The sequence below is a fragment of the Amborella trichopoda genome, chromosome 10 (genome assembly GCF_054954075.1).
Source record: "Amborella trichopoda isolate Santa Cruz 75 chromosome 10, AtrichopodaSantaCruz75HAP2 v2.0, whole genome shotgun sequence".
Lineage (NCBI taxonomy): Eukaryota > Viridiplantae > Streptophyta > Magnoliopsida > Amborellales > Amborellaceae > Amborella > Amborella trichopoda.
In genome coordinates this window covers 29,532,282-29,604,370 of record NC_142345.1, presented here as the reverse complement: position 1 = coordinate 29,604,370, position 72,089 = coordinate 29,532,282, and the positions used below count along the sequence as shown (strand labels likewise).

At 36.9% G+C, this 72,089-nt stretch overlaps 2 protein-coding genes across 10 annotated transcripts; both read right to left on the bottom strand.

Moving 5' to 3' along the window:
- Positions 1–23,249: 23,249 nt before the first annotated feature.
- LOC18429714 (RNA helicase family protein) lies at positions 23,250–56,498 on the bottom strand. 9 transcript variants are annotated; one of them, XM_088849981.1, is made up of 16 exons: positions 56,178–56,498; positions 52,416–52,825; positions 51,368–51,426; positions 48,753–48,799; positions 47,957–48,037; positions 36,486–36,977; positions 33,339–33,678; positions 32,235–32,589; positions 31,097–31,300; positions 30,134–30,294; positions 28,587–28,772; positions 27,316–27,547; positions 26,413–26,624; positions 26,137–26,271; positions 23,796–23,992; positions 23,250–23,668 (listed from the first exon to the last, which is right to left on the bottom strand). In XM_088849981.1, exons 8-15 carry the CDS (start codon positions 32,385–32,387, stop codon positions 23,809–23,811), a joined length of 1,467 nt encoding a protein of 488 aa, XP_088706107.1. In that variant the 5' UTR covers positions 32,388–32,589; positions 33,339–33,678; positions 36,486–36,977; positions 47,957–48,037; positions 48,753–48,799; positions 51,368–51,426; positions 52,416–52,825; positions 56,178–56,498; the 3' UTR covers positions 23,250–23,668; positions 23,796–23,808. The 9 variants fall into 9 exon arrangements, 8 of the variants coding, with proteins under 8 accessions (XP_088706107.1, XP_088706105.1, XP_088706106.1 ...); XM_088849979.1 differs by having other exon boundaries at positions 33,462–33,678; positions 56,178–56,351; XR_016042998.1 differs by lacking the exon at positions 36,486–36,977 and having other exon boundaries at positions 28,587–28,761; positions 33,462–33,678.
- A 9,003-nt stretch (positions 56,499–65,501) lies between these two features.
- Positions 65,502–67,143, bottom strand: LOC148780128 (uncharacterized). The gene is made up of 3 exons (XM_088850553.1): positions 66,951–67,143; positions 66,216–66,679; positions 65,502–65,849 (listed from the first exon to the last, which is right to left on the bottom strand). Exons 1-3 carry the CDS (start codon positions 67,141–67,143, stop codon positions 65,502–65,504), a joined length of 1,005 nt encoding a protein of 334 aa, XP_088706679.1.
- Between the last annotated feature and the right edge of the window lie 4,946 nt (positions 67,144–72,089).

Genomic DNA, 72,089 nt, shown 5'->3' with positions numbered 1-72,089 from the left:
TCCTTGCATTATAAAACCCAAATCATTGTTTTATAATTTTCATTGTTCACCACTGTATAAGAAACCTTTCCATTCTACTCTTATAGTGGAAAAAACCGGCCTTTGGATCGTACCCTAAATGGAGAATCGATTGCTTCCCACTCCTCTTTCCTCATGTCGTAGGATACAATAACATCATGTCTTGCGGAATCTTTTGAGAAGCTATACCGTACTGCTCCAATACAAAATGATGGATAATAGACACTTTCAACATCTATTGTACTTCATTGTCACAATGATGAATCAAAGATCCAACCCTGCTTCTTCTTTACAGAATCGGTCACCATGATCTTGAAGTGGAGGATCATGGGATCAAAATGAAAACGAATATCTAACCAATCACATTTTAATTCTGGCGAGGGGATATAGAAGAATTCTCTTTTTGTTAGAGGGTTTCCTATAGCAAATCTCGGTAGTTTTGATGATAACTCAAAACAAGAAATGTCATTATTTGATGCAAGGACTTCGTGCCCTTTCATGTTGTAGCACAATATCTCGGCAGAAAGAAGCCTTCTCAAAGCCAAAATCATTGGTATATGGCCACCCCCAAACTCCACCTTTGCCATCTTTGAGGCAGAGAGAAAGGAAGGCAGGACGAGAGATAGGCAGAGATGAAAGAATGAGCAGAAATAAGCCTTCGCAAAGCCAAAATCATTAGTAAATCATTGGTATATGCCCATCCCCAAACTCCACCTTTGCCATCTCTCAGGCGGAGAGAAAGAGAGGCAAAATCATTAGTAAATCATTGGTATATGCCCACCCCCAAACTCCACATTTTCCATCTCTCAGGCGGAGAGCAAAAGAGGCAGAATGAGAGACAGACAGAGATGAAAGAATGAATAATAAGAATACATTCTCATGATCTACTAACAGTTTTGAATCTACATAATGACTCTAAGGGGCCGCTTGGGTACTTGGAAATCTGTTACGTGATAATAGATTACAAAGAAATATGGCATTTTCACTGTTTGGGTACACTTAATATGTTACGTGACAATAGATTACAAGGAATTATGACATTTCCACTGTTTAGATACACTTAATCATAAGGAAATGGAAAGAGATTACGCAAGATTTTCTCCAAAAATCAAGAAAGAGATTACACAAGATTTCTCCAAAAATCAGGAAATCTATTACGGGCGGTGATAGGTGAAAAATCTATTATGAGAAATCCATTACGGGCGGTAATAGGTGAAAAATCTATTACGAGAGTTATGGCTAATTTTGGGAAATCTTTCGAGTGATTAAAAAAATATTCTAAGCCCCCTCTTCATAATAACTAGGTGATCCTTCCCTTTTTAAACTCGTCCCCTTATTTGAAGGCATCAGCTGTCATATAAAAACAAAAATAATAAAAATAAAAATCAGTAATCAGTAATCAGTAATCAATGATAAATTACACCACACAATCCTAATAAAAAATTTCACGCAACATAATATGATCCCTCCCTTTTTAAACCCGTCCCCTCATCTGAAGGCATCAGTGTCATATAAAAATAAAAATAATAGAATAAAAATAAGTAATCAATGATAACTTACACAACACAATCATAATAAAAAATTTCACACAATATAATCTTCATAACAGATTACTAAAATCTCAATTAAAATAATATCCCTCTTTAGTCTCCTCCAATACCTCAAAATTTTATACTACAATTACCAAACCTTCTAGTTTATTAATCAAACTTCTTCCCATTTTTTAACTTGTACCCTACCGATTTTGAATTTAGAATCATAAATTTATTATTTATTTGAAATTATATAGAGAGACATTTGAAAGGCTTCTATAATAAATAAATAAAAATAAGGCTTATCATAATAAAATCATGTTATTCCAATTATATTGTTCCAATGACTTATTATGTTGAAACCAATGTCATGTTAGAAAACATGTGATTGCATATAAGTGCCAAAGGCACTTAAAATAAGTAGGAAATAGCGTCATCACTGGAAAATGGTACAAGTTATTATTAGAAAATATTTTTGGAATGGTGATAATGTTATTATTAGAAATCTTTTTTGAATGGTGTGATGATGATTTTAATTCAGTATTTTAGTAGAATTTTGTGACAAAAACGAAGGAAATGATAATTCTGCATTTTAGTAGAATTTTGAGACAAAAAATAAAGAAATAATAGTTTATAGACACGTGCTGGTAAAATGTTGATAATGCATTTCCATATTTTTTCCAGACATAGCCAAATACTAACCAAACAGTAACAGTCCATTTATAGGTAATGTATTATGCAGTAGTGTATTACATCAGTAATATATTTCACAAACAATATATTTCCAAGTATCCAAATGGCACCTAATGGAAATGGCTATGTAAGAAGCATTGGACTTCATATCCTCCATCTCCCTCATCTAGTCTCTATAAACAAACAAAAGAAAGATACAATTCCCTCTTACTCGCTTTTAACTTCAAAAATGGCTAAGGAGCAAGGTCATCCACCTCGATTTTGTACATGGTAAAAGAAGAACCCGTCCTACAAAGGAATCCCAATAATGAAAGAGGAAACCCTAATTTCAAAAGGTTATCAAGATGATATTTCTGTTTAACTATTTGAAGGTTGTTTTCTATTGTTAATTTGATGAGGTTATGATTTAGGAAATGGAAATCCATTGAAATCTTGGTTGTATTGATTGCGAAGATTCGTTTTAATAGGCTTTCATAAAACTCAAAAATTAGAGTTAATGGAAATCAACTTTCTTAAAGTTTACGAAGTCTACTAAAAAAAATTATGTTCTAGGCCTCCCCTCTTACACCAGAATTACCTCCGAGGGAAGTGTATATATTTTTTAATAAATAATTACATCATGAAAATTTTTTAAGAGTAATGATCCTATATGACCCTCCCCCGCCCATGTGTGTAGGACCTCAAAGGATCACCATTAAACTTAGCACGGATCTCTAGAAAAGTTAATACATGGGTGCGGGATTTGACTTTTCTATATACCTGTGCCAAATCTAATGGTGATCTTTTGAGGTTCTACACACATGAGTGGGGGAGGGTCCTATAGGATCATTTCTCATTTCTTAATAATCTCTTTCTTTTCTCCTACATCCAATTACTACATCCCTTAAGTTATTCCCCAATTTCACATTTTTTTGCCCAAAACAACTCCAGGGGGCTTGTACCACATTCATTGTTGATGTCCAAGAATAAGAAAAGAAATAAAAAAAAAAGGCGGTGAGGCTCTAACTGTAGGAGGGATCGAAACAAATGAGGATCATAAAATGTGAGAGGTTTAGGCAGTGACCCCAGCTGTTAGAACGCAGTGTAGACAGGCCCTATTCTAAATCACATGTCCATGTTCTTCCCATTGAGTAACTGACTGGTAGAGCCACACCCTCCGACTAACTAATCAATGCATAGGTATTGGGAATTGCAGCAAAAAATGTGACTTCAAAATAATAGCCATTGTGAGAGGTATAACAACTGCGATAGAAGTGGCCTTGTCTTGATAGTTTACAGTTCGACTAATAACATTTTCTCACTTAAGCGTATTGCAGCATAGTCTTGAATTACAAACCTACCATCCATACTAACCAATCTAGGAAACGTTGAACGTTTTTCATTTTACTCATAAACAATATATCATCAATATATCAAAAAATGCACATAAATTGTTTCAATGTGTAATATTTAAATCAAACAAGGTAGTAACACACTCAAAAGCAAAGGGAAGAAATTGAAACTAAGTAAAATTTTGCACCATTACAATTTCAAATTCAGACAAAAAATAATAAAGGACCCTCAAAATTCACATCTCCTCACAAGATTATATGTATAGCCAATCACTACCTCCAACTTAATATCTTGCAGACTTATGAAGTGATGTCCTTACAATCCTTCACTAATGAGCAAACTTATCCAGCGTTTGAAAAGTTTTAAGGAAATAAAATACTTGAGGCCCACATAAGATTTTTCTTTGTAATCCAAAAACCATAAAACTAGATTAAAAAGTTCCAAAAAAAACACAGCTCACATTATTTAAAAGTAGTCTATCTAGTCTCCAAAGTACTCCAAGTTGATGTTTCTTCTCTAGTCCAAGCGAATAGAGTGGGTTTCTCTAAAATAAGGCCAATGATTTCATGCAACCGCTGTATAGTACTATGATGCAACAACTTTAAAAAACTATTTTATGGCCATTTATTTTATCCAAATTTTGAAATATACACTCTTTTCATTCTAATGAACAATAAAAAAAAATAAAAATTTGAAAACACAACCTAAAAAGTATTGTTTAGCTCAATTAACATAGGCTGTTCATTTTGATGAGATGCTTAGATCTAGGCCTTAGAAGGATTTTTTTCATTTCCATTGTTTTTTATGCATTTTTTATCATTAGATGAACAATGTTAAAAAAGAAAAAAATGATTTTGAGTTCATAAAGGCTAAGATCTTGAAATTCACAAAATAAATGGTTTAGATTCGTTTTTGGAGGGGACTCATTTTGATCATATCTAGAGTTCAAATTGAATTTTTTTTTTGGAGGGATTGATAATTGAGATGAAGAGAGTGAATGCAAAATTTGAAGTCCTATAAACACCACAAACATGGTTTTCTAAAAGTGTCGTTGCATTATACTATGATACAACTGTTACATTCGATCATTGCTCCTAAAATAAACCTCACGTTGCAATGATGATATTTCTTTACCTTGCGGTTTTTCATATTAATTATGGCAAGGTCAAGATAGTCACCTAAAATGAGAGTCTCACCCCAACAAAATAGGCGAGGACAAATAGCGATTCAATAATCCATGGTATAATAAGATCTACTCTCATCACCTCCACCCACTGCTGCTTCTCCTTGCATGATAAAACCCAAATCATAGCTTCATAATTTTCATTGTCCATCATTGTACAAGAAACCTTACCATTGGACAAATTGGCCTTTGAATCGTATCCTAAATGGAGTATCAATTGCCTTCCATTCCTCTTTCCTCACGTCATCGGAGACAATAACATCATGTCTTGCCAAATCTTTGGAGAAGCCATACCATACTGATCCAATACAAAATGATGGATAATAGACAATTTCAACATCTATTTTACTCCATCTGCACAATGATGAATCGAATATCTAACCCTGGTTTTTCTTTTCAAAATCAATCACCATGATCTTGAAATGGTGGGTCATGGGATCAAAATGAAAATCAATATCTAACCAATCACATTCCAATTCTGGTACAGGGATAGAGAAGAAGTCTCTGTCTTAGAGGGCTGAATACAACGTAAAATCGAGAAGATCTCAAGTATATAATTCCCTTGATCTATTACTATAATACTAGTTAATTAAATTTAGATGGAAATTTCATGGGAACGGCTAAATTACAATTTAAAGACTAATTAATTTTGAAAGGTTAATTTATTTTCAAGTCAATAGTAATGCTAACATGACTTTTTCACCAAAATAAAGAAATCTACTGCAAAATTAAATCTACGTAAAATAATCAAAATAAACAAAATTAAAAAAGAGAAGGTAAAAAAATAATTATTTGCTCAGGCCGGTTGTCCCAGGACACTTGAAATTGGTGGCGCCCCTTGTATCAAGATTGCTGGTTATTTACTCCTCTTTGCCTTCACTTTTTCTCTTTGAAAATGATTGATTTTCCCTTCTAAGATCTACTTAAAATATTGGCTATGGATATTTGGAAGAGGTTAAAATTAAATCCAGGGTTTTGTAGCTTAGATCTAAGGTCATGGCTTCTAGGATCTAAGGTTTGAAGGCTAAAGCTCTAGGCTAAAGTTAAGATGACTAGGCTAGGGCTTTTTATTATCTGGAATTTGGTTCAGAAAACTAAGGTTTTAGGTATCTTGAGGGTTAGGCTTCTTAATTCTAGGTTTTCTCTAGGAATTAGGTCTCTAGATCTAAGGTATATGTTGGTTTCCTTTAATACCCCGAAATAGAACCCTTATATACGCTTCCAACGTCGATTCTAAGTCCAATGAGAATGATCCCAAATAGATATCTATGGAAATTTGAGTTCATTGAAGTCAAAAAATTTAGACATCACGATATTTGGTGTTTTCAGAATAATTGCCAAACACCAAGAAAATTGGTGTCTAGGGTTTTTCCTTGTAAAAGTGCTATGAGATCAGATTTTGTGGGACCTATGATTTAGATGCCACAAAAAGTGGCATTTTCAGACTTTTGGTCCAAACACCACTAAAACTGGTGTCTAAAACATTATCTCGCTTGATTTTCTAGGATTTCGCTGATCTTCTTGATTATGTAGGACTTCGCTGATCTTCTTGATTATGATTTTCAATTTTCCTTTTTTCTAGTGTTTAGGATGACATTTTAGTTTTTAGGATTATTTCCTATGGTTTTAAGATTAACTTAGATATTCTCTAAGATATTCTAAAAGGTTGAGACCATGGTTTAAGGGACTTTGGACCACAAAAAGGTAGACTATAGTATATTTAGGTAGGATGATCCATAAGGTATTTCTAAGGCATTTTTAGAGATTTAAAAATTAAAAAAAATGGGGGAAATAGTCAAATTCAAAATGGAGTATCTACAGTTGCCTCTCTTTGGTATCCCCTGCTCTTCGAATAACACAGGGGTGGTAAAGAAGTAGACACCTACCGACAATCGCGATTTAACATTTCGCCGAATCTCAAATGGTCAGAGGCATACCAATCCCTTTTTTGGATCTGTAACATGAGACATTATGTTCATCCTACTCATCCACCTAGTGCAAGTTTGTCCCTAGGCTTTTTAACCTGAGTTTTTCTCGAGTTGTTTTTCTCATGCTAGTCCGAACTCCGAACTGGATTTTCAGCTATGCCACTTAACGTTAGACTTTTCATTTTTTAACTCAAATTTTTAACCTGGCTATATCTCCTTAGTCCCCTTAGGGTTTCCTAAGGCTTAGGAAGGCTTTGCTACTGAGAAGGCGGCAGCGTGGTAGCATCATTTATGGGCTATCAAACTTCTTTGTTTCAACAAACATGTTTTTTAGAAATTTTGAAAACCAATAGCATCTTCAAAATAGATGCAGGAGTTCAGGCATACAAATTTAACAAAGAAATTAAGGTTTTTGAAAGAGAGGTAAATAGAGAGAGTGAACTCGAGAGTGACTATCCTGAAGGTGAATTTAGAGAGAGAAAGCTATGGATATGTCGTTTAAATCCAACCCAAGAAGAAAGGTGAACTTGTCCCTAAAGGAGTCGTCAAAGATTTGGATGCTCTGAAAAATGTGATACCGGATTTAATTAATGAAGATGTTTAAATAAACATAAGACTCCAAATGAACAACCAGAGAACCACACACTCAGGGAAAAATTCTCCCATACGTTTTGTATCATAGAAACATAGGTTTATATATATTACTGGGAACAAACAAGTTCTAGAGGTTTAATCCTCTGTTACAATTTACGTCAGCCTAAACTAGGCCAAATACCCTTGATTCGGACCTAGAAACCTATACATACGATTTTAAGAAAGAAAACATATAGTCATAATGAAATGAAAGCAATACCAAGGGCAATATGAACTCGCATACATGAACTTAAATGTTGGGGTATTGTTGTATGATTTGCTTCTTCTTCGAGATTGGGCTTCAAGTGGTCTCGTAAGTAATAGATTCTCTTTCTATCAAATACGATTAAGAAAACAATCATATAAGGGACTGCTTCTTAACGTATTGCAAATACAGTCTCTCTGTGTCTCTCTATCTCTATTACACTAAATACACTGCGTGATGATTCAACTCTATGAATGCAGAAAAATCGAACGCCTCTCTTATCGATAATGAGGCTCCTCAATGGTAATCAGCAACTGCAGTCTTCATTTATCTACTGCTCATGCGTCTTCATCTTCATGATCCCATCTTTAACAGGATAAACATATAAATTGAATACACCCATAGGTGTTCTTTTACGATAATCACACATTTAATCAATGTTTATGTTTCTGATATTCAACTTTGAATTCACAGCTTCCAGATTCAACGTGAGTATCACGTGAGAAAAATAACGAATCTGTTAATTCTTATCGATCGTCAGTTAAGCTTGTGCACCACAATCTTGTTAGGTCTTCGTATTTCTTCAACCGCTTCTTGATGATAAATCCTTTGATCATGAAACTTGGAGAGATGAAAGAGGACTCAAAGATGTACACAATAGCCTAAGCCTCAATTTAAATGGATTATAGTTGAGAGAGATATTGTTCGTCCAAGTTAACCCTTCTCTGTTGGAAATTGCATCAGCATGATTAACACATTACGGATGCAATCGCTTCCACTGCAAATATTAACACAATGTTGCACCTTTTAAGGGATTCAAGTCAGGAATCCAACAGTCTTAGTCCTATGAGAAAATTCCTCATATCTAAATAAAAATCTCAATGTTGGTGACCAGCGATCTTCCTAGTTTTAACAGATAGCGCATAAGCTTTTAAGGTTTTTAACTACCGTTGGATACAGATGATCGGTTAAGCCACCTCCAAATAATATGAAACTTCAAGGGGAGGGATTTAATGTCCATAAAAGTTTTGATTCAATCCCAAACTCAAAGTTTTGGGGTATCAGTCAAAGCATATCTTAACCAGCCATGTACATGGATGTTGGTTTAAGCTAACTCCGAATATTACCCAATTTATATAATTCTTGGACCCAGAGGTATATGAGGCATCATAATATATATATCCTCAAGGATATACCTCATCATAATATCATATAACAAGGTTTCTTTATGCCTCATCTATCAATGACTATATCCTTGGCCGACAACGGATTAAAAGAGACATATTGTATCTCATCAAAGCTCCTCCAGCTATCATTTGGAGAGGCATATATGGGCCATGAGAATATATATAACCCAGAGTTTTGCCTCAAATTGAAATGACTTCATAGTCTCTTATCATTGATCGTTCGTCACGATACATGTGTAACCAATGATGCATTGAGAAGCATATCATTTAATATCAAATTCATTCACCTATCACACGGAGAGGCATTTAGGGGTCTTAGGAGTATATCTATCCTAAACTTTATCTCACATTGAGATTAGTTTGATATCTTCTGTGATCAACCATTAGTCAAGATAAATATGCTTAACATTTGATTGGTATCACATCAAATATCTTTAATATCTTGTGAAGAGGCATATCTAAGTCTTAGGAATACATATATCCTAGAATTTGTTCCATATTGAGATGGCATGATTCCCTCTGCTACTATCAGTCGTAAGTTAGGGACACATAAGAGCTTATTAATGAATAAGGCTCTAAGTCATATTGGGGCCTTCATATGACGAGTCCTAGATATATCGTATCTTTCATATCTTCATATCATATCGGAGGCATATCTTAGTAAGGATTATCAAGGACTTTGCTTATGAACTTGCATATTTTATTTATCATCTGTTGAGACAGCTATCTGGCATTTACCAAACACTCACATTATAATCGCGTCTTCAATCTAACATGCGTTTGTTAAAATGTACTAGTTTTATATGTGCCTAAAAGTACACTCAACAAGAGGGATAGTATGGATAAAAGAGAGAATAAGATATTTTAGGACTAAAATTTAGTAGGGGAAAAGAGATAAAGTATGCACAAGAGATAGAGAAAATAAGAGATTTTAGAAATAGACAAAGATAGTATACACAAGAGGGAGAATGAGAGATTTTATGACTAAAAGTGGTTTAGGGAAGAGAGAGAAAGTATGCATAAGAGAGATAGAGAATGAGAGACTTTAAAAAGAGAGAGTATGCATAAGAGAGAATGAGAGATTTGGTGATTTTTGCTAAGAGAATGGAAGCTGAACTTGGAAATGAGAGAGAGAGAGAGACAGAGAGAGAGAGAGAGAGAAAGCGATCACGTGGAGATTCTAAGGTGTTGAATATATCTATGAGATGTCATTTTCTAAAAATATAGTGAGAGATAGCAAAATATATGTACATATATAGAAAGGGAAAGCTTTCTATGCTTCTACGATAGTATAGAAGTTCTATTCTCCCCCATGTTTTTAACCATTGATTTAAAATGCATGGCTGAGATTAATTCACTTAAGTTGTCACAAAAGGGGGGCACGAGCTCAACCGTAACCCTATCTAAATAGCTCTTACAAGAGAGAGAAAGGAGTAGCCATTTCCCATTTGAGAGAGAGAGAAAGCGTTGGAGAAAAGGGGAAGTAGTGAGAGAGAGCGCGCGCTAGAGAAAAGGGGAAGTAAATAGAGAGAGTGCGCAAGAGAAAAGGGGGACTAGAGAGAGAGCTCGCTGGAGAAAAGGGGAAGTCGAGAGAGAGAGAGAAAGCTCGAGAACAAAAGGGGAAGCCATTTATTAAGAAAAAAAGTGCAGTGAAAATGAGATAACTAGCAAACTAGAAAAGAAGGTGGAGTCTATAAGAGATAGATTTTAAGCTCTCCTCAAATTGTATACCCATTCAAGGCCTCTGACAAAAGGGGATTTTGCTGACAAAAATATGGTAGGTTTTGGGATTGTATTTCTTTTCGTAGAAAGTTGTATTGAGTTTCTTTTTCTTTTTTTTTTTCAATGCATGAAAAATATATGTTTGAGAATGTTTTTGAATTGAGCCTAAAGACCTCAAGATCATCGCCCAAGTTTCTCTCTTAGGTCAGCTCCTTTCTGGTTTTTGTGAGGGATTGAACCCTAAAATTTTTGTGTTTGTATTGTAGATTGCTTGTTGTTCAGTACTGGTTATCTTTGTTGTTCTATGTTATTCCTTTATTCTGCTTAAAATTTGGTAATGGTCTTTTAGGATTCTGACTTTTTTTTTGTTTTTGAATAGAAGTTCAATATGGTTGAGCTAAGAGAGAGAGAGAGGATAATTTTTTATTTTTTATGATGTCATTATAATCTTTCCTTGTTTTACTAGGGACAGAAGAAATTATTAAGAGTTGGCTCAGTTTTTAGAGAAAATCTTTTGTTGCTTTAAATTTGTTGTTTTGAAGAGAGGTTTAAGGTTTAGCAGCTTGCCAACAATGGTAATAGTTGCAGCTTTATAAACGACCTAAATTTAGCATGGATAAATGAAGTGCTAAATGGTCAGAGTTCATAAGATCGTTTTTTTGATTGAGCAAGTTTAGAATATCATTTTTTAAAAAATTGAGTGACCTGTTATTGCTTACTATAAATCAAAACGATTACTTTATTATTAATTGACTACTTCGTGAGAAGGATCTTTTGGCCGATTTGTACTTTCCATCTATTTTGTTGCATCTCAATTTATTGATTATCGGCTCCATTAAGGACACAGATGCCACAATGCATCGTGTCCTATATTTTAGTGAGCAGAGTCTTATATTTTAATGCCACTACATCATGCTCTTTTTTGCCTGTGCTATAGACTCCCTTTTCTAACATATTTTTGTTTTGTTGCCTCAATCGAACTGGTTCATATTAATGTTCCCTTTTCAGTAGTTATACCAATTTTTGGCCGGGCTTCTATGATATAGTTGATAAATATATTGCCCCATATATAGCACATTTTGCAGTCAAATTTAATGGAAGTTTCAACCAAAGTATTATCAACAAGCAGGATATGTTGTTGTGGCATTATTAATCCTTGATGCATGTTTTTGCTTATGGATTCTAGAGAGAGAGAACTAGTTCTTCCTCGAAGAATGATGTGACATTCTTTTTTTTGGTATCAGAGGAAGAGTAATCCAATAACAAATCTTTTATGGTGATTCTCAAAAAACAAAAAAAATTAGTGATTTTTGTTCTATTTTGTATGGATTGTATCTTAAGAAACTTAATTTCGAGCGCTCCCTCTCTATCTCTACCTCCCTTATTGTGATTTGTAGTAGTGAATTTTAAATTTTTTAGTTGTTTTGCTATCAATTTATAACTCAATTTCTATTTAGTATTTTTTATTTATTGTTCTACTAGGTATAGATTTATTTTGAAATTCTTACTTATACTTAAGTTTTGTGCCTATGTGATATAGAAATGAATTTGTGCTAATTACTTCTGTTTAGGTATTACTGATTAAAAGCTATGGACATCATGGAGAAAGGTGCTCAAGTGGTGACATTGTTGTTAATATGGAGTCTATTGAGGCTTACATACCCATTGATGCACTCGTACACCTGATTCATCCTATAAGATGGACTAGGATGAGTTCTATAAAAACAAATTTATGAATGTGAATTATGATAATGTCATAGCAACTGAGGATGGTGAGGACAATGAGGTCTCAATGTTCTATTATCAACAAGACAATAGTGGGGATTAAAAGGAATTATTTGTTTTGTGATCAACAATACAATAATGGGCATCAAAATGACTTATTTGTAGGAATGAACTTTGAATCTGATGATGTTGTGTATCAATTTTACAATGCATATGCCAAACGAAAAGGCCTTAGCATTCGTCTTGAGAGGCCAAGGAAGGATAAGGACAACAATTTGAGGATACGAGATTATGTTTGCTCAAAAAAAGGCAAACATGATCCAAAGTATGCAGGAAAAATTCATTCTCGACCAATACCAAAGATATGATACAAAGCAATATTAAGGGTACACAAGATAAAAGAGGGAAAGTGGGTTATAACTAAATTTGTTGTGGAGCACTCCCATAAGTTTATATCGCCATCAAAGGTACATCATTTGAGATCACATCAGCGCATTTCAACAGCTACCATGAACTTGATTAAAGCGATATCTTCAGCAAGGTCATAAAATTATGTAAATTTTAACAGAATATGAGAATGGGTCAAATGCTCTGGGCTTCACTTACGTAGATGTCGAAAACTTTATCCATAGCACACGTAGAAAGGCGAGTGTTAAAGGGAAGGATGTGGAGGCTCTTTTCGCCTACTTTCGTGAGTGTGTTGAGGTGAACCCATGGTTTTTTTATAAATACAACTTGATGAAGTAGATCAAGTTTGCAATCAAGGATATCATATGAGTACTTTGGGGATGTAGTTATTTTTTATATTACATATAAGACAAATGCAGATCACATGTCTTTTGCCCCCATTATTGGAGCAAACCAACACAGAAACAATATAGTCTTTGGTTGTGCATTAATTAAGCATGAGACAGCAGAGTCTTTTAATTAGTTGTTTGGTCATTGGCTAGAAGCTATACAAGGTCGAGAACCGGGTTTCATCATTACTGATCAAGACGTAGCCATGGCTGCTGCAATTAAAGAACTGTACAACATCGATTATGTAGATGGCACAATTCACGAAAGTTTCAAGAAAATTTGGGCCATGTTGAGCGAAAGCTCCCAGGGTTCTTACAAGAGTTGCGTAAAATCACTACTGATTATAATGAGACAATTAATGATCTTGAGGATCGTTGGTCCATAATGCTTCAAAAATATGACCTCGGGGGGAATGAATGGTTGGACACAGTATATGAATGTCATTCTCAATGGGTTGATATGTATATGAAGGATACATTTCTTGTTGGTGCACAGTATAGTCAACGGAGTGAATTTATGAATAGTTTTATTAAACATTATGTAAATTCACACACCAATTTTTCAGGATTTGCAAAGCAGTGTCAAAAAGCAATTGATCATCTATATGAGAAAGAAAATACGATCACTGAAGGTATTCCAATGATGAGAACAACATTCCCTTATGAAAAACAAGCTGCTAACTTGTACACCCATGATGTATTTAGGAAGTTTGTTGAGGAAATTCAAAAGATACCTCCTATGGTTGCAGAGTCTATAGAAGTTGAGGGACCAAATACCACATATAAGGTATATAAATATGATGCCAATCAACCACAATATAAAGTGATATTCAATGAATCATAAATCACTGCAATTTGTAGATGTTGCTTGTATGAACATGATGATATTCTTTGTACACATGTCTTAAAGGTTTTCTATTATAATAATGTTTTGCTCATCCCCGAGCATTACATCATGAGAAGATGGATTAAGGAAGGAAACAAAGGGATAGTATCAGATGGCGTTGGTGTTCAAATTAAGGCAGGCTATAAAGAGTCTCAAACTACTCGTTATGATGATTTAAGTAGAGTCGCCTTTAAAGTTATATCAAACGAATCAGATAGTGAAAGACTTTGGGAATTTACAAAAAATATTCTGATATAGTGTAATGAAAAAGTGGAGAGGAAGAGATTGGAGGATGAAGAAGAGGTAACTTGTTTGAATCAATGTAGCAATATAAAGGATGTCATGCCTAGTCATAGTTACACACCATGGACTAACCCAAACATCTTTATACTTGAACCACAATGTGCTTGAACAAAAGGGCGACCTGGCACTGCAAGAAAGAAAACACCATGGCAGGAGAAGACAAGCACGAGCAAGTGTTATGTTTGCCAAAATGTAGAGCATGATAGGCATACTTGTCCAACTTTTTGAACTCAAGGGTAAAATTATATATATGCTTACAATTATAATTTAAAATTCTTATACTTAAATATTGTCTTGTGAATTTGAACTAATGCATCGACAAATCACTATTTTGCAACTTATGCAGGTCCGACATGGAAATTCCCATTATGGAGCCTGAACTTGAGCGAAACAATGTGTAGACTTCGCTATGTACACCATTTGCTTTTTTTATAGTATATCAATAATACATTGGCACTGATTGATTGTTATATATTAAATGTATTAGGATATAATGGTATGTGTTTTATGTTAAATGCTTAGTTCTTTCCATTTTCAATTGGTTACCGAGCTAATGTATATCCTAAATTTTCAATGACTATATCAGTTTGGATAACAATGAAAGAAGTCAACGCAGAGGCCATATCTTTAATAACAAGACTGAAGTTTTTTGTACAAGCCCAATGGTCAACCCTCAAGGTCATCTTCTCAGAATTTTTTTGCTAGCCCAATGCTCAACAATCAAGCTCATCATCGTAGAAATTTTTTGCAACCCCAATGCTCAACAATCAAGCTCATCATCTTAAAAATATTTGCAACCCCAATGCTAGTAGAGGATAATTTATCTTGGAATGGAGCTTCGAAATAGAATTTTTGTATAGCTTTCATATGTTGCAAATTCATGTTGCAAGTAGAATTTTTGTATAGCTTTCCATTTTGCAAATTGATGTTGCAAATAAAATTTTTGTATAGCTTCAAAATGAAATTTGTGTATAGCTTTCATATGTTGCAAACAATATGTAGATCTCTCGCGATATCCCATGACCTAGCTATCTTACTCTCTTTTTCACTCTTTGGCTGTGTGTACGTGTTTCTCTCTCTCTCTCTCTCCCCCCTACGAACTCTATGGATGGTTTGCACTTTCAATAGTACTCTTTAGTTTTTAATACTAAAATAATAGTCTACCAAATTCATATACCAGATAGTATGGGCGTGGAGATACCCTTTCTTTCTAATTTATGTCAATTAGAAATGTCATTCCTAATTCCCCCAAATTCATACACCAGATAATATCAGGTAAGTAGTAGATATCAAGATAGAAGCATACATGCTCTCAGAAAGTTACCCAAATTTGCTTCTAGTACCATGAGAAGTAATCAAAACGACTACTGATTGCCCATTTTAACATTTTCACTACCTATACCAAATTCCCTGAATCAAAAGGAAACACGACACCTGAATCGAAAGAAAATTCCCTGGGAACACAGTTTGAAGAACTTGAATTGCAATCCATGATTCCCACAAAGAATTAGTGTGTATTTAGGGTCCTGTCTTAAATAGAACTCACCAGGAAAAGACATTGTCTTAACTCCCAATTAATCAGGAAAAAGACAAAATGTAAGAAATAGAATTCATTTAAGGGTTACCATCTTAAATAAATGTTACACATACATAGAGTTTGACGGCAAGGCACTACATCAAAATATGCTTGCAAAACTGAGTTTGTATATATCCAACTACAAAACTTTAAATTACATCTATGTAAGGGGCCCCTCTTTAAGTACACCATTCCCCTTCACCCTTAGTCGAAGTTCCCATTTTGGTTTTTCGTGCATAGCAGGACCGTGATACTGGTCTTTTATAAGGTTGCATCCTTATATAAACTTTTTCCTTTATATAACTAGAACTATTCTTGAAACCATGAAATCAAATTACTAATGAAAATGCAGCAAATCACATTTTCACAGCATGATAGGTACATTTTAAACTTAGAGTGCACCAATCAAAATAACTAATAACTAATTACCTAAAAAGATGTACCAAAATCAATAATTGTGGTTATTGTCTATGTTTAAAGAAAATTGGTTTAATGGCATCAAGGTTTTTAAGATCTTAAATTTAGTAGTTTTATTTTCTTTGAAGCAAGAGTTATTATAATAAGACTACTTGTAAGTGATTTTTGCCAAAAGAAAAAAAAAAATAAAGAGGTGGAAAAGAAGAAAAATAAAAAATATATATTCCCCAGCAAGATCACATTAGTCTTTCTTTCACATACGCGCCTAACAAAAAAGCTAATGTCAATCTGGGATATTTCTTGACTCACTCTAGTCAAATTGGTGCAATTGCGATCTCTAGACATAAATTATATGCCAAAACATAGACTTCACAAGTATGATCAATAAAAGAACAGATAAATAATCCCTTACAGTAACATCAAAAGAAATTGTTCTAAGACCAATGTGATGATTCAAGAAAGCGCGAGCCCACAAGAACTCACTTCTCCCATACAACAGCTCATATGGAATGTCATAGCTCTCTATACAATTTGGGATCTACATACCAAAATAAAGGAAAAGCTACACATTGTTAATGACAAAGAAGACACAGAGCCAACCCAAAAAAATGACAAAGACAATACACAGTAAAGAACTTCTTGCATAAGAATGTAGAATGCTACTACATTCAAAATATCAATGTTCTATTGATTTGAATGTATTGAGAAAAGATAAACAACAATGTCGATCAGATTACCCCCTTCAAATCCACCAGGAACAGAAAGGGCAATCACTAAACCCTTACCTTGGAACAGTGTTTAAAACCCTTCAAAATTTACTCCTTCCTAGGGGAAGAATATTGCATTCTACTCTTCTTCTTTCTTTTTCTTTTTTTTTTTAATGGGGTGAGCTATGAGCATGCTATTATATCATCCTCTCCTTAATGGGGTAAATGGTAGAGTTTAGAATATTAGTTTTTGTTTTTAATGGGGTGAGCTATGAGCATAGCGTTGTGTGATCTTCTCGTTAATGGGGTAATTGGTAGAGTTCAGAAGATCATTTTTTTTTAATGAGGTGAGCTATGAGCATGGCATTGTGCCATCTGTCTCCTTAATGGAACCAATAATCAACAAATTGAGATGCAACAAAATAGATGGAAAGTACAAATCGGCCAAAAGATCCTTCTCACTAAGTACTCAATTAATAATAAATTAATCGTCTTAATATATAGTAAGCAACAACAGGTCACTCAATTAAAAAAAAAAAAGATCTTCGGAACTCACTCAATCAAAAAAATGATCTTCTGAACTCTTACCATTTAGCGCTTCATTTATCCATGCTAAAATTAGGTCGTTTATAAAGCTGCAACTAGTACCATTGTTGGCAAGGTGTTAAACCTTAAACCACTCTTCAAAAGAACAAATTTAAAGCAGCAAAAGATTTTCTCTAAACATTGAGCCAACTCTTAATAATTTCTTCCGTCCCCAGTAAAACAAGGAAGAATTACAATGACATCATAAAAAACCGAAAATTGTTCTCCCTCTCTCTTAGCTCAACCAGATTGAACTTCTATTCAAAAACAAAAAAAAATCAAAACCCCAAATGACCATTACCAAATTTTAACAGAGAACAAGAAAGAGAACCAGCAGTGAATAACGAGCAATCTATAATACAAATATAAAAAATTTAGAGTTCACTCCCTCACGAAAACCAGAAAGGAGCTGGCCTAAGAGAGAATATTAGGCGATGATCTTGAGGTCTTTAGGCCCAATCTAAAAACATTCTCAAAAATATGTTTTTCGTGCATTGAAAATAAACAAAAATAAGAAACTCAATACAACTTTCTATGAAAAGAAATACAATCTCAAAACCTACATGATTTTTGTCAGCAAGTAGACTCCACCTTCTTCTCTAGTTTGCTGGTTATCTCCTTTTCTCTTTACTTTGTTTTTTTATCAATGGTTTCCCCTTTTTCTCCTACATTTTCTCTCTCTCTCGGCTCCCCCTTTTCTCTAGTGAGCTCTCTCTCTATGCTTCCCCTTTTCTAAGCTTGCTCTCTCTCTCTGCTTCCTTTTTTCTCCCGCGCTCTGTCTCTCTGCTTCACTTTTTCTCCAGTGCTCTCTCTCTCTCTCTAAAATGGGAAATAGTTACTCATTCATCTCTCTTGTACGGGCTATTTAGATAAGGTTATTGGTTGAGCCTGTGCCTCCTTGTGACAACTTGAGTTAATTAATCTCAACCCTGTATTTTAAATCAATGGTTAAAAACCTGGGGACGCATGGAAAGCTTTCCCATATAGTAAAATCATTAAATAACTCACTTTCTTTCAATCTCTATCCCACTCTATCTCTTTCCTAAAATCTCTAACCTCTCTCTTTTTAGTTCTATCTTTTTCTAACCCTCCTTTTTTTAGTTTGCCAAGGTGTGTTATGATTTGGAAGAAATATCTTTTCCTTCCCTTTTACGTGCCCCCTTACCCAAACGAGGGACTCTCCTTATTTCGCCCTCTCTATCCTTCTCTGTAAGACATGCATATTAGGTACTTTTAGGAGGAACAACCACCTATTGTTTTCAAATTATCCACGTACGAACACAAAATTATAGATTTGTAAATAATATTAACTCACAACCGCCTAGTTTAAAAGAAAATAACAGTACAAACTTCCTATTTTTTAGAAAATATATTTTCTAAAGATTTGATAATATGTATGTATATTATAGACAATTATTTGGAATTGTTTAAAAATACGATATCAGGTGTCCAATTTTTATTGAATTTTATTTCATTTCCATTTTTTAAGGATTTAGAGAGATACTAAAAGAATAAAATATATAGAGTTTCTTTAATTTCAACTCTCCTAAAATTATGAGAGGAACAAGGTTTTTTTTTTTGCGCAAGAGCTTAGGGTTCTATATCTTATAAAGAGATTTAGATGGATTTGTTTATCTTGGTCCAAGGACTTTTTTTACAAACTACTACATTTTCTTAACTAAGTTTTTTTTAACTAATCTAATCAATTCAGTTAATTGACAAATCCAAAAGAAGTAGGGAGGGGGAAAAAGAGAGGGAGAGTGAGAGAGAGAATGAGAGAGAGAGAGTAGAGAGAGAGAGAGGGGGAGACAATGAGGGCATTTTTCTTTTGTTGCGGGGGAGGGTGGGTGTGGAAGCGATGGGAACAATAGGGGAGAGGGAGAGAGAACAGTGATACGAGGAGGGAGAGAGAGATAGAAAGGAGGGAGAGAACATGGCGGAGAGGTATATTGAGAGAGAGTGTGTGTGAGAAAGAGGGAGGGAAAGTGATGGAGGGTGAGGAAGATTGATTTGAGAAGAAAGAACTTCTTATCTTATCAATTTTTTTAGTATCTTTTTTTTTTATCATTTTTCATCATTCATAATAATTTGTAACTATTTTTATTATTTTATAAATAAATTTTTTAAAATTTATACTAATGCATTATGCATGTGTGCACGTATTGTCTCCATTTCATGAAATTTGACAAAGTTCAGGTTCATTTTAAAAGAAAGTTTCTTAATAACATTTTTTATTTTATGGTTTTTTATCTAATAAGTGATATTCAATTTAGTATAGATATTTGAACATATGGGAAATTGAGCAAGAAGACGAATAATAATGTATGCTTCAACTCTATCATGTGTTTTTTATGTTATTGGTCATCTATTTTCTTTGTTATTTTTCAATCGCAATGTTTTTAGTAGTATTAATAGCCTTTGATAATAACCTTCAAAATTAATAAAAAATCGATAATTATGTGTATGATTGTAGAATTATTATTATATTGATTTGTTATTTACTTCCTATATTATTATTTGACTATATATGTTTTAAGCTTTTCATTGTAGATTATAAAAAATTTAAATAAATAACATTGTTTTTTATATAAAACTCATCACTAAAAACTAAAATTCTTTAAAAAAAATTAAATTATGTATTTATGTGCGCTATAGGGTGGAATGTTGGGCAAACAAAACACAATATACCCACAGAATGAGTGTAGCAAAGATGAGAATGTTGAAATAGATGAGTGGCAATACAAGAAGGGATAGAATTCGAAATAAATATATTCAAGAGAATTTAGATGTGGCACCAATAGACGAAAAAATGAGAGAGGGTAGACTTCGGTATGGGCAGGTCATGTGTGGCACCGACCAAGTACAGCACCTGTTAGGAGGTGTGAATTAGTTCAAATGGTTCAAATGGAATGACTGAAAAGGACAAGGGATGACGTACTTGGAAATAGTTCGAAAAGATAAGGGGACTTATGGCCTCATTGAGGATACAACATTTTAATATGCAGAATGGAGAATCATGATTCATGAAGCCAACTCCAATTAATTATAAAAAAACTAAAATGATGATGATGATTTCTATGCTTATTAATTTCATTTATGATCAATCGAATTTTAAAAATTATAACAAAATAATTTTTCTTTTCACAAGAAAGCATTTTTTTGTGTGTTCTTCATGTCCCTCCTAATATTTATATTTAAAAAGTTTCAATGATTCTTCTTTCTTTTTGTGAATTTCTTTGTTATTTTATCTCCCATTAAAATTATACGTGCAACCCACGTAAATATACTATTTTAAAGAAAATAGATTTTAAGTTCTTCGGCACTTCAATTAGACTCTTATTTTTCCTTTTTTTTTTTTTTTTCTCTTTTTTTTTTGAATGAATGAGGGGTTTACCTACTGATTTGAGTACAATCAGATTGCATCACCAAATTGAAGTTCCAAAAATTGCTCCTAGAGAGAGTTTTACTGGTAGAGATCATTGGCCCAGCGCTAGGTTGGGTCCCTAGCTCAGCCAGCCAACAAGCCTGGACCCATGGTTGTTTTTGAAATTTCCAAAAGTATATTAAAAATTTGAAAAGTAGATGTAGAACTGGAGGTTGGAAATGGGTGATATGCTTCCACTGGACAGGACCATATAACCTTATGGAATTATAAATATGGAAACATGCCCTATGTAACATTAGGCATTTGCGGAATTTCAACTCGTATATTGACACGTGTAATTGAAATTTTCTTAATATTGAAAAAGAAAAATGAATCCCAGTGGAATCAAGGTAAGCAGGGTTTTTTTCAAATTAGTAAACATGAAAATAATCATTTTTTGAATAGTAACCATAAAACATGGAAAGAAGCCCATTATAAGAGAGTGTCTACAAAGATTTGCATATCATTTACTTTTTGTACAAGGAAGTCATAATTATTTTTATTTATTAGATTTCAAAATGGGTGGTCGTAAGAGTGTCATTGATAAAATACAAAATTTCCCAAAAAATATTCTCGAACTTTGTGACCCATCCAGCCTGATATTTAATGAGTGAGAATAATTCTGACTATCCTTGTATAAAAGATAAATGATCTCTTTGTAGACAATCTTTAAATGATCTCTTTTTAGACAATCCCTATTATTATTACGGGCCTCCTTTAAACTCATTTTCAATTTTTTTCAAATAGCATGCCCTACTTATCAACATAGGGTATACATATATCCTAGACAAATGTTACCGAAGAGAAAGTTTTGAAATCTGCTGTAATTCTCTACTTTTAATTCAATTACAATATATCCTTCAGTCCTAGTATCGATAAGGGTATTTTCATTTCTTTACGCTGCTTCTAATTTGATTTCTAATCGGCCCATCCGATCTAATTCACGATTCAACGAGTAAAGGTCAAGGAGAGTACTTCCAACTAGGATCCTAGTTGAAAGGAGTTAGAGGCCCTTAACAAAGTTTTTATGTATTCCCACGATTCTCGTTTCCTTCACTAAAATTTACGGGTATTATTCTCTTTTGCGTTTACAAATCTAATACTTGAATTTTACTATTGATTTGATCCGGTTATAATCAAATCGATCGAAATGATATGAATATCGATCGAAATGATATGAACATGAACAAGTTAATAAATGAACCCTCATTTATTATACATTCGTGAGGGCCATACCTAGATTATTTTATTTTTATTTTTTATTTTAAAAAAAATCAATAAATTTTTGGAAAAATTTTGTTGAGAACCCTAATTCCCCATCTTATTTCATGATAGACCCTCTTTCCATTTTTCTTTCAAGCGGCATAAAAAACCCCCTAAAGATTTCACCATAACACCTAGGTAGAAAGATAGAGATTAAAATAAATATTTCTCGTGGTCTAGAATCCACAAAATAAGATATATCTTATCTTCCTCATTTATTCACTTTTAACCATAAAAATTAACCCTAACAAACTTTTTTATAACATTTCAACCAAAAAAACATTTCAAGGACGTTTCAAAGAACCTTTTTATACCATTAGAAAAAGAGGTTTAGAGAGAGAAAAGAAGCATCTGTAAAATTTAGAGAGAGATTGACATGTAAGAGGAGAGGAGAGACGAATATGAGAGAGAAAGATGGGGAGCCCTCTACATGGCATTGAGGGGCTGAAAAGGTAAAAAATATAATAAAAAAATATTTTTGAAACGTTTTTAAGTTAAAAGATATAATGAGATGATAGATAAAAAAAAGTGGGTTAAAAAATTTTTTAAAATATTTTTAAAACGTTTTTGAATTGAAATGGTATAAAAAAAATTTGTTGAGACTAATTTTTATGATCAAAAGTGAATAAATAAACGAAATAAGAAATGAGAGAGCACAGTGAAATCCTTAACGATTTTTTTATGCAGCTTGAAAGAAAAATTAAAAAAAAATCTTCCACAAAATAAAATGAGAAATTTGGATTCTGTACGAAATTTACCCTAAATTCTTCGAGTATCATGTTACACATGTTTACGTAGTTTATGTGACATTCTTTGTGACTATCAAGAGAGAGAGTGAGGAGTTTCCATCTATCAAACGAGGACACATTTTATGTTATGGCACATTCTCAATGATTATTGTGTTGGGAAGAGAGAGAGATTGATTCTCATCTTATGTTAAAGCTAAAACACAACTAACATAAATAATATATCATGTCAGGATTGATGAGCAATTGAACTCGTTGAACTGGACATACACATTGTCATGATTCAAGCAAGTTTGGGTTTGACTGATTACCGTGGAAACAGTTAGAATATCATGTCCTAAGTTCAAATCCTACCACTGAACAAATCATGCAGAAAAACCAGAAAAAGATCATAAATTATAATTAATATATGCGAAACAGAGTATAATTTACATTTTCTTTCCCTCGCAAATGTCCGCTGGAAAATAGCCTAACAGTTGGAAAATAATATTGCACAATGCAATTTCTGGATAAGCGCCGGGTTGTGCGCGATTACACCAACCGTCAACTTTACAGCAAATGAGCATGAAGGCCCTATCTGTAAAACACAAAGGCAATTTCCTTGGCCTCTTATCTGTCATCCACTTCCACAGCTTGAGAAACCCAGGCTTTAATCTACGAATTTTGAAGTCTCCAATGAATCAAGAGTGTAGATTAGTTTTAAGGCCACCAATCTGCTTTCAAAATAATTGGGTGACTGGGAAATATTCAGGGCTCCCCAAGCTAGTTTTTCCATGCTATAATCAGAAATGCAGATGTTCCATATCCTGCAAAAGTACCGAGAAATCAGTGCAAATCACATCAATTCAAGCAGTAAGCACATGATACTTCCTCAAAGCCACTAGCAAATGATACTTCCTCAAACAATTATTCCAGATAATACTGGAAACCTACCGATGTACAACAATCATTCCTTGTTCCCATAGTAATGTGGAGCAAACTCAGACAACCAGAGGGGATCTATTCGACTTATGTTACGAATATAATTGTGATTTGTTCGAACCAGTTCATTGAAGATAATACAATCGGGCTTTGTCCCAAATAACACCGAGGATGGATGGATCTGTACTGTCTGACCAGAAGCCATAGCCCTGCGGAAATTTATGCAAACCCAAGGTTAATATAGGAAATATAGAGGGAAATTATCAAATCGACAGCCCACCATTTTTTCAAAAAGAGCCCTTGTCTTCCAACCTAATGTCGAAGCAACATCAATATGAATACAACTACAGGAGAAGACAAGGAATTCTCCATTTGATCAACAAAAGCCCTAGAGCAAGGATCAAACGTGTTCATGGCTAAATTAAAACAAGAATCTAATCCATTATATGAGTTTCAAGTTGGAATATTTACGGTTAATGAGAAAACATTATTGGTTTTGAGAAAATGACTTGATTTAATGAAAGTTTTCCGACTCATGAGTATAATTTCATAATATTTAGTGCAAATCTTTGGAAATTTATACAATTTGAATTGCAACTATAATTTTGCCTGAAAGATATTTGCCAGAAAGAATATTACTAGGTCAATATTCAAGGGTGACCGAATCAAGGTATTGTTAGTGACCAAATCCATTTTTTCTAAAAATCCAGTGAATGCAACAAAATCTCCATTCTTAACATTCTCCAATCCTTTATTGATCCTTCCTAATTGAACATCGCTCCGGATAAGAATATGAAAAACTATCAGGTTCCAATTACATTTATCTCTTTATTGAACCAATTTTCAAACACTTGGTATTCACGATCCGCTATCAATTCAAAGACCAAATTTGTAGTGACGTTGTCGCCGTAAATTTACATGACAAATTCTCCTTAAATCCACTGATAAATTTACTCTGAAAATTTCACAGTAAAACTACAGTGAGTATCAAAAAAATAATTCCAGTAACTACAATGTAAATTCACCGATATTCTTTAAAGTGAATTTGTCATTGTGAATTTTCAGTAATAAACTCAATAAAAACCAGTTGATATTCTTTCCAGTAAAGCTAATGCAGCAACTTAATGAACAAAATTCAGAACGATTTTCACTAAGTACTATAACATATACTCAAAATCCAGAAAACTTTGATAATTAAGCCTCAATTCCCCAATACCAGTAAAAACTTCTTATTAACTGTAAATTTTCCTACTTCAATCATACAATCAATAAGATTCTTGTAATTTAGCTATATGACATTCAATTGTTGCAAAATAGGGGTTTTGTTGATTGACAAATGGAGAATACCTCTTCTTTGTCTCTAGTTGCCCACAATTGAGGTTGCTACTGATATCTTGAACTTGGTCTTGTATTGATGAATGCGTGCAATAAGATTAACAAGGTTGGAAACTGTGTGTGTGTGTGAATGAGAGAGAGAGAGAGAGAGCCTAGATAGGGGCTAATTTTGGGCTGAAATGGGATTATAACATTGAGAAGACTCAATGGATTTAGAACATTGACGGGGCTCTTTTTCAAAAAAGAAAAAAATGAAAAATCGGTAGCTTGTGCAGAAGGTACTGGTGAAACTTCTCTCTTATCAGCTATTGCAGTCTGAAAGCAAAAAAAAAGGTGATACATGAAAATCTGAGTTATCCTTTCTTTCTTTTTTTTTTTTTTTTTTTTTTTTTTTGGAGGGGGGTAGTTTGATATGATAATTTTTTTTTTTTTTTTTTTTGGAAGGGGGGTAGTTTGATACGATAATTTCCCAAATAGAAATACAAAAAACCATGTAATCAGCAAACATGTTACTAAATGATACCCAGATTAGCATAAAATATGGACATTTTTTTTTTTTTTTTAATTGTTAGCATAAGAGAAGGACTTCCTTTTTCTTTTGTCCTTTTTAACTTTTTTGAAATGTAAGAGAAGGACTTCCATTCTAAACAGCAAATAAATTAACTTGAACAATACAGACAAATTTACAACTGGAAGATACCATGATTCGACTATAGCATAGCTTTATAGTATGAGTTTGATTTTTTACATGATGATTAACTGATTATCTTTTCCATTTTATGCTTTCATCCATTCAAAATTATATACACAAGTGCCCATGAGCATATGTGCACAAACATACAGAATTTTTGCGGCTGACCCACTCCATGTTGGATCTCAATCATTGAGTTGATCAAACTCATTCTCGAGTATGAATCCTAAATTTTCAAATAATGCTTCTAAGAAAACAACAATAAAGAGATTTTGTTTTTTATCTTCCAAAATATTAGATAATCTTAGGTAAGATGTTGTTCCAAACCTGTACAATCCATCAGGCTGCTTCACTGCAGCATTGAGGAAGAAAGACGCGGCAAGGCACCTACGAAACTGGTCCATGTCTTGCCCACATGAAGTCACATTCAGACCCATATTTTGGACATGTCCCAAAATTTGCCTACAACAAAAAATAAAAGACAAAAAATATCAAATGTTAATGCGGTAGAACCAGACAACCAGCAAGAGCATATTAGAATGAGAGTTTTGTGCATAGAGAGCAAATACATGGACAGGAAATAATGTTGGTAGTGTTGGCAACCTGTGAATCTCTCGAGCATGCCTCAAAGAACGGCTATTAATGAAGTTCTCCCTACACCATTTGTTTAGTTTTTTTTCGACCGTTTTATCCCTAATGGTTTCCTGATTCCCCATTCTGCTTTTCTCCAAACTCTCTACAGAAGCTCGACATACATTCAACAATGTGATATGATCTCCTTCTTGGCTAGCAAAGCATTTCCTAGCTGCTCTTGCCTGAGCATCAAAAAACAAAATGAGCTCAACATCATAGTATAGTAACTATTTTTTGACATGTTCACAGGTATATATAATAGGTAGGAATTGAATTTGGGACGTCATATTGCAGCTCTGCTACCCTGACAACCCAAGCCTCAGGCTCATTCCTCATGCGAAAGTAGACTACAAATCCTAGCCATAATATTAGCAGTAGATAACTGACTGTACGTTTGGATACTTCTACTAAACTGGCACACTGGTGGGCTCGCTCTCCATGGCTTTCTTATAAGTCATGTTAACGAAACCTTTTCTCTATCAAACTAGGCAAGTAAAAGATTACCGATTTTAAAACCACATAATTAGTTAGAGTGCCAAATTCTAAACCTGAGTATAAAGTGTATAGTGTTGAACTTGTTATCCAGGAGTGTGTTTATTTTTAAGATAAAAAAATTGATTGAAAACAAACAAACAAAGAAAATGATGGATGCCTGCAGGGAAAGCAGTGAAAAAGTTACTTTCCCCAAAAAAAAAAAAAGCAGTGAAAAAGTTTTAATATGCATGATTTCATGTTGAGGGAACAGAAATAGAAAAAAAAAAAACAAAGGGGGGGGGGGGGCAAATGTGATTCCATGTCGTGGGAGGGAAAAAAAGAAAGCGGGAAAAAGAAGGGGGGCAGGCTAGAGAGAGAGAGAGATTGCTCAATAAATACCTCCTCCATCTTCTCACGAGGAGAATAAAAAATAGATTCCACCGAAAGCATAGAAACTATTATTAACATTTCTTCCAAGCAGTTGAGCTTGCTTGCCACGATAAGTCCTTTGGCATAAATTGGATCCAAAGGTAAGCGCGCCATTTGGAAACCAACAGGGTCTGAGAGTTTGCCTTCAACAGTCAAAGCCCCTAATACGTATAAGTGCTCCAAAGACTTCACCACAGCCATCCTATTAAACAAACCATTAGTGGCTGTTAACAAACCGTTAAGAGTGATCATTTTGAACTACAGACTTCATTTTGTTTCTCTCTTTTAGCTATATTAGGTTGAGTCTCTGAGGCACAAAATAATTTAACTCATAATGTCATCAACAATTTATGTAATTTCAGTAATAATTTGGAAAATGCCCATGGCTTTCCAAAAACATGACATGAATCAACATAAACTTTAAGAAAAGACGACTATCTACTTATCCCCACTTTTAAATTTTTTACACAACATCATCAGCATCATCTAAACAGCCATCAACACGAAATCATTTCTATTGATTACGAAAGAATCACTGGTGAGAGTGTTGGTTATTTCCAGAATTTGAAGTTAAAGGACATCATTTGCTAAGGATTCAATACAACAAGGACATATGTTCTACTGCATTTTTATGATCGTCATATTCACTTTGGTCAGTATTCCACTTTCATGATACAGACAAGGTTTTTGCACTTCAGAAAGATGATAGACATAAATGCTCGAATTTCCACAAAACAAAAAAAAAGGAAACTGTGGCCAATGCATGTCCAAGAATGTCATTTTCACTTTCATTAGTGTCCCAATCATGATACAGAACGTTGTGGAACTTCAGAAAGCAGATATGCATACATGCTCAAACTTTTAAAGGAAAAGAAATTGGTTGGAGAAAAGATGTAAGAATAATTACAAAAAACCGTGGATAGGGAAAATCGCTAGGACTGGGGCTATTTAACTCTTCAGAAGGATTTCTACAACACTTGGTCCAACAACTTTGCATGTACAGAACCCAGTATTCGATTATTTGATGATCACAAAGACAAAGTCCAATTTTTTATTTTTTTTTTTTTGCTTTACTAATAAATTTCTGGAAATGGCCAGAAAGGTACACTGAAAGCAAACCACCCCGCTTAAATGCTTACCCAAAGTTCAGTTATAAATAAGTAACATCCCAAAATTATTCCAAGTGATAAGGCCACAGTGCAAAATAGAGAAGCAAGAGCTGAGCATGAATGGTTGCTCACCTCGAAGGTTTATCCATGAAATCAAACCCAATAACGTCATCAATCCCCAGAGCCTTGAGCTGTAATACCACGTTTGAAAGGTTGCATCGCTTAATCTCTGGGATAGTGGATTCAGCAAGCTTCCCAAACTCATCCTCTGTATACAGCCGGAAGCACTTCCCAGGTACTTCACGACCTGCACGGCCACTGTGTTAAACTCATGTTAATTTCGTGTTCAATGAAATTTCATAAAAATAAAGCGGAATCAGTTTCCATTGCATAAATATCAGTATTATAAGCATATCAATAAACCAGAAAATAGGTATTATAACATCATAAGCAACACATTTTTAAAATGATAAAGATAAATATATTTTACAATATCAAGCTAAAAAAGAAGAGAAAAGCAATATTTCTTGTCTAACTGATTTTAACTGACGTAATAACAAGTTTTTAAACAGTTTAGTCACAACTCTGATTGACTAGATGAAACGACAATCTCAGGATGAAATATTGTAGGGCTTGTCATAGAAAATGTGAATGAAATAGGTCAAGTGGTCTATGACTTGGCCAGCAATCTCCTGCCTTATTAGTGAACCTTGTAGTAGATCCTTATCAGTGGGGCCCGGGCAGACATGCCTAAGGAGGGTCTGGGCGCCCACCTAGTGTCACCCCTTAAAAAAAAAAAAAAATATCCACCCAAACAAAAATTCAGGCCTCTCTCTCTCTCTCTCTCTCTCTCTCTCTCTCTCTCTCTCTCTCTCTCTCTCTCTCTGTGTGGCCCATGTGATCTTTACATATAAGTTGAAGAAGAAGATGGCCTCCAAGTGTTCAATGCGCGCCTCCCCCTCACTCACACACACACATACACAAACAAAGATACATATGGACCCATGTGGTCCCTTTTCACATGTAAGAAGAAGAAAAAGAAGTAAATTACCTCCAAGTGTTTGATGCAAGGTCTCTCTCTCTCTCTCTCTCTCTCTCTCTCTCTCTCTCTCTCTCTCTAGCAATATATTAGAAGTAAAAGAAGAACGTCCTCAAGTATTCGAGACCTCTCTCTGTCACAAATATGAATCCAAAAGTAAAAAAGAGGATGATCTTCAAGAATTTCATGCAAGGCCTCATGCACGCACATACGTGCGCGCCTGCGCACGCACAAGCACACACTACAAACATACACACACAAAACAACAAATGCCCCCCACCCCAACCCCTGCCCTTAGACCGCCTAGGGATCTAGGTGCCTGACTATGCCTTTTTGAACATTGACCCTTATAAAAGAAATGAATATCCAAAGGAGAGATGTTTCAAAGAAAGAGAAAGAAGAAATTGAGGAATTACAGAAGAACATGGATATCCATACAACTGAAACAGGTAAGGGCCACATCCCACACTGAACTTGGGTCTGGATCCCAACTTACCCACTAAAAAAACAAATGAATTAGCCATTACAAAATACTTGATCACTCTCCCCCTCCCTCCAATGGCATTACTTTTTTATATACAGCCCCTGATAAAAGTGATGTGCTGAGATGCCCCTATACGGATTGGGGAAGTATGCTCACCTCCTTTGAAGTGCCTGTGCCTTTGAAATTGGTATTATAACCAACGATTCCATCCCTGTCCGTGGGTTGAACGAACGAGCTTTCACTAATCCAGTATCTATGACAAATCGAATTCCAGGAATGGTAACAGATGTCTCAGCAATGTTTGTTGCCAATATAACCTACAAGTTTTGGAAAAAAAATTTATTAGAACAAAAATAATAAACTATAGATATATGGACTGGTTTTAACAGTTGATCGCTAGTGATCCAATTTTCTAGCCCCTAACGACAATCAAAAGTTACAGAAGACGATTTTCAGATCTTCAGAGTAATGGTAATTAAGATGCTCAGTACTTGTACAAAATAGTTTTCAATGAAAGAAAATTTGACTACCCGCTGCATTACACGATGATGGTGACTGAAGCATGAGCAAAATGACCTGGAGTTACAGTATTTCCAGCGCTGAACATTCGCTCTTTGGAAGCTGAAGGGCAGTCACTTAATAGGGCATGCAAAAGTTCCAAAATGGAAACATAACTTTATTATTATGAAACCTTTTTTTTGTACTGAATCTAGCCCTATAAGAGAAATGACCAGTTGGAGGTTATGGGTAAAATAACCAGACTCACTAAGCAAGAAATAAACCACATACATTTCCAATAGTTAAAAAGGCATGGGATGCAAAGATCCATGCAAGGACAGGAAGCAGATCGTTCATATGAATTTCAAGAACATGTAAATTTCACTTGATACAATCTATGGAAGAATATGCATGGCCATCATTCAGTCTTGAGCAAAATTTGATAACGGACTTGCAAGAAGTTTATGACAAACATCATATTATAGGTGATTTGCTTAAGTGCTAACATAACAACAGCATCTTAAAATATAGAGCTCATTGGGTGAATAGATATTGCTTGGTAGGTACATAAGAAAACATTTACTCACAATAGACAACAAAAGCACGAGTGACACTCTTTACCTTTCGGAAACCATCTGGTGCCGGTCTGAAGACTTGCATTTGTTGCTCTGAAGGAAGAGCAGAATATACTGGAACTGTTAGAATCTTTCGAGAGTCTTCAGATAGGTGCAAAGCTCGCTCTCGCACAAGTCTTTCCACAGATTCAATCTCTTCTTGCCCAGTCAAGAAGACTAGAATATCACCTGGACCCTCCTCTAGATGGATCTAATAAAATAGAAATAATTATGAGATTCACAACACAAAAGTCTTCCCTCATATGTTCTACAATAATTGGCATAAATATGCAACTCAGAACATCAAAAACATCAATAATTTCCCACGAGTATAAATTAAAAAGGAACAGAAAGTAAAAAGACAAGGAAGAGTACAGTATGCAATAAATAGTACGATCCTTCAAGAAAATATTATGTTCTTAGTGACACAAAAAGGAAAAATACTAAATGCACATAACATGTAATTTGGCAGGAACATAAACAGTATGTAATAAATAGTATGATCCTTCAAGAAAAGATTATGTTCTTAGTGACACAAGAACGAAAAATACTAAATGCACATAACATGTAACTTGGCAGGAACATAGAAAGCACATCCACCATCCAGTTAGGAAATGGAAAGTAGAGACAAACTATTATACAAACCAGTGATTAAAATCATGGAACCCGAACTTGCAAGGGTATTGAGCCCGAGTCACCCAGTCCGGCTCAGACAAAAACGGTGGTCTGTTAACAAAGAAATATGGTTTAGGGTGGGTCTCAAGGCGTCTCTATCATTTTTCTTCTGGAATCATTGGGGTCATGATCTGGGCTCACTAAGGCGAGCCCCAAGTTATGATATTTTTTTAATGAAGCTCCATCAACACCGCCATTTACATACAGAGGTTCATTCTCATAGTGATATACTCCCAATATACAAATCATTATATAGCAAAAGAATGACATGACCATTAATAAAAGAATTTAACAAATGATGCATAATTTTATTGAAGGAAAATGAGAAATCCATACACCATATAGAAACAACTCAGAATGTGTACTATCATTTGTTTATGTAACATTTAACAAAAGGCAAGGAAATAAAGTCAACTGAATGTAACATACACGCAATAAGAATTTTAAAAAGAGAAAAGTTCATTGTATACCTGAAAAATAGTTATTAAAGCAGCATCAATATAGTCGGACTCAGGAGAGTAAGTATATAGTATATCGACAGGAAATTGCCGGCCTTGGACATGAACAGCTTTGGCATTACCCAAATATTCAGAAAATCCTCTAGCATCCAGACTAGCAGACATAATAACCAGCTTTAAGGGAAGAACTTTTGAGGTATGAAAATCCTTAGAATCAACAAGACACTGGTTGGTGGGGGATCTCAATCTTGCACGCTGTACATTTTTTAACAAACCCAGTAGCACATCAGTATGCACCGTTCTCTCATGAGCTTCATCGACTATTATGACTGAATATTTAGAAAGACGAGGATCCAACAGTGCTTCCCTGCAATTTCATAATAGTTAAAAGCAGTACATTATCAAAACAAAAAAATAGTTAAAAGCAGTAAGTTCTTTGTGAGAAGTTATTTAGTCTTTTCTACTGATAAATGCATTTCATAATTAAACTACATTCAGTATTTACCAAAAAAAAGAGTACAATGCAAGAGACATAAATATCTCTGTTATATTCCTTCACTAAAAAATAACCTGATTACATCAAGAACTGCCATATTACAAGAGAAATGCCCATGTTACATCATGAAGACAAGAAGTCCCACAAAAACATCCCTCCTCAGTAGAACCCTAATTCGATAAGACTATTCACATTTCACCATTTACTTAGCCTAGCAAGGAAGTTCTAAAAACATTATAAAGAGATACTGCATCCTTAGTTTCCACAAAAGAGACAATACTAATAACATTTGTGCCACCGTTGTTCTCTGAGGTTCCCCATAAAAATGGCTTTCTATCAGCAAATCGATAAGCACGATCATAGACTGATACTTCATTGCCTCTGGTAGGCCAAATATTTCTAACCTTCTAATCCATTGGCAAACAAATGAAGTATATATATTTTATACAAAATACTCAGCAATAGATGCCATATTTTCTTAAGAAACAAAAACCCTTCAAGTGCCATTTCAAACAGATTTAAATACTATCACCACCATCCTGAAACAACCACAATTTAGTTGAATATCATTCATAACCGGAAAGACAGAGAACAAGGACATTTCTTACACTGAAACGTACCCCCCATGACAGAGAGAATTAGAGCAAAAGACCAATCGTGGCGTCAAACATTTGCAACTTGAAATAGCACACAAAAATTATTACTCTTGCTCAATGTGAATTTTAAGAAGCACAAGGCAGCACCTCAAAAGCAATCCATCAGTCATATACTTGATTCTTGTTGTGCTAGATGTGACATCTTCGAATCTTATTGAATATCCAACCTTCTGGCCTAGCTCAATGCCACATTCCTCTGCTACACGCTTTGCAACAGTAACAGCAGCAACTCGTCGAGGTTGAGTGACCCCAATAAGCTTTCCATCACGACAAAATCCAGCATTAAATAAAAATTGAGGCAGCTCTGCAGAAAAACACTTGCCATAATCAGCAATATTTTTAGCCAATGTTTGAAAATTGGGCGAGTACACTCAGACTCGCCCACGTTACTCAGGTTCGGCAGGGTGCTGAGCCCAAACCCCCCAAAACTCAGGCCCCCAGGGGGGGAGGGTTGGGGGCAAGAGGGGTGTAACAATAAATACTGTATAGACTCGCCCGAATAATGTGAAACTCGGGCAGTTCAAAGTATTCAGGTGAATAAACTGAGGCGAGTCATTATAGAACTCAGCCAAGTACCATGCAAGTTTCAGTTTAAAAGGGGGCACAGAAATCTGCAACCCTTTTCTCTTCATCCCAAGCTTTGACGACTAGGGACTGCGCTTTGAGCCCAAATTGAGTCTATAATAGCTTAATTTTTGCCATATATACATCTAGTAGATACAGTGGATTAGAGAAAAAAAACTCAGATTTGACAAATTTGAGTGATCAAAAATTTCAGCTAAGGGTTTCTGAAAACCCAAAAAATTGCAATTTTCTTCACAATAGATGGTGATTCCCAATGAAATTTGACCTCTAAGCCTATTTTTGGGTTCTTCATCCAATCATAGGCTTTTTTATTTTTTCTTTGAGGAAAGGTTAACTATCCAACCATGGGCTTAAACACAAAAAATTAGGATCTGAGAGATCTCTAATTCGGAATCTCCCCAATCTAATATACCCAAAACTCGTTCCGAGGTTTCACTTAGGGCCGTCTAGGGAAACATTCCTGAAAATTGGAGGTATCAATTTGCAACAAGCATAAAGATCTCGGAACCAAAAGTTTTGCTCGAAATTTTGGGTAACTTTTTTTTTCTACTTTAAATTCATTAAATTGCCTGATTTTTTTTAATAATTTTAGTTCATCTAGCATTATTTCTGTTATTGTTGCATTTTTGTGGCAATCTATCACAAATAAGTGTAACATTCAAGTTCTTTTTTCAAATTCCTTTACACAGTTTTTACAAGTGTACAAGGATATACTTCTATGTATGTATAATGTTCAATGTTTTTCTAATACAATGTTATCATTTAGATAGTTTTAAAGGTTTTTATGATCTAGTGTACAATTGTTTACAAATATTTTAATTTGTAAAAGTATGTTGGTTGGGGTTTATGCCTTTAGCATGTCTTTTTTAGGTTTGGGAGAAGACGAGGGACGATCCAGTATGGCAAGATGAGGTGAAGCTGGTGGAGAAGGGTATGTGCTGAAGTGTGATCATTGTAAGAAGCTTATGACAGACAGTACTAACCACCTAAAATAGGTGTGGAGACATAGGGCAGTTGAGGAAATAGGGCGTAAGGAATATGCAACTTGCAACTTATCAAGAGTAAGTGGAGGTAGAATTCAAGGCCCAAATGGAGATGGCCAGTGGAATCACTATAAAAAATAGGGAAAATATTGTGTTAGCCCCATTTGAAAATCGAGATTTCACGTCAAACCCTCTATCCTTTTTCCTTTCATGTGGCATTGGCAATTTGATGGTAGATTTCAAGGACCCACTTCCATGCACCCTCTCGTCTGTCCTATTCTTTTACCAAAATAAACCCACTTGACTTATTTCTCATCAAGTCCATATTTTACTATTCCCATTTCTCTCTCTCTCTCTCTCTCTCTCTCTCTCTCTCTCTCTCTCTCTCTCTCTCTCTCTCTCTCTCTCTCGGCTAATAAGACAAAACATTATGAATTAATTAAATAATTATAGGTATTCAAAATGTTCTCAGAGGATAAGGATATCTCTTTACTTGGAAAAAATCATTGACAAATTATCATTAACAAATTAAACAGAAAAAATCAGCAACAAATTATCCAAGTATAAGGATATCTCTTTACTTGTAAAAATAAAAAGAATTACTGAGGACTTGGCTGATATTATTCTCACAGAGGAATTCGGAAAAGGTCAAGACTATGCTATTCTAACAACAATATTCTGTGTACAAGAGTCCTTGGACCATCTTGCAGATTCTCTAAGATGGCCACTGGAAGAAAAGATAAAAGAAGGAAAAAGAAAACCGGAGAAAGAAATACTACAAGCTGCTTTGAAAAATAAAAAAAAGGGAGAACGCTCAAGACAAATACCATAATTGCCTTATGAGGCATCAAAAGAAATTAGCAGAAAAGCTCAAGCGAAATATCTTACAGAAATCTGGAACTATTTTCACGATTTAACTTATTAGAAACAAAAACAAAGTTGTTGGCCAAAAAAGGTCTCCCTGGAATACATCTTCAAGACAATGAAGAGGAAGAATTATTAATGACAGCAGGATTAATTTCAAGCTTTTATCTCGAATCTGAGGATAAAAAGGGAATTCCTAAGATGTTGCCTTGCTTCCTAAAAACCCTTACAAGACCTCTTTTTGTTGGTTGTTGCGATGCCATCCCAGAAATTTACCAAGAAACATTATTTGCAACCCATCATGTTCTTATAATTAACCTTGGAGAAAGAAGAGTATTGCCTTTCCCAAACTCAAAAGGATTATTTTATGAAAGAAAATATTCTATGTAAGAGCAGAAGGATTTAAAAATATTTATGAAGTTATACTAGCTCATTCTTATGATGAGACATGCAAGATCTTTCATCATGAAAGAGTTACTATAAGTAGCCCCTCTAATTGGACTCCAGCCATACCACAAGAGTGGTATGAGAAATTAGAGAGCTGTGAAATGTATCTCAATACGATAGAAGTAGCCCGATTAAAAGGGAGTCCTAAAACAAAACAAAGACTGTCAAAGAAAAAGAATGATAATAAATACTATCAAATTCATAAAGATGAGGGATCAGATTTTTATGATACCTTAGATGAGGTGGGACTGGCAAATCTCGATAACATGATGGAAGGATGAGCTCATAGCCTTAAATCAAGATTATTAGTCTTAATTACTCTTAAAGAAAAGAAGCAGAGATATTTCTCAGACGAATGACCTCAGCATACTAACACCTTTCCACCTAGCTGCTACCAAAAGATTCTCTGATGCCAACCAACCCTAAACGCAAAAAGGAATCCCGTTACCTTTCTGAGCCCTCTGACAACAAGATCACCTACCCAGTCAAAGCAATCAATAAAAGATACCACTCGTACAGCCACATGCCGAAGACAGTTTCTCAAAGCCACCAAATGGCATAAAATTTTTAGCCACCCATATAAATGAATCCAAGCCCTCAGCTCAAGAGGAAGATTCCCGAAGCTACCTGTTTGTACCACCTACTGAAAGAAATAAAGTTTAGAAGCCACCCAATGACACCTGGACGCCTGACGATAACCATGCCAAAAAAGCTAACTGACCACCTGTCCAAAGAGAAGCAAGGCCTTATCAAGAAGGATGCCTAAAACCTCTATAAAAAGGGCAAAAGGCAAGAGATCAAAGTATCGGACGATCAAACGAGGAAGTCTCTCCTCTCTCTTACTCTCTCCAGCTTTTTAACCTCTCTCTCTCTCTCTCTCTCTCTCTCTCTCTCTCTGTTGGAGTGAAGTGTCTCTCTCTAAACTCTTTGCTTCTCTTCTCTTCCCAATTTTCTTTCATCCATTTGATTTGATCAGAGTGTTTGTTAGAAGAGTTGTATACAGAAGGATTGTCCGTGTCAGATACGTTATCCGGCCAAGAGCCTATCGTGTAAGTTTATTTTCCCATTTCTGAGTTTTGTTACTATGCAGCTCTAATAAAATCAAGTTTATGATTTTACGTAATTCTTATTTTTAAACTTCTTGTTCATTACTTTCTGCTTTTGGTTTGCTTTTCAATGTCATTTCAGTAACACGTATGTATTTTTTACTATTTATGTCAGTTTTATACTAATTATGTCCATAACACATATGCACATTTACTATTCGTGTCAGTCTAATAGTATTCATCATTTAATCTTTAAGCTCCACGAAAAATCCTTAAACTCCACGCGAAAAGTTGAAGTGATCTCATTAAACTACATTTGATAGATTATACTATTCATCGTAGGTAAGCGGTTGCTATTCACATAATCCCTCAGCACTATTCATGTGCACTATTCATCCAGCACTATTTTCTTGATATTATTTACATGTACTATTCAACCAGTACTATTCACTGATACTATTCATAGTTACTGTTCATTGTGCACTATTCACACAACACTATTCAATGCGCACTATTCACACATTAATTAAGCTTTTTGTTAGCATTATTCGCGCTTTGTCGAAATGGTATCAGAGCAATGTACGCACTCAAACTATAAGCTCTATTTTCTTAGATTTTTACCCAATTCTTGCACGCTTCAACCAAATGGTATCAGAGCCAAAGTTGATCCAATCAAAGCATAATGATCCGATAAACCCCTTAGTCAGACCCAATTTTCCTTTTAAACCTGTAGTTTAAAAAGCCATATTCCGATTAGAACCCAGTCTAAAGCCAAATTCTAGTCAGCTTCAGTACTTAGGTTGTTAACTAGAGTTTGTCACTAACTAGGTCTTCTGAAAGCTAGTTTTGCTTTAGAAATAGTTTTGTTTATAGTTAAAATCTAACGGGAGGTGAGGCCAACCGATAGCGGTGGAAGCCAACCTATAAGCAATTGTCTAGATCAGTAAGGGAGGCCGTTGCATGCCCATTTGAGTTGATATAGGGCTTATCAGGCCGTTTGTGCATTGTGACGATTATTGTTAGGCAAACGTTTTAAGCTTAAGGAAAGTCAGACGTAGTAACTAAAGGTGTTAGATGGAGACTTTGAACCAAACTAGGACCGAATCCGAACTAAAACAAGAAGTTTTAGACAGTAGCAATTCCGGATTCACAAATTCTAAATACTGAAGAACAGGAGTTTGAATCTTTAGTTGTCCCAACTAATTGGAAACTACCTACCATAAAACGCACTAGTATCTATAGGATAGGAACCTTCAACCTTAGAGCTAAATACACAGGACATGGAAAAAAATTTCATTAAAAGATGACCAAACACTCATACAATTATTTGATTTAAATTGTTAAAAGAAAAAAGAAAATATAACTACATACACATAGGTACCCTACAAGTGTGGCTATAAGATCCCTAACTAAACAAGGTCTAAATACAACAGCATTAGCCTGTGTTCAGGATAATTGACATCTAGATTTTCAGGATTCTTTATTGGGAGTCATAGAAGTTAGCCTACATTAAGGCCCAGTTTATTTTAATTGTTATCTTAATTATAATTAAGCTTAGGTGATCCCAACCTATTAAAAGGTCTTACTTTAACTATAGGAACTCAAGGTTCAATATGATACCTGGATCTCAAAATGTAGCTGTAATATATATAATATATTATAGAGTACTTAATACACTTAATCCTAATAATAAACATATTAATACAAGAGGTTTTACGACTCTATTTGAGTCGAATATTCATAATAAAGCTATAACACCAAAACAAATTAAATGGGAAGACGTAAGACTCCCAGAAAATTGGAAGCTGCTACCCGGCACCCTACATAGAGGTGACAGACAGCTCCAAAGCACTGAAATAGATTATATTAAAGAACTACCAAGAGGAGAGGTGCAACTTACTTTTTAAGAGACACCTTTGAGACTAGAAGCACCACCTAGAAACTCATTATAATTAAGACACAAAACAAATACAGAATCCAATTATGATAATAATAGTAAAACAGATGCACCGAATAGTGTGCAGAAAACAGTGTTGGGTGAATAGTGCACAATGATTAGTAACTATGAATAGTGTCAGTGAATAGTGCAAGATGAATAGTGCACATGAATAGTATCAAGTGAATAGTGCTGGATGAATAGTGCACATGAATACTATCAGGTGAATAGTGCTAAGGGATTATGTGAATGGTGATTGTCTACCTACGATGAATAGTATAATCTATCAAATATAGTCCAACGAGACCACCTCAACTTTCCGCGTGTAGTTTAAGGATTTTTCGTGGAGTTTAAAGATTAAATGATGAATAGCATTAAACTGACATGAATAGTAAAAGGTGCATACGTGTTACTGACATGAATAGTATAAAACTGACATGAATAGTAAAAAATATTGACATGAATAGAATAAAACTGACATGAATAGTGAAAAATACATGTGTTTTACTGAAATGAAAAGTGAAAAGCAAACCAAAAGCAAAAAGTAATGATCTAGAAGTGTAAAACTAAGAGTTATATAAAATAAGAAGTTGATTTTATTGGAACTGCATAGTAACAGAACTCAAAAATGGGAAAATAAACTTATATACATGACAGGCTCTTGGCCGGATAACGTATTTGTCACAGATGTATACAACTCTTCTAACAAACACTCTGACTAATACAACAATTTTTACAAAACACATAGACACTACTTACATTTGATAGAGATCAAATCGAATGGACGAAAGAAAATTGGGAAGAGAAAAAGAAAAGAGTTTAGAGAGCGAGAAACCTCACTCCAACAAAGAGAGAGAACAGAAGTTAGAAAGCTAGAGAGACGAGAAACTTCTTCGACCGATGCTTTAATCTCTTGCCTTCTACCCCTTTTATAACAGTTTCAGGCATCCTTCTTGACAAGGCATTGCTTCTCTTCGGATAGGTGGTCTGTCAGTTTTTTTAGCATGGTTATCCTTAAGGATCTAAGTATCAATGGGTGGCTTCTAAACTTTATTTCTTTCAGCATGTGGTACAAACAGGTAGCTTCGGGAATCTTCCCCTTGAGCATGTGGCTTTACAGATGGCAGAGGTCTTGGATTCATTTACATGGGTAGCTAAAATTTTTCTAATATCTGGTGGCTTCGAAAAACTATCTTCAGCATGTGACTGTAGGGGTGGCATACTTTATTGATTGTTTTTAACAGATAGGTGTCCTTGCTGTCAGAGGGTTCAGTAAGGTAGCAGGATTCCTTTTTGCTTTTAGGGTAGGCTGGCATCAAAGAATCTTCGAATAGCAGCTAGGTGGAAAGGTTATAGTATGTTGAAGTCATCCGTCTGAGAAATGTCTCTGCTTCTTTTCTTTAAGAGTAATTAAGGCTAATAAGCTTGCTTTTGGACAAATAAGCATTAGACATAAGCCTGAGTTCAGTCTTCACCCTGACTCCAGTGTTCAGAGTTGAACAACTTGTCTTCTGTTTCTGGGTCCTCCATTTCTTCATCAAAATTCTGGGACATATTTTCTTCATCTCCCATAAAATGTTGCTCAATATTTCGTTTCCCGAACCATCTTCCCTTTATTAATATAGGAGGGTCCCTTTCTTTCTCAATATCAAATTTCCATCTGATTATCCCTGGGATATGTCTTTCCATCATGAAATGCATCATTGAATTATCATTATATCCCACTTTCGCATAAAAAAGATCTAAAAGTCTTTTTGGTAAGATTTCCATTTTTGCCTCAAAATGCTTCCACCAAACTAAGAACCAATTCGGGAAAGATTCTTCGATGCAACTTTCACAGCTCCAGATCATCCATGTATGGGTATAACCCCGATTTTGATAATATAAAACATTAGTCCAGACATCCATATAATCAAAATAATTTATTTATTTTAAATATGCTGAAGAAAATGATCTATTAGAATTCTCTCCCTCTATAAGATCTTTCCATAAATATATCAGGTTACCAGCAGTAAACTCTTCAAGTGATAATACTTTTATTATTCTGAGCTTTGAATAAGCAATTTCGTTTATAGATCTCTACTCATGCTTTATATAAGCCCTATTAGTTTGAATTAAAAATTTCTCATAACAATCTCTATCTTTTTTCAAAGTTTTGACTGGGAAATACGTCGTTGGTCCCATGCATTTTTTAGCAGGTTCAAGAGGGGTTACTGATAGATCTTTGTCTTCGACTGTTAAGACTTTTTGAAGAGAGAAGAATCTAAAGAGAGTTATTTTCTGGTCTTGAGGGGAATATCCCATTGTTGCTCGCTTATCAATGTATTCTATAGCCTTTTCCTTAGGGTCGATCTAGGCCATTCTGCAAGAATTCACGAGTTAGAAAATCAAGAAGAGAATTATTTTCTCCTTCAACATATTTGATAAAATGGCCTGCCATCTAGCAAATATTTGTTTTGAAGCTACATTTTTAACATCTTTTTCTAATGCTTCTTTGGCAGATTTGCAATCTATTCTAAGCAAGAATTTTTTATTTAACATATCACTCTGAAATTTTAATATTACTTTAACAATGGTTAATACTACCCTTTTTGTTGTTGAATAATTTTGTTGAGCATTATTCCAAGTTCCTGAAGTAAATCGAACTAATTGTTCTTTGTCTTTAATTTTTTGCTTCAAAATACCTCCATATCCCCCTCAGAGGCATCTGTTTCAATGATTTTGTCTTTAAGGTTTAAGAGCAAGGTACGCCCAATCCTAATTGGTTTTAAGGGGAGGTGCCACACAATGGCATGCCACTTAAGTTTATAAAGGGGTCTAGAAACTCTAATTGTGTTTAAGCTACCCAATATCCTAATTTTGTAAGGTATAGCCCAAGGAAGCTTCCTGACTCAGAAAATTCAGCAAGGTCAATAGGATTGGAGTGCGCCATCGGTTAGCAAATAGCTTGTGGGGTATGCTAAGTCCTGTGGGGATGACCTTAAGCATTCGTGAGTAAGTCTTCCCAGCTGTTTATATTATTTTTAAGTCATATTTCCTTATTTATTCTGAACTTTCAGGAACATTATTTGTACTTAAATTGTTAGTGGAAGTTGTTTTTTATTCCTGGATTGGGTCTATTCAATTTGGCAACAAAAACAAAGATTTTTGGTTATATAGGGTTTGTTTTCCTATTTACAGTAGTGTATTGTGGCTATTTTAAATTGTGAAATAATGTCTATAGTTAGATTGTTGTAGTTTGTAAATTGCAAATGGGTGCTTTGCTATTTTAGCTTGCTTATTACACAGATGCACAAGGCCCCAATCTCTTGGGAACTAGTTGAGGCCACTTAGTTCCAAGATAGAATTCAAACTTCCATGAGTTATAAATCGTAGTATGACTAGCATGGCTGATTGTACTGCAATTTGACTAGTTTGTATTTGTTTTGTTAGTAAAATGGCAAGAAATACATTGGAGGCAACAAACCCAACCAACAGAAGATTGCATTCAGGATCCTCTGTCAAATTTGTTTCATTATAGGGTGTTAGAGAAATTGGAGTACATTCAGGAAAAGGTTGAAACTTGAAACTCGAGAGGTTGCACAGGCTAGTCTGAACTTGAAGTAGAGGCAATAGAGGAGGGAGAAGAAGGTTACAATCCTATCAACTTGGATTACATATTCTAGGAGGATCTAATAGAGATATGGCTGGTGGAGCGTGAAAGACCAGCAATCAACAAGAGGGATCTTGAAGATGGACTTGCTAAGGAGCCAGATGACATCCCGAGAGGTGGGACGAGGAGAGTCAACCAAAGCCAAGGGAAGCAAGATGATGATGGCTAAGATGGTGGGGCCTATAGTGGAGAGGAGGAAGAGGAGGCCAAAGATATTGGGTGGGAATGTTAACGTACTGCCCAACAGAACCACAGAGGTGGCCAACAGAGGCTGTGGCAATGGTGAGTAACAGAGCCAACGCGGCAATGAGCATGACACATGAACCAGCCTTGGCAACTATGGGTTAAGGACTGCAAATTTAGGAGGAAGACCCTCCCTAACACCAAGGTCCATAATTGTTTCCACAACGCTCCTTTTGGTATTAGAGTGCAAATTATTAGCATTCAAGTACTCTCTCTGAGACTTACAGTGTATATCTGTATATAAATTTGACCTTTAGATCTTTATTCTTTAATGTGAAATGGAAATTGATATACCTCATTTGAATTATCACTGGAATGATGGGAATTCTATATTACAAGGGTGCGGTTTGAATAGAGCCGAGGCTCTAAAAAATCAAATTAGAGCTCAACTTCAAATAGTGTCAAGAAATGTGGTTTCAATAGTGGAAATCTTGACTAACCTTAAAATGTATTTTCATCTATAATTATAAAATTTAAAGCTTCAAAAATAGTGTAGATCCAGCAAATCTATGAAAACTTGAATAATTTAAAAATTGACGGTCGAAAAATGCGTTACAAGATGCACTATTTCCAAAACTTGAAATCCATTTTTTCCTCCAGTCTGTGCATCTTGATGTCGAGATGATCAATTTGAGGTTATTTGAGCATCAAAACAACCTCTTCTAGTGAAATTTTTGAGGTAGGCTTTAATTTGATTGTTTAGAGCCTAGGCTCTATATAAACTTTTCCCATATTACAATATGTATTTTTAAACATAAATCATAGTTACAATATGTTATAAGGGATTATTAAATAATTTCAGTAAGTATTCATCAAATTAGTATCATTTTCTATCTTTTGTACACTTGTATTATTGTTTCTAATTTTTTAAATTTTACCACATTTTCTATTTTTTTATTTTTGGGATTTTCCTTTTTTTGGTTTTTTAGGGCTTTTTCAAACTCAACATGTACTCGGACAAGTCCACTCGCTTGAATAACTCGGCCAGGTCAATAGTTGAGTTCTGCGATCAAGACAAACCAAGTTAGACAAGCTTCGTTCTAGCAAAGATTACAACTTCTTGTTTTTTTGTATAACCAAACTGTACGTGTATTGACACAAAAGATTTACAAATAGGAGATGCACAAATATGCATCTTCCAAAAGAACAAAAGTAGTGAATACACTAAAATAACAAAAAACTTGCAAGTTATGGCTATGTGGAACTCAAGGTAATAAATTCAAAAATTTTCCTTTTTGACTTTTATTAATATACCTGAATTCCACTTATATGAGATATAATTTATTGTTGTAAATCAAAAAAAGTAAATCCCAAATACAAACTATGACCTTTCCTTTTACTGCCCAAGTAAATAAATACAACCTAGAAACAATATCTCGTCTTCCACTATGAATTTAAGTACAATATGGGGCCGTTTAGATACCTGGAAATATATTCTGTGAAATATATTACGGGCGTAATACATTACCTGCAAATGGATTGTCACTGTTTGGGTAGTATTTAGATGCAACCTGGAAAATACATTGCTACTGTTTGGCTATGTATGGAAGAAATATGAGAAATGCATTACCATCCAAATATGAAAAATATGGCTATGTTTGGCTAACATGATTAGACTTTGGTTTCAACATGATAAGCCATTGGAATAATATGATTTTATTGTGATAAGCCTTATTTTTATTTATTTTTTATAGAAGTCTTTCAAATGTCTTTCTATATAAAATTTCAAATAAGCAATAAATTTATGATACCAAAATCAAAATCTTTATGGTAAAAGTTAAAAAATGGGAAGAAGTTTGATTAATAAACTAGAAGGTTTGGTAATTGCAATCAAAATCTTTATGGTACAAGTTAAAAAATAGGAAGAAGTTTGATTAGTAAACTAGAAGGTTTGGTAATTGCAATAGAAAATTTTGAAACATTGGAGGGGACTAAAGAGGTATATTATTTCAATTGAGCTTTTACTAATCTCTTATGAGGATTATGTTGTGTGAAATTTTTTATAATGATTGTGTTGTATAATTTCTCATCGATTACCAATTATTATTTTTATTATTTTTGTTTTTATACTAGAGTTGATGGCGGTCTACAATCCAAATTGGGGATAGAGGGATGTAGAAAAATTTTTATTATGTTTGCAATAGAAAATTGTCCCTCATCAAGTTCTACAACTATTCAAATCAATTTAGATTTCCCTTTACTTTTACTCACTAATTATTAAAAAAAAATTGTTTTTATATGAGAGTCAGATGAGAACTACAACCAAAATGGGGAGGGAGGGATTTATTATGATTGCAGTAGAAAATTGTCAATTTAGATTCCCCTTGTCATATCCCCTACTTTCACTTTCTACTTACCTTAATAATTATAAAGCGTATACTTGAGAGAATGAAATGTTTTTTTAAGTGGGGTTAGGGCAGAGAGACGAACGCGAAAGATTTCCCAAGATTACCCGTCAACCTTGTAATACATTTTTGCGTAATCGATAATCTCACGTAATCTCGGGTAATGTCTTTCCATTTTCTTACTATTAAATTGTACCCAAAAAGTGTAAATGTCATATTTCCTTGTAATCTATTGTCACGTAATAGATTTCTACGTACCCAAACGGTCTCTATATGTTCTATGAAAATCACATAAAATAAAAGCGACCAAGAAGACTTACTTGAACATGCTTAGCGTTACACCCCCATAAGACTTGATACACCCCACACCTGATTTCCTGACCGATGGCGCACTTTTATCACTTTTGATTTTGCTGGAATTTCAGAGATGGGAAGCTTTCACAGACAATATCCCTTTCTCTAGGGTTTTAAAGAGCATGGAAACTTAACTACGATTTGTAGGAATGCTTCGGAACAAATTAGGGTTTGGCTTAAAGGCATAGAATCCTCATATGGATGGGTGTACCCCTCTTTCTTCTCCAAACAGCAAAAGCCTAATTAGGGTTTCAATGTGTCACCCTTGTCATATCAAATTTTGGGTGGCACGACCCTTTTGGAAGGGAGGAGAGAGAATAAGAAATTCTAATGAGAGAGAGATCTGGTGCATGGAGGAGAGAGAAATGTGTATAGAAATAGGTTCAATGGTGTTTATATAGGAAGAATTCCTTCTTCTATTTGGACTAGAATTCCTTCTTTACGTATTGCTTATCCGTTATAATTTGATCCAAATCCAACTGCTAATTTAAATAGGATTATATTCAATCTAGAACTTCATATTATCTTTTACAAAATTTGTAGGAAGTCAAAGATAACTTTTACTTAGTCAAAACAAACTCCCACAAAGCTAGGACACATTCTTTTCTTTTAAAATATTATATTGACAAAATTAAAAAAAAAATACCACTTAAAAATAAGTGGGGCATACCACCCCTATGGGCCTCAAGTGGGCCCCATAGACCACATGTCCCTCCATGTGAGGGCAGCACACATGTGGGGTTGGATCCAAGGGGCCCACATGTTCCCTTATTCTAAAAAATTTGAAAATAACCTTTTCTAGGATTTCACAGCAAAAATAATTTTTCAAATTTCTCAAAAAACAATTAAAATTCACAAAAAGATTTGTAATTCCAAAAATAGAATATCAAGAAGTGGACCGGTACCAATGGGTCAAAATAAGTGATTATAAAGACTCAACCAGACCCAATAACCATAGTCCACAACTATGTTCTCTAATCAACCAAACAAAGACCCATAACACACAAACTTATGCAAAGGCTCATGATTGACTTGTCAAAATTGGCCCCAATAAGCGGTGGAACCGTGATTCCAAAATGTGGTCCCCCTTTAAGAGCAAACATAGCACTTGTCACTACAATGCAAAGGAGACTCTCTCTATGCACGTGTACACGTATCCCTCAATAGGGGTGTTTCCAACAAATGCAGTTGTCATGTGTACATGTCGTACAAAAGTTTGTTGAGGCATTGGCCCTTACTCTCACAAGCCATCAACCTCACACTAGAGACCACATACTTGTCCTGACCTACAAACATCATCTCTGAGCATCTCTCTGACCTCAATAAGGAATGGCGCACTATGAACCCTTCTCAATCGTGCAACATACCCAAGGGTAAAGGTTTTGAATTTAACCAAGGCCATAAACCACCCAACCCTTGTTCAGTCAACACACACACTCCCATTGAAGTGCATAATCTACTATATATAATTTTTTTCAAACTCTCTAGGCCTTTGAGTGCCCTCTTTGAATCGAGAATCCAAAATTGCGTTTTCAAAGGCTACATTAATTGCCAATGAATATGGACTAGAGCATAAATAAATAGAACACTATACAAATAATACAAATGATACTCTACAGCATAGACTAAAGAATTGGTGGTCGATCATGATTGGAGTTACAAATTTCAAGGAGAACGCAGAGAAATTTAACCTAAACTCAAGATTAGTATATCACACTTCCCTTAATATACTCTTGCGATCCCTCGTGTTAGTAAATGACAACCGTTTCAGTGAGGCTCAAAGAAGATAGAAGAAGTCTAAAGGCTGTATTTCGATAAAAATCATAACCCAGCAGTACATAGCGTAGCCATTGAAGAGACTAATGTCCTAGATTGCATTAGGGTCTCTAGGACAATTGTTTACTATGTCATGTGTAGGAGTCCCTCCTTTAGCTGTACCGCAACTATTTTTCTTTTTCTCATAAAAAAATGAAATTTAACATAACTACTACAACTATTATATTCCTCTATTTCTCCGATGTCCACTAAATGTCGATTATCCAAGAAAATAAGTATAAAAGTTGACACTCAAAAAAATAAGAAGAAAGTGACATCAGAAAAAGCTTACACAAAGAATAGGGAACTTACGCGTTGTTTTCCCGCTTCCAGTTTCACCGACTATTATCAGCGTGTCATTCTTCCTTACTTCGTCCACAACTCTTCTCTCAACTACAGTATCCAAAGATCAGAAATAAGACGTGAATATGTGAAACATAAACAAACATTTTTGTATAGACAAGTGTAGCATTAAAAGTAGGAATCTGGTTACGAGAAGATTGAAAATGCTGAAAAGAATGAATGTCACAATATTGAAAGTGACAGATACCACAAAAAAATATAATGAATTGAACTCGATAATGAGTAACTTAAAAGCTAAATTTCATAGATAATAGCAAACAATTAAAATGCACATCATACTGACAAAGAACACATGTGTATGCACGTGATTAAAATAAAACATAATAAAATCTGACTTAAAATCTTGGACACTTACATAAGACGAATTTTTCATAACTCAATATCAATCATAGTGCATGAGTAACAACAAAGCATGTCTATATATATACTGTGAGACAAGGGTGTGTGTAAGTTATTTTATATATAATAAGTTACAATGTAATGTGTGTGTATGTGTCTGTATGAATGTATGTGCAATACATATGAATATCACTTTATAGACAAAAATTTTGCTTTGAATACCACATAAATGATAAGTTTTCCAAGCAAGGTGAGGTGTTTTCACCTGGGCAGTGATTAGCACCTTCAACAACCTAGCTACTAGTCAATAATTCCACACACACACAGCTTTACAAGTGAAATCAAAAAATGAGTTTGACAGAAGGAAATATGATTTAGGGGTTGATCCTGAATAAATGATATTTACCTGAAGCAATTGGTAGTGATTTCCTTTGTTGTGCAATCTTACGCATCCTGTATATAGAAACAGAAAATAATTTTTCGAGAATAGGAAACATAAATAATTATATTATTGCATTAAATCTAAGAGGAAATCAAAAGGAAAATGAAAATTACACATCCTAAAGGTCAACAACAAAAATTTTCCATTGCATCTCCTCGAAAGTTCAGAATAATTAATAAAATAAAGTGTCGAGGGAAAATAATAGAATTCTCAGAACAATGTATGGGGGAATAAATTCAAATGTTTGAATTCATGAGAATAAAAAGAATAAGAATAACACCAATGGCCAAGAAATAGGCTGCTAATGGGCCAGGCCAACCTCCAGGATTTTAGGACAGGCAGTTCTTCCAACAAATTTAGGCCTGAATTTAAGGCCTGTGGACCCAGCCCTGGGACAGCAAGTATAAGCCAGTTTTAAGTTCAAACCAGGTTCGAGCTTGGCTAAAAATTATATAGCCTATATGTAGACTATGTAGTATATAGTTCATGTATAGTTTGTGGAGTATAATTGTCATAATCCATATACTATAAAATAGTTTTTTATAGTATGATATCATAAATATATAATGCCTAGTCCATAAACATGTAAACCTTTAAATCATATGGTTTGTGGACAACATTTTATTTGTGGATTATAGTCTTTCAAAATTAGAAGGCTACAAAATGCACTCCATTTACACCCCATCAAATTAAAACAAGACGAAACACACTCCATTTGAACTCCACCAGGGGTCATGCTCTACCATTTTGACTATCACATGGTTGTGCACCACAAGATGCATAACATATTAATTAACACCAATAAATTCATCCTCTTCTTTTTATTTTCTATCTCTCAACAAAACCCTCTCTCAAAATTTCAGTCTATGTATGGCCCCTCTCTCTAGCCTCACATCTCTCACTCCCTTAATCTGAACAATGCTCATAGGAAACATTCTCTCTCTTTGGTCTCATTAAATTTTCTATATTCTCTACCCTCTGACATGCTTTTGTTTTACTCTCTCTCACTCTCCCAAATGGGCACAACCAGCGAGTGCACGAGCAAGAATTGCGTCATTGGGTTCAATCCCTGCAAAGCCTATTTGATCAAGAACCTTTAAACCTTCATCAAATTGGCAATTTTTGCACATAAATGACCATTAATGCAGCCCAAGTAACCATAGCTATATCTCAAGGAATTTTGTTGAACCATTCTTCTGCAACTTCATCTCTCCACCTTTCACATGAGCATTTATGATAGAATTCCATGAAACTGAATTGACCCAAGACCCACATATGAAAACCCAACCCCTGATCTCCACCTCACTCCCAAACTCCAGAATCAAACCCTAATGTCAGAGAATGGCCATGGCAGCATTGTCCTTATGTAAAGCAAGCATCTTAGCACAGGCAATGATCAACAATGTGAAAGTAGTCTGTGTCTCCCTACTTCAACCATTTCTTTAAAGAAGAGAATAGCTTTAGAAGGACAGGAGCTATTACCAGGAACTGTAATAATGTTCAGAACAAAAGCTTTAGGTTTTGGCATTTAACCATAGAAAAAGGGGGCATAGTTTAGGCAGCCATTGGAGGAGAATGCACAAAGAAGATAAAATGAGCATGTTGCATATCAAACCAGTAATGTTGCCATCTCCGGGTATGAAGAGAGAGAGAGAGAAGAGAGTGGATGGAGGATGAGGTGAAAGAAGAGAGAGAAAGGGAGGAGGGTCATGCTCAAAATGGCCAATGCGCACGAGCAATCTACTTCTCACGAGATAGAATTTAGTGGTATAGTCCCACATCAGCTAGAGAGAGTGAGCTAGTGGGACAGGAGAGTTACAAAAAGGTGTCAAAATAAAACTGGAAGCATCACTATCTAGGCAAAGATTTAAATTCGGGCCAGGTTGGGCTTGGGCCTGGACAAACAGATTCAGACCGGAGATAAGCCCACTCCAAAATAAGAATTTATTTCAAGCCTGGACCATGCCTGGGCTTAGCTCAATAATATCCAGGTCAGGCTTGGGCAAGGCAAGATGCAAGCTAAGCCTGGCCCGTAGACGGCCCTACAAACAAATATATATATATATATGGCAATAAACTTGATCATATCGTCTCTTCAAAAAACATACATAAATAAATAAATAAACTTCATCATATCTGAAAATCCAGAAATAAATCAAGTACATAAATAATCAAAATGAATAATGTATCTTTCATATAATCGATTTAATAGAAACAGGAATACATTACTTTCATCTGATGAGAATAGAATTTATTATCGTTACAATATTTAAGTAAGAATATTTGGTGATAAAATTTCAAGTAAAGGAAAACAAAATGATATGCACAGAGTGTATATGCAGAGGTAAATTTTAAGTTCTTCAAAAAAAAAAAAAAGGAGAAAGAGTACAACTTAGAAAAATATTGTTGCCCCAACACACTCAATTAGAGGAAACACAATCACTTGTTTGCCTGAAATTGTTAAAGATAGAACCATTATCTAGAAAAGAAATTATTTTAATTTATGCAACACACAGATTCGGTAAAATAAAATAGAGAGAGAGAAAGAGAGAAGCATTCTACTGTGAACAAGAGGATACCTAGCAAAGGATTCATCAGTTTCATTTCTCCATGAGAACTTCCTCTTACCTTGCTCTCTCTGAGAAAAGGAAGAAAGGATTAATCTCATTTGATAAGGGATAACTAGACAAATAAACAAAACACTTCCATTAGTAATTCTCATTGCTAATCTAATAGAGGGGTAGGAGGGGATTGAATAACAATGTTGAAAAGTTCATGTTTTCTGACAGAAAAAGGAAAATAGAATGAGAAACTCAAAGATATATCATCTTAAGTGTTTATGATGATTGAATAGTCCAAGTTGCATAAAGAGAGAGAGAGAGGTCAAATACAATTATTTTTAAATTTTGAAGTGTTCTTCTTTTCGGGAAAAAGGGAGGATTCAAGATACCAGATACTCAAAGAACAACCAGTATATGGGCATTTAAACCGACTGAAACGTCAGAGAGATACGTGCTATTGCTATTGACCTTTAATTTTGGCTTCCAAATTTGTGCATATTAAATCTAGGACTTGACAAATGGTTCTATGAAGAGAAAGAAGTATCTCAGAGAGAAACATAATTTCCAAGCTTTCTTCTTTTTCCAACAACAAATGGTATTGAAGGTACTACCACCCAAGTCAAAAAAATACCATTACAGGTGTTTAAGAGGACTAAATCATCAGATTTACAGGAAGAGAGAGGGAGGGAGGGGGAGGAAGGGAGGGAGAGAGAGAGAGAGAGAGAGAGGGAGGGAGGGAGGGAGGGAGGGAGGGAGGGAGAGAGAGAGAGAGAGAAAGAGAGAGAGAGAGAGAGAGAGAGAGAGAGAGAGAGAGACCTATAATACAGTTACTACTTAATTTTGATGCTTTCTTCTTTTTCTACCAAAAGAAAGGATTGAAGGTGCCACTCAATCAAAGCAATATCATGTCATTGGTGTTTGAGAAGACTGAATCATCAGAGTTGCAGAGAAAGAGAGAGATAGAGAGAGAGAGAGAGAACCCTAACATGCAGTTACAATTTCAAGCACTTCTCTTAGTTTGCTAAAAGTAAAAAATAAAATTAAACAGACGAATTCAAAGAAATACCATCTTATCCTTGTCTGAGAACACTGAATCGCCAGAATTGAATACTTTATGGTCTCTATCATGATTTACAAGCTTCTCAACCGACTCTTCAGCTTGTCTTCTCACTTCAAATAGAACAGAAGAAGGCATAATCAACCCTATTAAGCTCAGCTCACACGAACTGAACAGATTAAAGCTACCGTTTTGGAATAGAAGCAGCAAGAATTGTGCTGATTAAAGTCAGGGTTTTAGGGCCTGTTTGACAACTGGAAGCATGGTGTTATCGAGAACCTGGAAGTTCCTTCTCCCTGTGAAGCTAGATGTTCTAGCTCTTGTCCTGGAAAATACTTTTTTTTGTAACTTACTAGGAATTTAGAGGGAGCCTAGATACTTGTGTATGGTACCACCTGGAATTTATCAAACCTGGAGACCTGTTAAATAACCAATTTAATCCATACATTATGTAACCCAACCATTTTATAGTCATTTCATCCACAATAAATCAAGAAAGAAGAATGGTATAGACCCCCTAAAATGCAATAAAAATAATCAACCAAATAAATTAGATAAGAAAATAATAGAACCATAAAAAATGAAAGGCTACTGAATGGTTATTTTGACTCTTAATGACAATTAACTGTAACTACAATTGATAGTAGTATGCATCATTGTTAATCAATTGATAAGAGTTCTGCTGCTGACTTTCAGCAATACAATCAATCAAGTTTGATCAAGTCTTAGTAGCATGATCTATAAGTCTTACTTGTCCAACTAATGGACTCAATTTTTAAAATTATGTTTGTACATTTTGGAGCCATCTTGATGGTTCATTTTTTATCAAAACTGCAGCTGGTTGCTGCTGATATCAGTAAGGTCGCTTTTGATAACTTTCACTGCAGTCTCCCGAGGTATCACCTCTGCTGCTGACTTTCCTGGATTCTGGGATTCCTAGGATGCAGGTGAAAATTGGTAGGGTGAAGAAAGCTGGAAACCCTGTTTGATGAATGAACTGTGGTGCTTTCAATTTCACTTGTTTGTCAATGGGAAAGCTGGAAACTACCTGTAATATTGTTCTTCTCACAGATATCCTTTTTCTTCTCAAAAGCCTAAACTATTTGTACCACTCTTGAGTGTTTCTTGATTAGTTATTAACTCCAATGGAACCAATCTAGTGAAAAGAAACTACAGTTCATATCTATGAACAGAACAAGGGGGCATACAACTGAGCCTGCGCAAGGGTCAAACCCCATCGTTTGTTAGCCTTTATGAATTTAGATTTAAAGATTTCTAAACTAGAAAAGAAATCCCATGTAGAGCATATGCATCCCAATATAAATCACCAATGAAGGGTGGCTCTCATATGATTTGAAATACTTGGTCCTTGAAGAAAATGGTTGCAACCAAAAATTTTCATAATTGAGAATTATCTATTAATAAGAGGTTCTTACATGGAAGCTTTCTATGTTTAGCAACAATTCCACCAGTTGCATAGCACAGCAATCTCAACAAGGCAGGGCTAGCCCTAAGCTATTATCCCTATAATTTTTCCTTTACATAATTCTCCCACCTTTCTTTGTAGTAGGCATCATATGTAAAATATGGTACATAAAGAAGGATACTGAACCATAAACAAATCATTTGCTAACATCCCCCATTCATCAAGGAGATGGAAAGTACAGATATAAGGATGTATCCATGCAGCATGACAAATTGTCTGTCACAGAAAACAATACAGCCCACATAAATTTACTAATACAATAGGTATTTGTAGTCCTTTATTTTCTGAAACAATAATGAAGTGCACTTCTTTTATTAGGTAAATAGCATTTGTGACTACAGCTCACAACTTTGCATAAAGATAGTTGGGAAGCCACATAAAGGACACTGAACCATAAACAAATCATTTGAATGTATCAGGTACAGCCATAAACAAACCATAAACAATGCCACATAAAGAAGGGCACTGAACCGTAAATAGCATTTGTGACTACAGCTCACTTGCTTGCATTTATACTCGTCAACAAATCATTTGAATTGTTTCGGTCTCTTGAAATTTATCAAACGCAGCCATTCCCCAGTTCCAAAATCAAATCATTTGGGCAAATAATGCGAAATTCTCTGAATTCTTTAAAACATAGTTGGAGTGATAATGTGCCCAAGGTTATGCAGTATATTTCATGCACTAAAATCTGTGAAACTCTTCTTTGAGCTTGTATAAATGTTTTCATGAAAAAAAAAATCACTTTCTCATGCCATTTGCAAAATAAAATAGTAGACTTAGGTGGGCTGGCCATGTGTGGCACCACCAAGTATAGCACCTGTTAAGACGTGCAAGTTAGCTCAAGTGGAAGGACTGAAAAGGGCAAGGGGTAGGCCCAAAAGGACATGGTTGAAAGTAGTCTAAAAAGACATGGGGACTTATGCCTTCACTGAGGATATGACTTTTAATAGAGCAAAATGGAGAACCAGGATTCATGTAGCCGACCCCAATTAATTGGGAAAAGGCTAAAATGATGATGATGATGATGAAATATTGTCTATGCAAACCAAAAGAATGTGGTGAATGACCAAAGAAAACAACATATGTTAACATTTCCCAAAACCATAACAAAAACAAAATAAAAAATAAAAAACTTAGAGATATATTTCTACAGTTTTCTGAAACTAATCTCAGTAAAAACTTCCCAACTCAAATTGGTTATGTTCATCACAACAGGCACAAGCAATGGAGAACAAAAACAATCACAAAAAAAATTAAGCAGCATGGATAGCACTCTGATTTTTTACATGCATTTGGGGCATCAAATATTATGAATCAAGAAAATCAGATTATCAAATTTTTGGGGTATCAAAAATAAGGAAAACCCTAAATTTTTTTAAAGCAAATTTATAGCAGAGAAAAAAAAAAAAAAAAAGGAAAGCCCTAAAAATTTTTTACAGAGAGAGAGGTTGCTCTTACTCGCACAGGGTGTGAGAGAGAGATGTTACTATTGCTCGCACAGGGCAAGAGAGAGAGAGAGAGAGAGGTTGCTCTTGCTCGCATAGGTTGCTCTTTCTATGTTGCTCGCACATGGTTGTTCACACAAGTAAGAGAGAAAGAGAGAGAGAACGAAAGGTAGGTAGGCTCAAAGAGGGAGATTGTGAAGAGAAGAAAGATAACACGAGAGGCTAGGGTTTTTGAGGGGGGTGAAAGACGCACGCAATTTTCAGTGCAAACTCCCGCACACCCACTCCATGCGCAGAGAGCCCTAGGTGAGTGGGTGTGCAGGAGTTTTCACTGCAAACGATGAAATCTTTTCTTAGTTTGTTTAATTCAGTGCAAACTCCCGCACACCCACTTCATGCCTCGAGCCCTGGGTGAGTGGGTGTGCGGGAGCCCAGAAAACATGAACTCAGAAACCAAGACGTGTCCAAGAAAAGATTTCATCGTTATAATTATGAAATAGAATTAAACAAATACTAAAATCACATGCACGAATCCGTTAAAGGTAGTATTGCAATGTAAACAAAATATATGGCTAAATATGAAAAGAAAAATTTGAGAAAGGAAAAAAAACCACAGAATAAACCAAAAAAACTGATACAACACACTCAACCAAAACCCTTTCCCTCTCAATCTCTTGCTCCAGCACTCACATTCTCTTGTAATCATATCCCAAATCCCATCTTTTTACATTACACAACTCATAACCCGTACTTACGCATTGCATAGAAAGGAGTTCTGTACAAAATAAAAATTAAAAATTAAACAATAAAAATTAAAAATTAAAAAAAAACACTTACCTAATGTTCAAGATAAGCAGCAGAGGGCAAGCGACCTTCTTCAGGGGCTTACAGAGAGGCTACAGCGTCGGTGGGTGGGAGAGGGGCATGGAAGAGTAAGACAAAAGGGCAAAAAACTAAGCTCATTAAAGCTAGGATTTTCGAGTAGCAGAAAGGATAAGTATGCTTGTCCAAGCTGGGGCTTTGCAATCGACGAAGCAAGAGCCGAATTTATTAAAGCTACGGTTTTGGAGGAACAGCAGTGAGATGGCAAAAAGTAAGAGGGAAAGGAGTTGTGCTCTGTCTCTAAACTGGTTAATTTGAATGGGTGTATTTGAGAACGAACTTTAAAACAAGGAAAACGTTTATATATGTGCGAGGCTCTAAACAATGGCACACCTCCAAAATTTCTTTGTTTTGATAACCAAATATCTCAAATTTATCACCTTGACCTCAACATGCACTGACATAAGAGAAAGTAGATTTCAAGTTTTAGAAATAAAGCATGTTGTAATGTATTTTTGGACCATCAATTTTCAAGATTTTTAAATTGTTATAGATTTTCTCGATCTATACTATTTTTTAAGCTTTAAATTTTATAATTAAGATTGCTAACTTCCATATACTCATCTTAGCCACTCCGGTAAGGAGTTCTTATCTTCTTCTAGTTGTCTAGAATGAGTGTGCTAACTATAAAACAAAAGGGTGTAGTTGGCATACGGGATGCATTTGCAGCTGTAGAGGTAAGGTACACATTCAAATTTTATCATGGTATATAATTTTGATGTAAAATGTTCTTAAGATTATCTCAAAATCTATTTTTATATCTAATTATAAAATTTTAAATTTCAAAAATGGTTAAAAACAAGTGGATCTATAAACATATGAAAATCTTGAAAATGGACGGTGTAGATAATATGTTGTAAAGTGCACTATTTTTAGACTTAAAATCTTTTTATTTTTCATGGTCATATATGTCGAGATGATCAATCAAAGGGTTTTTCAACATTAAAACTACATTTCCCGATGATTTTTTAGGTGCATCCGTAGTTCTACATTATAAGGTTGCATCCTTATATAAGCTTTTTTAAATAAAAAAAGAACCACAATCAGAAAACTCAAATGAAAGAGAACGAGACATTTCAGTCCTCACCTGATAGCACTGGGCCCCTTCGATATGATTGGTTAGATGCCTCAACCTCGCCCTCCAGGTAGCGATGACCTGGTGGCATGGTTTCGGGTTCGAGAGGACCCAGGACCTGAGATCGCTCTATAGGAAACTACATAAAGGGGACGTGGGTAGGAATACCAATCGATGAGAGACGAATTTAGGTCGTGAGGCAGGACTCACCTCACGTGGGTTTGTGACACACTCAGGCTGCTTGCGTAGACGCCCTCTTAGATCATATGGAATGCCCCATGTCCTGTAGCCGGTTCGGAATCGCCTCCCTTAACCGGTTTCTTCTTTCCTACAACCACACACACACACATTAGGAATACAGACAAGTAGGTCAGAAGACTCCACCTTGTCTTTTGGGTGAATGCACACAAGCGTGTACATTCAAAAGGGAAAATAGAGGAATGATGTCAAAGAACCTTGTGTCAATTGGACAGCCTTCTGGTGTCTTCTTAACAGGGGATTCAAACATCATTCCCTGGTAAAAAATCAGGGAAAGGGAGTGAGATAAAGAAATTAAAGGGGGAAGAAAAGGAGACAGAGAGGAGAAAATAGAGAGAGAAAAGAGAAATGAAGGAACGAAGACCAGTTTAGCTTTCACCTGGTTCTTCAGAGAGAGGGAGAAGAAAAGGAATCAAAGAGAGCATGTAGGTTAGCTTGGATCTCGCTAAACCTTTCAAAAGGGAGAAGAGATGAGAATGAAATAAGAGAGAAAGGAGAAGAAAGGAGAGAGAAGGAATGAGAAGAAGAAAGTAGATAAAGAAGAAAAGGAATGAGAAAAAGAGGGTGAAGGTTAGCTTGGCTCTCGCTATACCTTCCAAAAGGGAGAAGAGACAAAAAAAAGGTGAGAAGAAGAAAGTAGAGAGAGGGAAGGGAGACGAAGAAAGTAGAGAGAGAAAAAAAGGAATGAGAAAAAGAGGGTGAAGGTTAACTTAACTCTCGCTAAACTTCCAAAAGGGTGAAGAGACGAAAAGAAGGAGAGAAGAAGAGAAGAGAAGAAGAGAAGAGAAGAGAAGTGAGAAGAGAAGGAGAAGAAAGTAGGGAGAGAAGAAAAGGAATGAGACAAAGACGGTGAAAAGAGAGCAGAGAGAAGAGTCGAGCATGGCGAGTGACCCTGCTGTGCCAAACAGAAGAGAGAGAAAAGAGAGCAGCGAGAAGAGTCAAGCACGACGGGTGACCCTGTCGTGCCAGACATAAGAGAAAAGAAAGAGAAGCATGGACAGTGGTTTGCGCTGCCATCCAGGAGAGTGAAGAGAGAGAAAGAGAGTAACATGGATGGCAGCTTATGCTGCCGTTTAGGAGAGTGAAGAGAGAGAAAGAGAGTAACATGGATGGCGGCTTGTGCTACCATCCAGGAGAGTGAAGAGAGAGAAAGAAAGTAACATGGACAGTTGCTTGTGTTGTCGTCCAGGAGAGTGAAGAGAGAGAAAGAGAAATAAGAAGAGAGAAAGGAAAGAAGAAGAGAGAGAAAAGAAAGAAGAAGAGAGAGAAAGACAAGAGAAAGAAAGAGAAAGGAAAGAGGAGAGAGAAAGTTACCTTGATGGTCCAAGGGTACCCTCCTAAAATCTTCTCTTTCTTCTCTCTTTCTCAAAAGAAGAAAATCGTGACCCAAAAAGTCAAGCAAAAGCCCAAATTTTAATTCATCAAAGAGAGGTCCATTACATGAGCGCATCACATGCTTATATAGAAATTAAATCCAAAAATGGATGGATGCCCCATCCTTCATCTAATTGTTAAAAAATGGTTTTTAATAAAAATAAGAAAATTGGGGCAACATACCAATTTTGCCCCTGGCCCAAAAATCTTGAAATTCCAATTCAGTCCCTGTCATGGCCATGCAACCCTTGCGATCTCCCGAGGTCTGTTCAAGGTCTTTTTGGCTTCTATCTTGCTAAAATATTATTGCTTTCTTGATCAACTTGGGGAAACGGTCGTTTTGATACTCATTTCGAGCCATGGATTGGGTTTTTGGGCCACGATTACGAGGTGTGAAAATCATGAGAAACCTGCGATCTTTGATTCAAGATCACGCCCATTTCTCATCGTTTTTTCCATGATTTCTTTGCTGTATTTTGACGAGCATGCCGTCATGAAAGTTTGGCAATGAACGTGGCTTGATTTGGTGCCCGAACGACTATTTTCCAAATTAGGTCTTTTAGCCGTAATTTGATTTTCGATGGCCAAAAATTGCAGTGACTTCATCATCTTTTTGCAGTGATTTCGACCATCCATTATGCGTGATGTTCAGCCTGAATGAAGCCTCCGACGATGTGGTCGTAACGGGTCCGGTTTGAGGTCCATTCAATAGGCAAGCATCGTGATGTGGCCATTCGATTGACGATACCTCTTGCTATAAAATTATGTAAACATGCTTCTGATCGTGATCTTCTCTCTAGTTTTTCTCTCGGCTCGGGCCACGATATGGGTTGTGCCATATATCAAAACGTTCGGACCGACGACACGAACATTCTCCCAAAATTTGGGCTTGATCCGACTTGGAACAAGAGAAATATGACCTTCCAAAATTCAACCTAAAATCACAAAACTTAGTTTCCATTAAGTTCAATGAGGGTGAACCGCAATAGTGTGAGACCTATCCATTTTGGGTAATTTGGGCATAACTTGGTTTAAAAATGTCCGATCAAGCCGAAACTTGATCTCTAGGGGTTTTCGAACGTTTCAGATATAATGACAGTGGTCCCATAGTAGTTTGACACTCCAGTAATCGAGCTATACTTATAAGGTCCATTTCCAGTGCGTTGAGGCCGATTTTTCAAAACTGTTTCTGCATCTACACTGCCTTAAAATTGTTGGATCACAACGAAACTTAGCAGGTGTTCTTAGGAGACCCTTAGGAATGATCTTGAATGTTCTTGGTCTATTTTGATACTGTCAGAAATTTTACTTCTGGATCAGGTGTGATCCACATGAATTTTGGTACCTACGGACCTAGGTGGCGAAATACTCACTCCTTATTTGCATTGGGGATACAAGTCCCCACTGAATGTTGTGCTTCGAGAGAAGCTAGAAGGACAACATTTGAAATCAAAACTGGTCCTTCGGCCTTAAAAAAGAACTTTTTGGCCACCGGATCAACACAACCGCCGAAGGGGTACTTGTGCAAAGCTGCTTCCAGGAGGGGTGACAAAGGTGCTCTGACACCTGGGGGCCTTGTTTTAGGGCTTGTAGACCCATACGTGGAGACTTTTTTGGGGGAGAAGAGACATTGAGGGATGTGTTTAAAGTCCTCACCCTTGTTGGATGTTGAGGGATGATTTTAAAGTCTTCACCCTGTTGGACGTATTGTTTTGGTTCCAACAGCTGGGGGCCTTGATTAAGAGCTTGTAAACCCAGTTGGTCAGAATCCAGGCTTGTTTGGCAGTCGAGGGCCTTGCTTAAGGGCTTTCTTCCCAATCAGTCAATTTTTTTTTGCTTCTGGTGGGGGACATCTCAGGGAATGCTCATCATCCACGTCAAGAGCTTTGCTTTGGATAGTTAGGCAAGGAGCCCTTGGTGGGCGTTGTTTGTTGCTATACCAGGTTAGCTTTGACAAGCAGGGTGCCTCTTTGAGGCCCCATCCTGTCGAGTCCAGTCGAGGGCTTTTTGTTGGTCTGCCTGAAAAGTGTGGGCCCGTCGGTCTGGGAGGGGTTTGTTGAGGCGGCCTTTTTTGCTTCACGCAGGTTGCTGTGGGCAGATTTTGACCTAGTTTGACAGTTTCTTGCCTTTTGTGAGCGTCTTTGGCATGCCATCGTGGCTTTCTTGTTTGACTTCTTGGGAATGGGGTCCTTTAACATGGAACCCTGACTTACTGTCTTTCTTCTAACTCTTGGGTCCTTTTATGAACGAACTCAGACTGTTGGAGTTTCCTTCAAGTTTTTTTGTTTGGGTCTCGATAGCAGGGCATTCTGGTACTGAGGATTTTCCTTGTAGTGTCGGTTGAAGCCGCCTATGGAGGCGAGCGCTGCATCAACCTACTTATTGGTCCGAGGGCGCTTTTGGGTTTTCACTTGGACTGGGGGAAGCGGTGTCATAATGACGGTTTTCATCAACCTCCTTTTTATTGGGCACTTTTACCCATGACCTTACGGTCATGTCCACCCTTCTTCCATTTTTACTCACAGTCCCCTTTCGGGCTTTCACCGTGCTCGGTTTTTACTACGGAATGCTCTTACTCATGGTTTCATGACCATGCCTGTCCGTCATTTTTACTCATGGTGCCCTTTCGGGTTTCCACCATGCCCATTTTTTTGTGAACGCATGTTTAAGGTCATGCCTCCGGGACTTGGGCTATGATTTGAGGTCATATAGCCTTGACTATTGTACAAAGCAGTTGAACGTCATGCAGTCAGGACATGCGCTACGTTTAAGGTTGTGTAACTGGACCATCGCTATGCAGTTTAAGGTCTTACAGCACGGACCGGGATGACAATGGATGATGGTCTGTGTCATGGAATGAGTATGGTGGTGGGTTGACTCATTTGGGGGAGATGGCATGAGACCGTCTAGTATGATGGGTGGTGTTTGTATGGAAGGTGGAAATGGGTGACCCACTAGTTGATAGTGAGTATGGATGATGGAATGGCTCATCATGGTTTCATGAGCATGGGTACGACACACTGGGGATGAAGTGAAGGTGGTGTGTAGATGTGCGTGTGGACAGGCTCACTAGGGGAGGCATGCATGGAAGGGCATGAAGAAGCCGTGCACGCAGTGGAGGGGCACTCGTGTGTGGAGGCGTGTTTAAGGTCAAGCCACCGGGAGCTGGGCTATGGTTTTACGGTCATATAGCCTCGACCAGTGTGTGGAGCAATTTAACGTCATGCGACCATGACATGTGCTACAATTTAAGGTCATATAACTTGGACCTTTGTGTAAAGCAGTTTAACGTAATGCGGTCAGGACGTGTGCTACACTTTAAGGTCGTATAACTGGACCTTTGTGCGAAGTAGTTTAATATCATGCGGTCAGGACGTGTGCTACAGTTTAGGGTAGTGTAACTAAACCTTCGCACAAAGTAGTTTAATTTCATGTGGCTAGGATGTGTGCTACAATTTAGGGTCCTGTAATTGGACCGTTGCACAAAACAGTTTAACGTCATGCAGCCAAGATGTGTGCTATAGTTTAGGGTCGTGTAATTGAACCGTTGCACAAAGCAATTTAATGTCATGCAGCCAGGGCGTATGCTACAGTTTAGTTATGTAACTGGACCGTGGTGTGAGTCGCCATGTATGCTCATTGAGGGGTGGACTCACTAGGGAATGTGAATTGGATGGGACTCCATGGGGAATGAGTCTAGGAATGATGGTCTGACTCACTGGGGATAGAATGGCTGAGACCATTTATAGGCAGTGGGTTCAGATGATGGTGGTGACCCAATGAGGGATGGTAGGTGTAAGCGGACTCACTAAGGGTTAAGGAGTGAGTGCGATGTCTTAGTAATTAAAATGAGTCGACTCAGATGATATGAGTCATGAGTATGACTCCATGGGAATGGAGATGTGATGAGGGCCAGCCTGCTAGGGGCGAAGAAGGCTTGCTAATGCACACACGGACGGGCCGGCTAGGGAAGGCATGCATGGAAGCACGTACAAAAGGTGTGCGCAGTGGCAGGAGGATCACGCTCGACGGTATCGGAGTTGCACTCAGCGGTGTGGAAGACAGACATGCACGACAGCCGAAGCGGGGGTCGTGCATAGCAGTACGGATGTCGACGTGCGCACGACAGCGGAACGCGTATGGCAGGTTGCATGGAGAAACGCACTCAGCAACATGCGCATGGCTGCATGTGGTGAGGAGCGTGCTCAGCGTCTTGCGCACGACATCATGTGGTGAGCAGTGTGCTCGGTGGGCTTCGTGCGAAGACGTGCTCAGCAGCTTGCGCTTGGCGGGCTCATTCGGGTTTGGGTTCGAGCAGAAACCTGGCTCGGCCTGACCCATCACCTCTTGGTCTTCTGGACCCAACTATCATTTCGACTTTGTGGGGGGGCAAATTTGGGAAATTAGGCTGGTGAAATCTATAAAAGGGGTAAAACCCCATTTTTTCACTTTTCATCTTAGTAAAAAGGCAAGTGGTTTCTCGGTGAGCTTTCCGATGAACCATAGAGACTTCCGGTGAAGCACAAGGACTTCCGACGGTGGTAGTGTTTAACAGGGGCAAATCCGAGGGTCGAGGGTGATTTTTTGACAGAGGTTCTGGGATCTTCCAGGGGTTTCAGGCAGTGTTTTTCGGTGAAAGGAATGTGCCGAAAAGGGGAAGAAAAAGACTTGACAGTGAGCAAGGGAGTTCCAAGTATTCACAGTGGTTTTTCGGCAAGGGGAGTGTGTTGAGAAGAGGAAGGGAAGGCTCGCTGGCGAGCTACATGGATTTTTTGGCAAGGAGTGCACCGTCAAAAGGGAGATTGAGAGCATGGAGGGAGGTTCCGGCAAGCAGTGGGATCTTCTGACGGGAGAAGCCGAAGGGTCTCAGTCAGGTGAAGGGTCTCAATCACGTGAAGGGTCACAGGGCAACCGAGGGGTCACATGCCCGCATGCAGTGAGGTGTAGAAGCTGAGGCATCATACGCATGCGCATGGGCAATTGCGACACGTGTGCAAAGGGTTTGCATACGACAGCCTGATTCAGTGGCGCACAATGGTGTTATGCTCAACGGTTTAGACAGACACGTCAGTTAAAAAGTGGGCGTGGCAAGTTTTGAATGTGCTCAGCAGTTCTTCAATGTGGTCAGCAATCTACGCTCGGCAGTCCATTCTGAGAGACGCGCTCGACAGGTTTCTTTTGAGGGTTGCGCTCGATAGTCTGGCCAGGCGCGGGCGCATGGTAGTTTGACGTGCTTGGCAGCTCGAACAAACGTTCAGAAGGGGAAGTGCGACACTTTGACGTGCCCAGCGGCTCAAACTGGTGTTCATAAGGACAAGTGTTCGTGCCTAATGGCAGGACTTTCTGAGGCCATTCCCCTAGTGAAGAATCTTCTGAGGGCAGGGGAGTTAGGGACTAGCAACTTCACTGGTGATAGCTTAGTTAGGGGGGATCCCATCTGGCTCGCAAAGTCTGTTGGAAGCCAAGTCCTCAAGCACAATTGTGAACTCCAGGTTGTTCTGTGGAAGCACACCCTCTATGAACAAGGCATGATCTCCATCATAAGCAAATTCCTCTCTATCATAGGCCAATTCCTCTCCATCATAGGCTAGTTCCTGAAGTCTGCTTTGTATATCCTTCTACTAATTTCCTTGCCATCAACTACTCTCTTTTCCTCTGATGTGAGAGCAATACTGACGATCAACTGCTATCTTTTCTCTCATGCAAGAGGAACACTGATGATCAAATGTTCTCTTTTCCTCTGATGCAAGAGCAACACTGACTATCCCAACCCTTTACCCACTTGTAACTTGTAAATTCTCTTAATTGAATGAAAATTTTTGCTTGTTTTGCTGATTGCCTCCCCTTTTCTTTCACATTCTTGCTTCTACGGCCTCTGTTTCCATTCAGGGTCTGCCACGCTTTCCCTTACGCGCTACTGACTTGAACTCCCTTTTGGGTTTTCACTCAAGTCCTTGGGATGCATGCCATTTTCGGTTTTCATGGGAACCCAAAAAAAGATTTTTGTGGTGTTTTTGCCCATGATTCTCACACCATGACTGCCATCTTTTCCTTTTATTTTGACATTTTTACTCACGACAACTGATGGTGTGACAGTGCCTTGTCATTTCTTTTGGACATTTTTGCTCCTGATGCCCTTTCGGGTTTTCGCCATGCCCGTCTTTTTGACGAGGCATTTTTACAGTCACGCCTCCAGGACCTTAGAGGTCGTGTGTTTTATGGCTAGACGTCAAGACCTGAGGGCAGGTTTAAGGTTTTGCCTCTGAGACCGTAAGGGTAGTGTGTTTTATGGTCATACACCAGGATCGGAGGGCATGTTTAAGATCTTGCCTCCGAGACCGTAAATCATGAGTACTAGTTCTTCAGGTAGCGCCCGTTGATAGGAGGCATTGCTTCCTCTCCCTCAGGATTGACCAATATATAACCTCCAATTGACGAGGCCTTCTTGATCACGAAGGGGCCTTCCCACTTTGGCTCGAACTTCCCACTGCGTTGCCCATGCATGACAATCGGCCTTGTTTCTGCTAAGACCAAATCACCACGAGTGAATGAGCGGACTTTGACTAACTTATCTAAAGCCCTTTCATCCTCCCCTGATGGAGTTCAAGGTTCTGTTGGGCTTCAAATCTCTTCTCATCGAGTGCATCTAATTCTTGGTAGTGAAGCTTAACCTGTTCATCTTCAGCCATACCCTGATATATGGCGACGTGAAGTGAAGGAAGTTGGATCTTGAGGGGCAGTACCGCTTCACTCCCATAAACCAATGAATAGGGAGTAGAGTCGGTGGCACTCCAGGTGGTGGTGCGATAGGCCCATAAGGCCTCAGGAAGCTTCGCTTGCCAATTTTTCCTCATTTGCGACACTGATTTCCTCAGAACACTGCAAAGGATCTTGTTGAAGGCTTCGGCCAAACCATTTTCCTGAGGGTGATACATAGTAGACTACTTCCACTCGAAACAGAACTGGTTAACCAAGCGGTCGATGTGCTGGCTTCTGAACTGGGGACTATTATCTCATATGATCTAGTCAAGCACATCGAATCGATAGATGACGAGGTGTCCCATGACATTGGCCACTGACGTCCCAGGGACATGTCTGAGGGGAATTGCTTTAGCCCATTTGGAGAAGTAATCTATGGCAGCTAAGATGAAGGTGTGGCCCAATGCCGAGGAAGGGTCAATGGGTCCCACAATGTCCATGCCCCAATGAGAGAAGGGTCATGACATCACCGTAGGATGTAGAGGTTCTGATAGCTAGTGAATGAGGTTTGACTGTATTTGGCACACTTGGCATCTCTTGGCATATTCTAACGAGCATGCAACCATTGATGGTAGGTAATACCCCAACCTATGTATCCGCTCATAGAGCTTGGGGCCTGACTTGTGAAGTCCGCAGATCCCAGCATTCACTTCTTTTAGTACGTGCCCTGCTCCCTTTGAGCCGACACATCTGAGAAGGATTTCGTCGAAGGAACATCGAAAGAGAGCATCACCTTCAAGAAGAGTGTAGTTAGTGGACATTCTTCGTATGTTGTTGCGTTCAATGCGATCGTCCGGTAGCCGAGCGTGTTTAATAAAGTTGATTATGAGTTCCCTCCAATCCTTAACCTGCTCAATTTCGATGAATATTAGATCAAAGATCTCCACCTCTGGCTTCTCAGACTTATGGTCTTGGACTTGCTTCGCCCCTTTATCAACTTCGAGATCATCCTTGGCAGCAAGGAGTGCCCCAAACGGGTAAGGAGGGTATTCTAGGAAAAGAATGCTTTCATGTCCCCATCTACCCCTTTAACCAGCTCGATGTGCCTCCACTCTGCTACCCATATGAGCGTGGGTCTCTTCGAGGAGACTTGAATAGTGGCGTCGAGCTTGGCAAGGGCATCAACCTTGGAATTTAGCCTTCTGGGGATGTGCCCTAAGGAAAGGCCATCAAGGTCTTAGCAGTTTCATGATAGGGCTTGAGGCTGTCATTTCTCACATCGTATGTCCCTTTGAGTTGTCGAATCACTAGCTCAGAATCACCGAAAGCAGCTAGTCGTTCCAAGTCCAGGTTTATGGCAATCTCGAGTCCTATTATGAGCTTCTGATATTCAACCTCATTGTGCGAGCCAGTCTCTGTGAGAGAGAAAGACAAGGGGATGACGCCATTTTGAGGAGTCGAAAATACCACGCCGACACCACCTCGTTCAGACTGAAAGGCCTCGTCAAAATACATCTTCTAATCATAAGATTGCTCAACGCAAAACACTTCCTCATCAAGGAGATCACTTGACAAGGGAGATTCTGCCGGTAGGGGATGTGCTGCTAGAAAATCACCCAAAGCTTGGCCTTTGATAGCTTTATGTGGTACATATGTGATGTTGAATTCCATCATTAATAGTGACCATTTTGCCAAGCACCCTAATAGGCAAGGACACGTCATGAGGAACTTGACAGGATCAGCTCTTGAGATGAGCTGGATTTCATGACCGAGTAAGTAAAGGTGGAGCTTCTAGACTGCAAAGATCAAAGCCAGGCATATCTTCTCGATTGGTGGATAGTTCTTCTCAGCCCCTTGCATCATGCGACTGAGGTAGTACAACGTGATTTCTTTCCCCCCCTCATTTTTTTGTGCTAAGAATGCACCAAGTGACTCGTAGAGGGCGGTCACATACAAAATGAGGGGCCTTCCCAACATTGGCATAGAGCATACTGGGGGGGCTTAGAAAATACTCTTTTATATCATCCAAGGCTACCTGACATGACTCATCCCATATGAAAGGAGAGTCATTCTTCAACAGGTGTGTAAAAGGCTTACAACAACCTGAGAGATTGGAGATGAATCTTCAGATATAAGCAAGCTGGCCTTGTAGAGATCGAAGTTCTTGAAGTGTCGTTGGGGGTGGAATTTCTCGGATTGCCTTGATCTTGACAGTCTCGATCTCTAATCCTCGATACCTGACAATGAACCTTAAGAATTTTCCTGAATGCATGCTAAAAGTGCATTTCAAGGGGTTCATTTTGAGCTGGTGCTGGCGGAGTCGCTCGAACACTTGCTCAAGGTCACGCATGTGAACACCCTTCTTTTCAGATTTTACTACCAAGTCATTCATGTGACATTCCACCTCCTTGTGCAGCATATATTTAAAAATGATGGTCATTGCTCGCTGATACGTAGCACCAACATTCTTCAATCCAAATGGCATCATCGTGTAACAAACCCCTTTTGGAGTCAGGAAGGTGGTGGCCTCCTCATCCTCTGGTGCCATCCTGATCTTATCATACCCTAAGTACCCATCCATGAAGGTGAAGAATTGGCAATGGGTTGTGGAATCGATAAGCATTTATGTGAATGGCAATGGGAAGTCGCCCTTTGGACAGGCTGCATTCAAGTCACAAAAATCGATGCAGACCCTGATTTTCCCATTCTTCTTCTTAACTGGCACAGCATTGGCGAGCCATTTCGGGTATTTGACCTCCCGAATAAAGCCTGCTTCCTTGAGTCTAGTTACTTCAACATCGATCTGCATTCAAGATTCGGCCAGAACCTTCTCGATTTCTACTTTACCGATTTGAAAGATGGGTCAATACTGAGCCGATGTACTACGACCTGGGGATCGAGACCGGGCATCTCATGATAGTGCTAGGCGAAAACATCTCGGTTTGCTCGTAGGAATGTGGTATAATTCTCCTTCTAGTCTGGTGACATGTTAGCTGGAACATAAGTCAGCCTTGGGTCAATCTCCTCACCCAAGTTTATTTCATCGAGATTGTCATCCATAGCTTGTCCACCTTCTTCCCACTCCTTGGGGGCTTCTTGAACTTCCATCTCGTCATTGGTTGGTGATCCAAGGGGTCCTTCATTGAACTCGAATGTCCCGATCTCCCAGTTTGTGGGTTTCCATGCTCTTGGCTTTTCCACCTCAAACAAGGCTTTGACAGTGTAGAGCATGGTAGCTACTTCCACTGTTTGCCTGCCTGAGTAGGGGTCGGCTTTAAGGAGAGGGATTGCGTAAGGTTGAGAGTGCCAATTCTGAGGCACTTGGGTCAATTGAGAGGAGCAGAGCTCAGAGAGTGTGAGGGGAGGAATATGTGATTCAACGATCATAGAGACAACCACCACATTATACTTGTCTTTGAGATCACCATTTCTATGTACTCCTGGATCTGCCACGGGCTTTAGTGGGATGAGTGGCGGACCCGGATACTTCAGGAGTCTTGGTTTCTGCATGAGTGGCTGTAACTTCCTACCTTACCTTAGACTGGTTGGGTCAGTATTGGTCACTGCTTCAGAGATCTGCACCATGTGGCATGCTTCGTGAGAATGGAAGCTCTGCCCTCTTAACTCTTTCAGCCGTTGCTTGAAGTCGAGCTCAAAAGGCCATTGGGCTATCTTGGCCTTGGGATTCCTGTGTCGCTTGATGAGCTCCTCATTAGTGGGAGGAGGCTTAGCATTGGCTTTAGATGCCAAGGCGTCAGCGACCGTTAGGAACCCAGCTACTTGGGCCACCGTCTTCTTCAGCTGTTTTCGATGCCGCCTGCTAATGTTGAAACTTTTCTGCCCTTTATCAAGTTTTGTAGTAAATTAAATCCTATTAGATATCAAAAGTCTAATCAAAGTAGGAATGAGCAAAGATGGGTCACGTGTAGGAATGAGCAAAGATGGGTCACGTGTAGGAATGAGCAAAGATGGGTCACGTGCATAGTTGGGATAGGAAACCACGTGGTTATCTTGATGCCTAATATAAGTCTTATTTTGTAGTAAATTAAATCCTAAAGATCTAATCAAAATAGGAATGAGCAAAGATCACGTACACATATGGATGTAATATCTAATTGGATGCTCTTGATATTTAGCAAGGGTATAAAGTAAAAAAAAAGAAAAAGCAAGAGTGACATTTAGTGGTATGCACTGAAATTCACTGCAATTAATAGTAGCTTGGAAGCTAAAGTTAGTTGATATCAATGGAAAAGTGACTGTATTCCAAACTAGTACAGAGGGAAAAAGAAACAGTAGTGAATTTGGTTCATAAATGGCAAGTTGTGGCCCATAATTTACCTAATCAAAACCTACGTGTTACATTCCCATGGACACCACTTTTAGATAAGCATGCATCAAGTTTAAGAAAAAAAAAAATATAAAAGTTTTCTCAGAGACTTGCTTTGTGGCCTTGATAAGATAAGCGTCAGTAACAAACAGGGAAAACACACTATACAAACAAAAAAAAGATTTTAACGATCAAGAAAGAAACCCTATCTTGAGCATAGATGGTCATGAATTTTGGATTCATCTCCTCCATTTAATTTCGCATTTGTTAACTAGAAAATAAAATTAAAGACCAAAGGTCAAATAAGGAACCTGGGGCTTTGATACCAGTGTTAGTGAAAATAGATGGCGCAGATGAAATCAAAACCCGAGATCAGAGAACGGGTGCCGTGAGGCTGGTGATCGCAGAGCCCGGATTTTAGATCCCTTCACTTTTAGAGAGAGAGAGATATGAGCACTGTACACTTTTTTCTTGTAGTGTTTTCCTCTTTCTGGCTTTCCATTTTTATAGGGAGAAGAAGGGCCAACGGTTATATTTCTCCAATGGGTCTCTGAGAGCAGGTCTTCCCTGATCTCAAGGATATTCATCGAACGCATTCATATGAATGTTGGGCCATATGAACATAAGAAATAATTATGGATAATGAAATTCCTCCAAGTCCACAATTGTAGGCTAAATCACGTGATGCCTCATGGCCATATGTGTCAACAATTTTCTTCTAAAGACTAAGGGTATTATGTTAAAAAATAAATAGACATTCTTGGAAAGTAAGAAAGTGGTCTCTATGTAAGGGAGTCTCGAAAGGCATAATACTCATTCTTTGAGGGTCACCCCTTTGGGGGTTATGGAAAGAATCTCTAAGATGGAGATAGTCTCCAAGAGAGAAACATGGCTTCCGTAAGAGAGGTGGTATTGCCATGGATGTTGGGTTAGTAAGGCTTCCACTGCTAGAGAGAAAAAATCCATCGGTTTCTCTCAAGGTTATCTTTCCTGTAGCGGTATTTTGCTGGGAAAGAAAATATTGATCGACGGTGTTGCTCAAATGGGAGAACGTGTTTAAAAGGGAATATCAGTTAGAGGTATATCTCACGTAACCCAAAATTATAATCTTCATTGAGATAGTAGATTTCTGCTTGTCGGGCTAACCATATAAATCGGGTGTTGTGGTGGGGTACCTTTCATGTTTTCTTTATTTCTCGCACTAGATTTATAGTTGTATTTGTCTACTTCACAATTAGCCAATCATGTACATGATCTTGAGTGCGATCCCGGTATTTGGAATTCTCGGTTCCGCAAGCGAGGGGTTCCTAAAAACCCTACACCAGGGTGACATTGCTTAGGTTCTATGCATGAATACGTCTGAAATATCGACTACAAATAATTTTGTTATAAATAAAATGGTATAAAATAACATAATAATTAGTCGGATGACTGATTAAAATTTTGTCAATCCAAATAACATATCACTGATCCGTATCAAGAATTGTCAAGACCATTCCAATTCATGGGTTAGGTTCTATGCATGAACATATTTGAAATATCAACTAAGAATGATTTGTTTATAAATAAAATGGCACAAACAAGAAGAATAATAAGTTTGGAGAGTGATTAAAAATTTGCCAATCCAAACAAAAAATTACCAATTTCAGTTGGGAATCGCCAATTCGAATCAAGAATCGACTACCATTTTATTCTAGGGTTGGATCTGCATTTTGTTTTTATATATAACATAAAAACTCTATTAAAAAAAGTGCTAAGAGCTTTGGTGATTAGCACGCTCTGGACCTTTTGCCGAACTTTTTGCTAATACAACAAGTTCAAATCTTGCTGATGTCACAATTTAACATCCTGTTAGGTGCATCACGTTTACATAATATATTATATGAGTAATGATCCTATAGGGCCCTCCCCTACCCATATGTGTAGGACCTCAAAGGATCACCATTAAAGTTGGCACACATCTCTAGAAAAGTTATCTCATGGGTGTGGGACTTGATTTTTCTAGAGATCCGTACCAACTTTAATGGTGATCTTTTGGGGGTCCTACATACATGGGTGGGAGAGGGTTCTATAGGATCATTTATCATATTATATTTATATCATATTATATAATTTATTGTTGGATTTGAAGTCC

Bases quoted from the DNA above. Each gene is read 5' to 3' on its own strand.
- LOC18429714 (XM_006838997.4), bottom strand. From the start codon at position 52,544: ATGCCTTCTTCTGTTCTATTTGAAGTGAGAAGACAAGCTGAAGAGTCG. The intron at 48,038-48,752 runs GTAAATATCATT...TGGATACTGTAG, and splicing joins ATCACTACCAATTGCTTCAG to TTGAGAGAAGAGTTGTGGAC. The intron at 26,272-26,412 runs GTTGCCAACACT...TTTTTGTTGTAG, and splicing joins CATGCTCGAGAGATTCACAG to GCAAATTTTGGGACATGTCC.
- LOC148780128 (XM_088850553.1), bottom strand. From the start codon at position 67,143: ATGTATTTTGACGAGGCCTTTCAGTCTGAACGAGGTGGTGTCGGCGTG. The intron at 66,680-66,950 runs GTGATTCTGAGC...TTCTTTTCCTAG, and splicing joins GGAACGACTAGCTGCTTTCG to AATACCCTCCTTACCCGTTT. The intron at 65,850-66,215 runs GTGTGCCAAATA...TATCACCCTCAG, and splicing joins AATATGCCAAGAGATGCCAA to GAAAATGGTTTGGCCGAAGC.